This window comes from Leptidea sinapis, chromosome 4, assembly GCF_905404315.1.
Source record: "Leptidea sinapis chromosome 4, ilLepSina1.1, whole genome shotgun sequence".
NCBI classification, from domain to species: Eukaryota; Metazoa; Arthropoda; class Insecta; order Lepidoptera; family Pieridae; genus Leptidea; species Leptidea sinapis.
In genome coordinates, this window is record NC_066268.1 from 14,931,281 (window position 1) to 14,989,751 (window position 58,471).

The 58,471-nt window shown below is 34.5% G+C and overlaps 1 protein-coding gene and 1 non-coding gene across 2 annotated transcripts; one reads left to right on the forward strand and one right to left on the reverse strand.

Moving 5' to 3' along the window:
* Positions 1 to 396: 396 nt before the first annotated feature.
* Positions 397 to 17,990, reverse strand: LOC126979931 (homeobox protein aristaless-like). Its single transcript, XM_050829526.1, has 5 exons — positions 17,777 to 17,990; positions 7,302 to 7,503; positions 5,596 to 5,641; positions 2,855 to 3,045; positions 397 to 2,358 (listed from the first exon to the last, which is right to left on the reverse strand). Exons 1-5 carry the CDS (start codon positions 17,829 to 17,831, stop codon positions 1,971 to 1,973), a joined length of 882 nt encoding a protein of 293 aa, XP_050685483.1. The 5' UTR covers positions 17,832 to 17,990; the 3' UTR covers positions 397 to 1,970.
* A 23,707-nt stretch (positions 17,991 to 41,697) lies between these two features.
* Positions 41,698 to 41,771, forward strand: Trnat-agu (transfer RNA threonine (anticodon AGU)). Its single transcript has one exon. It is a non-coding gene; the product is annotated as a tRNA-Thr (tRNA).
* Positions 41,772 to 58,471: the final 16,700 nt, after the last annotated feature.

Below are 58,471 nucleotides of genomic sequence, written 5' to 3' on the forward strand. Positions count from 1 at the left end.
TGTAAGGATAGTAATCTCACTCTCACACAGGTTTATTGGTATATTGAAGTACATTGACAGGGGTTGACATACACACACACACACACACAAACACACACAACGGAAAATACCCTTTAAATTAATAATTCCTTTGAGAGTGTCGAAATATACATTTTTTGAAGCATTAACGGTCGTATCCTTTTATCACTTTTTGACTTTCTCACAGCCTTAAGAGGCTGTACCTACATCTGAGTATATCGTTCAATTTCAACACGATACCTCCATGAGTTGAAGAAAAAGTGTGTTGACATTCAGAGGGACGGACGAATGGACAAAGTGATTCTAAAATAGTCCTGTTTTTTCCTTTTGAGGTACGGCACCCTTAAAATGTATAGGGAAAGTAAATGAAAAATAAAGTCTATGACAAAATCAATTTTATTTATAAATAATAATCAAAGTAATTACAGTAACACTGGACGGATTAAGGTAATTCGATAACTTAATCAAATTTGTATATAGGAAATTCTACTCAGACATCTGTTTTTTAAAACTTAAAACTATAAATACATAATATAGTCTACGTTTATGTAGAAATCACCACGTAAATTATTTGCGATAATTGCATTTTATTTATAAGCCCGATTTCACTAAAATTATTTAATTTTGAGCAATCTTTCTCATTGGTGAAATGGATTTATCAAATAGTTTTTATGACCAGATAGGCGATGGGGGTTACGAAGAGTAAGAGTCTGGTGGGCACTCCCACAGAACACTTGGTGAACGATGGCAAGTTCTTTCGTTCGTGATTGCTTTAACTACTCTATTTGCAAAAAAACACTGGAATTATTTGAATAATAACAGCTGTGAAATAGTGTTGGAATTACTACTATTTTCATTTATTTTGGAATGCGTTTTACTACATAGTGCCTAAGTGGTCACTAGAGCAAATGATCTTATGCAATAGCTGTTTTTAAATCAGACGATAACGTTATCGACACGACACTGGTATATTATAGCTTTGATGACAATTATATCGGTATGAGTTGCGCCAACAAAAGCTAACATTGCCACGCGATGGTATCGGTGAACCGGTTGCATTTATTTTATATTTTAATATTTATTACTTGGATATTCCTACTGAGATACTTCTAGTAGATAATGTAATACCATTAAGAGCTCGATACGGCAGCGCTGATATTTGTGAAGGCATCGACGCAGTGTGGAAACTGTTCATAACAAAATGTATAAAAATATCCATCCCAATAGGATAGGCCCAATAGGAAACACAAATACCAGATGACTAACGATAGTGTTATTTATAACTATATTTATAAAATCATCTAAAACCGTCGAATTTGTTAGAGCAAATTAACTCTCAATCAAAGCGTCATCAAAGATCAGTGAAAACGGGCTTGGCCTTTCTGGTAAGTTTATAAATACAGTTGATTGAAAGCTTAAACTATGCGAGGCTTTCGTAAACGTAGTTTTACCAAAAATTCCACCAAATCGGTCAGGCTAATTTTTGATAATATTTTCACTGACAGTTTCTTATTATTAATATTTAAAAAAATAAAGTAGAATTGTGAACACAAAACTCCTCTTTTGCGTAATTAATATAACGGCCACTCTTAATGAATGTAATCGTACAGGTTTTTTTTATTAAAAAAACAATATATTGAGATGTAAAGATATTTTAACTCAGATAGTATCATATGATTGTGCTTATATATCTAGATTAAGGCACTTCTAGAACAACACTCAAACACAGTAAAATTCTTAGATTCTATATTTAAACTGAAACTGTAAAAGTGTTTGAAACATTTACTTAAATACACAGACACAAAATACATGCCTTTGCTACAGAATTAAAATTAACATTAAAAATAACTAAACATTAACCAAATCAATTTGATAGAGATAAATAACAGTCCAGATATTCCGGTGTTGAAAATAATAATCATTATTAAACCATGGTTAAGTAACTAAGCTATTTATTGACAAATCAAATCAGCACCCTGTCTTAACAACTCTAACCGTATCTCATGCTCTCTAGCCGCTAACCGTAACGCTGTGATACTAGAGCTGGTGACGTCATCAACTGGAACAGATTCACTTCCCGGGGAAATAGGGGGGGAGACAGAAGGAGCTGGTGATCTTGCATCTTCAGACGAGCGGGGTCTGTTGGGCGAGAAACGTAAATGCTCTAATCTAGAGTCAGATAATTGTTCAGGGGATAGTCGGAGCGGTTCGGGTGCGGTCAAGTTGGCGAACAGAGAGTGGAAGTGAGCGGGCGATGTAGCGTATAGCGGGGCCCCGAACAGCGGCGGTCGAGATAGAGACGGCAAGTATTGTGCACCGAATAATGGAGAGCTGGCGTACCTGTACAGAAAATTATTTATAAATAACAGAATACTTTGCTCTGTGACATAGTGCAATATGAGATACAATATAATTTAAGTAAATAGATTATTGACGAATGCCTGAGAGATATTGTTACAAAACAAATAAGTAATTAATATTTTTGGTGAAAACTTTATTGCTTTAGTTTGTTATTGAGGTTTTAGACATGTTTATTTACACAAATAAAATTTGAAAACAAAATTTCTATGAACGATGCGGGACTCGAAGCCAGCTGGTAGTCAACTCAGTTAGCTCAGTTGGTAGATCACTCGCACGGAACGCGATTTATCGTAGGTTCGAGTCCCGCATCGTACATAAAATTTTGTTTTCAAATTTTATTTGTGTATTAATCTTAGAAGTGAGGGTTACCACTTTAAAGGCATGACAAATTGTCATGTTTTTAAAGTGATAGAGTACCAATGATGTCATTAATTGTCAAGTTCAAAATAAAACCGCAAATAAATGTAAAATGTACCTGAAAGACGCCAAAGCGTTATCAAAGGGCTTCCTCAAGCTGAAGCCAAGTTGTGACAGCGGATGCGGCGGCGGGGGAAGTGTAGCGGGAGCGGGTAGCGGCTGTCCGCTCATGTACCCGCTGTACGGATGAGCGTGTGGCCCGACCTTCTCTTGCTTACGCCACTTTGCCCGCCGGTTTTGGAACCACACCTAGTAAGAAAAGTTGCCTTTATAGTAATCTATATACCACCAGTACCAGTTAAATACAAACCAAAATTAAGATATTAAAAGGTTACCCCACCGATATTTGAAATAAATTTTCAAACAAATGAATTCTAAACTGACAATAAAATTGGGACGCGTAATACATATGCCCTGTGCTTCCCCGGGGCATAAAAAAAAAGTGAAGTCCCAGGCCCAAGGTACTCGTAAAAGGCGACTAAGAGCATTAACCAGTGGGAGGCTTCTTTGCACAAGATGCCGGCTAGTATATAGGTACCCCAAAGGCGCCTTTTTCTGCTGTGAAGCAGTTAAGTTATTATTGTGTATCGGTCTGAAGGGCGCCGTAGCTAGTGAAATTACTGGGCAAATAAGACTTAACATCTTATGTCTCTTGAGACCTTGGTGACAAGCGCAATTGTAGTTCCGCTCAGAACTTTTGGGTATTTAAAGTATCCTGAGCGGCACTGTATCAGCTGAACGTCGTATTCGCCTCGTCCCTTATTGTCATAAAAATATGCCCTAAACGAAAACAAAAAACGTCTTCACAATCACGACGGCTCTGTCAAAAGTGTATCGACCGAGAATAACTTACTCCCATACAGAAATATGAACCGTCTCAAAACTCCAAATGTAAATTTCACCAACAACAAAGAATAGCAAACATTCTAAGAACAATCACATTTAAATGGAAGCTATAATCATAATCGCATTTCGTAGGCAAGCAAAACTCGACTTTCATTATAATTATTTTAATGCCCGCAATCCGATTGTAATAGATGTGATTCAGAAAGTTGCGGTTTCTCTGTTTTTATCGTAAAGTCGTTAAAGTGTGCAATCTATATTATACTGTTTTAATGGGAATGTCCCTTTAATGAAGACTTAATGATCGCTATCACACAGTCATTAGATCCGACGTGAGAAAAATATTAATGTTTTAAACGACGCAATATTTTGTTTCTCGGTATTAGTCATCACAGTGGACTTGATTGTATAATTATACTCTTATTAGGTATGATTATATTTCAGTGGACGAGTATTCAGAGTCAAATCAGGCCTTAAGGCGACACTAAATGCCAGCGATCTTGAGCGATGTGCACGGCTGCTGGCCCGCCATCTATGTAACAAAGCCAATGTTTTCAAAATTCTTGAAAACAGTGTATATGCTTACAATCCTCGTTATTCACTACTAATCTGAATAAAGAAACCTACACAAAAAAGAACAAGCTATAAGAATAACTTTTCTGAGAGAAGTACCAAAAAAATGCGTCACGCCATGCCAAAAAACTTGTTTAACTTCAAAGAAAAGTGGTAGTTCAAAAAGGCGCTGCAGTGTTAACTATAACCAACAGCAAGCATTAGCAACCTACACATAAGACTTATGGATATGTGTAACAGGATTAAGTAGTGTTCATAGCTCGAAATGCTATACTTTCACCACAAAACTTGTCTAAAAACATCATGTTTGCGTGTTTTCTGCTTACTCTTCGCCTTAAAGACCTGTCCAGTTGATTTCTACGTCGCTTTGCCAAAGCATAAGTTTGGCATTCAAAAAGGCAAAGTTGCCAGTTTGCGACTTGAGATTAGGTCAATTCCCTAAGTGATTTGATCAAATTACGGATTATGTATAAAGAACAACACCTTTTATGATTTCTCTAAACAAATCTAGTGATTTGATCAAATGTCAGGGTTGGTGAGAAGAACTCAGGATGTAAAAGCATATTGACGACCTGTATAGCCGAGTGGTTAGCGATCCTACCTACTAAGCTAGAGGTCCCGGGTTCGAATCCCGGTATGTGCAAGCATTTATATGATGAATATGGATGTTTGTTTCCGAGTCATGGATGTTTAAATGTATTTATGTATGTTTATATGAATTTATGTATGTTTAAGTAAGTATATTGTATTAAATATATCATTGTCTTGTAACCCATAACACAGGCTATATATGCTTAACTTGGGGCAAGATAATTTGTGTAAAAAGTGTGTCAATATTATTATTATTGTAAAAGCAAGCGAAGCGAGCTTCAGACTTTTGTCATGCTCGTACCCGGACAGGTTAGGTTAGACCCGGACAAGGTTAGGTGGAAGGGTATGGCGGGCCTGCCCGCTTGGTCTTTAGAGAAAATTTTATCTGTTTCGAGGTTAGGTTACATTAATTTGATTTTCAAAAGAATGGTGCGTTACCATTTCATGGGAGTGGGGGAGTGAGACAGGGGACGGAGGACATCTCCCTCCCTCCCCCTTCCCCTCTCACCCCCCTCCACCTACGACACGATACTAAATTCTTACCAAATTATGTCAAAGTCTTACCAAATAAACCTTTTAAATACCAAAGAAAAGACTTTTTGTCATTTTACGGAACCAACTCTCGCATTTGGTCAAATCACTAAATTTGTTTCGAGGAATGATAAAACCGTGTTGTTATTTTAACATCCTCCGAGTTTTGACCAAATCATTGTTTTTATCATATCCCTGCGACACTTATAATATTTTGAGTTTTTTTTTTAAAGTTAGATGTCAGAACTTGTGAATTCTTACCTGTATTCTTGCTTCAGTCAAGCCAATTTTCAGTGCTAGCTCTTCCCTGCAACAACGGAAAAAGTTGTTAGATTTCAAACACAAGACGTAATTTTCTTTTATGACAATAAGGAACGAGGCGGGCACGACTTCAGTTAATGGTAATTCATACGCCCTGCCCATTACAATGTAGTGCCAATCGATCGGCACTACAATCGCGCTCGTCTCCTTGAGACATAGGATGTTATGTCTCGTTTGCCTAGTAATTTCAATAGCTACGGCGCCCTTCAGACTGAAATACACTAATACACATTACTGCTTCACAGCAGAAATAGGCGCCGTTGTGGTTCCCATAATATAGCCGGCATCCTGTGCAAAAGAACTGGTAAAAGACTTTTATTGACTACTTTAAATAAGGAAAACAATACTACCAAGGACCAGGAGGTATTCCATACTACCCCTAGATTCTAGAACTTATAAGGTAAAGCTGTAATGGATAATAGCATGATTGACATTTCATACATCGCCTAGGAGTTATATAGAAAACCCGAATTGTATATATTGCCGGTAACATGCAGACTTATTGATAAATACATCACCCTCTATTCTGCAGTCGTATAATAAAATACAAAGCAACGGTGATCCGTTGGTAATGCTAATAACCGGTTCCTATCTTAGTTAACCTACTATCGACCTACATTCTACTCTCCGGCTGAGATCTATAGAGCGCAATTGACGTCACTCGAATGGTTGGCTCAGCGGAAGAGCGCTCGCACGGAACACGCATCGTTCATAAATTTGTTTATAAATTTAATTTTTGTAATTAAACCCAGAAGTGAGAGTTATCACTTTAAAAAAAAATAACAAATTGTTTCGATTTTATATGATAGTAAGAACATGTTTATTCACATTTGCTTCCAATTTTTAATCGCAACAAGATCTTACGCTTAGATCTATTGAGCGTACTTATACTTGAGAGCGTGCTTAGTGACGTAAAACTTTCTTAGCTCTCATTTCATTGATAGTCCGTTCAGACAATTAAAATCGCATGCAATTTAGCAGTTGGTCAACTGAAATCGATGCGTGTGTACCCGCGCTAAGTAAACTTAAGGATTGAGGGATCATTCCTCTAACTAAAAGTGTAATATAGCTAGATAGTCCCTGACTCATGGAAGTCAGGCCTTGGCCGTCCGATCCAAAAAAAAGGAGACATTTGAGATTCGTCAAACAACAGGCCTATAGCAATTACCTCCCTCTCTGAAATCATGGAGAGCATAATTGACCGCCAGCTCTTGGTATACCTAGAAGGTCACTAGTTGATCAACGACTGACAGTACGGCTTTCGCCATGGCCGGTCGGCAGGCGATCTTCTGGTATACCTAAAACGTAGATGGGCGGCGGCTATCGAAAGCAAGTGAGAGGGCCTGGATATAGCGAAGGTCTTTGATCATGTATGGCACAAGGCACTTCTCTCAAAACTTCCATCATTTGGGCTTCCCGAGATTTAATGCAGGTGGGCACTCCAGCTCCTTCACTGGGCGCAGCATACAGGTCGTTGTCGACGGTTTTAGTTTGAACCCGAAGTCCGTGAACGCTGGAATGCCCCAAGGCTGTGTGCTATTTCCGTCACTGTTTTTTCTTCATATCAATGATATATTTGTCGTTTGCCCTCCTTTTTCATAAAAAAACCCTATAATATAGCTTACTTAAAATAGTAGAATAATTACCTAGTGAATACATCAGGGTAATGCGTTCTCCCAAAGGCTTTCTCCAACTCATCGAGCTGGTAACTGGTGAAGGTGGTTCTGTATCTCCTCTGCTTCCTCCTAGGCAGATCCTCATCATCAGCGCTGTTCCCTGACCGTGGCCGCTCGGGATCGTGGAGTTGTACATCAGGTGTGGCGTGGTCAGATACACCCATTTTATTATCTACACAAAACAAACAAATCATTACTATTGGTACTACTTTTGAATAAATATTTTGTAGTATAATACAATTTTCGATCTGTATTGATTTAGGTTTAAATAAACTTTATTCACATTAAGACCTATTGTCACAAGTAAATATATCGGTACTTTTTGTGTATTTTAATGAAAATGGAACAATTTTCACTGTTACAATAATTTAAACGCTTAGTCATACTTTCAACTACATAAAAAAAACTAATTATCAAACATAATTGACTGATAGTTCATTTATTGAAAACTTCCATTAATTATTACCAGTGCCCAATATGGAACAGAAAGTAATTAAGGGAATTTAATTACATTTAGCTATTTCACGCTCGATGTCGTCAATATTAGATAAACAAAAACTTGTTTAATTGAATCACAATCAAATCCACGTGCTACACGTGGATCAATGATTCGATTAACTTTACATTAATTGCCACAGGTATTTGCCGGGCATAAATAAAATGACCTTTGAGTCCCTAGTAGGTATCCCCGGAAGCAAATTGTTCCGATAGTTCCACCAGTTCGAAAATGTATGTTTGGAGCGAACTCTCCTATTCCTAGGCTGTGCAAGATGGTAAACTGATGATTCCATCTATATTAATCTCAGTAAGTACTATTGGGAGGCTCCTTTGCACAGGATGCCGGCTAGATTATGGGTACCACAACGGCGCCCATTTCCGCCTTGAAGCAGTAATGTGTGTTTCGGTCTGAAAGGCGCTGTAGCTAGTGAAATTACTGGGCAAATGAGACTTAACATCTCATGTCTCAAGGAGACGAGCGCAGTTGTAGTGCCGCTCAGAATTTTTGGGGCTTTTCAAGAATCCTGAGCGGCACTAAATTGTAATGGACAGGCCGTATCAATTACCATCAGCAGAACGTCCTGCTCATAACGTCCCTTAAAATCATAAAAAATTCTCACGTCGTCTTTCCATACAGTTCGTAAATTATTAGTTTGGCGACTACAATGGAGTCATAATAATTATATTTCTTAGTCGTTTATAATAATAATTTAATACCAAATTATTTTACCATTAATACTTGTTAGCATATTTTTTTATTAAATTACTTTGTGATAATTATTGAAGCATGTGATAGATAGATAAAGCTGTAATTGTTTGTTAAATTAAGAACAGTTTATTATAGTTAGGAACAAGTTATTATAGTTAGGTCACTGTTTAAAAAAAAACACGTGTCTAAGCCATGTTTAAATTTTTTTTTTTGTGATAACACCGAAACGTTTTAAGCTTTGAATAACTTCACGTTTATTAATAAAACAGACAGAGTCAGAATCGAGAGCTATAATTTCCAAATCCTGCTAAAAGCCCACTGACGGGGCGTAGTCTGCCATCAAGTGAGATGACTGTGATTGGCTGCTGAGATAAATTAAAAAATTTAAATTTAAATACACAGTTAATTAATTTTATTGAATATTGTATAAGAACGGCAAATAATCTTTAATTTACCGATCGAATGAACATCGAAACTAGCGATAGCTTCGATTCTGAATTCGACAAACCGTAACAACATCTGCACTTTCATTAAACAGACGGCGTTAGATAGTTTCCTATATTTATAATGCTTATAAGGTTTAATACACCGTTATATTAAAATAAAATAAAAACAGCTTTTTCAAATACCATTACTGAAAACACTTATAAGGAAAGAAAAATAAAAAAATTAGCTAAAAAAGTATCCCACGATATTTAGTTCAATTCAAAATTATTACAATTTCATATAAGTAACGACATATCTTCTATTCTTGTTGATTTTTTAATTAGGTCAAAACATAGTACCTTTAAAATTCTTACATTTATGTTAAGTTTAATTCAATTTTACTTAATTATCTTAACCTGAGTATGCTCCGTGTAAGGGTATAAGGCTTCGCTTCAAAGTTCGCCAACATTCGTTGTATGTAGACACGGCATAACATGTCTTGAGCCCAAGAGAACATAGAGCAACACGGGCCACCGACATATCATATTGATATTTTATTCAGGTAACAGAAGGCTAATATATTTATTGTTAAAATAGCTCTTTAAATATTAATAGTCTCTTAATAAATTGTTATTAAGAGAGCTATTTTTACAATTGAAACGTTCAAATTTACAACAGCATTAATAATGATCCTTGAAATAAAAAAGACATATTTTTAAGTGTTTTTAATGAATATTTTATATTAAAAAATGAATTAAATAATTGATATGCCAACTAACCATGACATCATTGATAGTTAAACTGTTAAAAATTAACAGTTTAAAAAAGAGTTGATAAGTTTTTTGTGGTAATTGAATTTTTTTTACGAGTCACGAGGGTTTTGCGTGAAAACCATTGTTTTTATGTGCATTATTAGCAATAACAATGAAGTCAACTTGCAAATTAAAAGTTTTGCTTTTTTATGCCGATCTTACCAAGAGCTGTTTCACCTAATTTGTGGCTTTGAATTCGAAAGATATCATCCCCACCATTTGGTTATGTTGCGTTCCTCCACAGTGCGGATTTCAAGGATCTTTCTTCTACGCATAAAAAGTTTTTTTTTAAATACGAGACGACATGAGTAGGATGTTCAGCTGACGGTAATTTATACGCCCTATCCATTAAAATGCAGTGCCACTCAGGATTCTTGAAAAGCCCAAAAATTCAGAGCGGCACTACAATTGCGCTCGACACCTAGAGACATAAGATGCTAAGTCTCATTTACCCAGTAATTTCATTAGCTACGGCTCCCTTCAGACTGAAACACAGTAATGTTTACACATTGCTGCTTCACGGCAGAAATTGGCATCGTTGTGGTACCCATAATCTAGCCGGCATCCTGTGAAAAGGAGCCTTCCACTGGTGAGTCGTGCGTTTCCTTCACAACAGACGCACAGCACAGATTTCTCCCTTGAAAACAAGTGCAAAAGCACATACAAAAACCTCGCTCCCCTGAGCCCTTTCCACTACACCTCCGCTGAACGAGACTCGGTAAATTAACTGATTCTATTGGTTCTTAACAACCACATCCCTCGCTACCCATCCTCGGAGATCTCTAGTGGAAACGCAGCCTATGGCACTACCAACTTGGCTTCGTAAGCAAATGGCGCGCTGTATTTTTACCATCGCTTTTTAAAAGACATATTTAAAAGATTGTAACTGCGTCATTGCTACTGCTAGAATATAAACATATCCAAAACTAACTACTCCCAGGCTCTCGCAGCGCTTAGATTATCCACCGTTGAATAGTAATATTTGTGTTTACAGGATGGTTAAAATTTATAGATTATAATAAACGTATAGACATTTACTCAGAGCTATTCTGTATATTATGAAGGCTATTTGAATAATTGCTTATAAGCAATCAGTTATTTCTAGTGTTATAACAATGACGTCACTTTTATTGTTTCAATAATTTATTGTTTTTAAAAACAACACAATACCTTGATTAAGTTAAATGTTGTGTATTTTGTCGGTTCACTGAATTCTTCGCCTATTACAGAGTTGGGCATTGATCTAATTTATAATCTAGTTTTCCACTGCAAGACATACTATAACGTTGAAAGCTATAATATGGCTCGCATTATACTTTAAGGGCTGTATTCTAAGTGTATTTTTCTTCTATAAAGACATCTTTGGGGGAGGTATTTGGACCATCAGCGGAGGTCTTCCGGCTGAAATGTGTGAGAGTCAACTTCTATGTAGAATATGGACCTAGATGTACCTAGAGCTGCAGTGGATAGTTATCCTGCCTATTGGGCTGAGAGGTTCCGGGTCCAAATCCTGATATGAGAGGTGCAAACACAGCGCCTTTCAATCTCCAGCCAAGCAGTTATCCTTACTATCCTTACACATTACAGCTTAATGGCGTAAAATTAATATATATATATATATTAGCAATTGAAATTACGGGGCTAAGAAGACTTAACATCTTATTATAAAAATTACATGCGCTATTGCGATTTCGCCTAAAATTCGGATTTTGCAAGAACCTGAGCGGCAATATGCTACGCATAATTTAATAAAATAACAAGTTGATAAGAGACCGTGAAGGTCTCGAACAAAAACAGGTCTTTTAGAAAAGAAATAATTTTGTATTTTTTCAACTTTACCGTGGATTACATTGACATTTTGTGAGTTTCATTCTTCAAATCAAACAAGGCACCTCTACACTCACTATATACTTATAGCTTCGCTCGAGGTGGCGCAGAGTCCGAACACTATTGACAGACATTGTAACAATTGAGTTAACGGTGCCGCACGCCGAGTTCAATTACCTTATTATCGTATCGGTTGATTAGCCAAACGTTATCGGAACTTTCGTTTTACAAAATCATAGAATTATAATTGCCTCATTTAAAAGTAATCGAAAACACTATAATTAACGGAATTATTATTGTCACTTTTGCAAAACCAACAAAAGTCTAAATATTTATAATAACTGTTTGCTGTTATTTTTTTACAATATGGATAGTCCGTCTATATTTTAAAATAAAAAATACAAATTTATTAAATTTGAAAAACATAATTTTAAACTAAGAAATAACTAATTAAAATCTATTTACATTAATCCCCCATATATATTGCCTTAGATTTGTTGTTACATTAGAAAAATTGTTTTACTATTGCCGGAGAAATGAGGTAGTAAACACACACAAAATTTCCCTCTTTTATTAAAGGCGTGTGATTATCTTGATGATCTTGATGAAAATCACCTTAGTATCCGACTACACTAGACACGAATTAGACAGCAAAAATACATCGAGAGTACATATAAATCTCCTCATACAAATTTTAAAAATTATATTTAATTCACAAGTCGTAAGAAATACTTATTGAAACTACATAATTTATCACATTGTCCTTTCTATAGCACGCAGCTAAGCAATTTCGTAATTATTGTCATCACTCGGTGGACAGATTTTAATACTACTCTGAATTTGAGGTTTTAAAGAATCCTCAACATCACTGTATTGTGGGCAATCCACTTATTGTGATTTTATCATAAAACATTATTACGAGATATGATAAAAAAAATAATAAGAGACTAGGTTATATTAGTTTAATTTGTACCTAAATTTATGGGCAATGTTCGAATCAAACCCCGTCTCTCGAGTTCCGTCCGAGTGCTCTTACTAACTGAGCCAACCGCCAGATCAAATTGATCGTAAATCTGTGTCTTAAATTTTTACATTCAATTCCAGAAGTGGTGAGGGATGTCTCTTAACAATAACAAACTGCTTAGGTTATATTAATTATAAATAATTCAATCACATTTTTTTTAATTTGTCAAATAGCTAAATATAAATAATGCCTGATTATTGATATAGCCTAAAACGTCTTAATTCCTTCTTGTTTTTCAATAATTGAATTGAAACTAATATCCGCGAATATGGTAAGATAGATATAGGCAAACATCGCTCAAAGATCAGGAAGTGACTCAAAATTAAGAATTCCATTATTGATTAAATAAATTAAACACATACATAATGACAAATGGTTTTCCAACAATTATTTTTAAAATTGATCCATTAATTTTATCAGTTTAATTTGCATTTAAACGATTATTTTAAGCTAGAAGGTACTTAGTGTTATACAGTATTTTAAATCTATTAATAATTAAATTCAATGTGACTGTAAATGCATCAACGGAATAGCTTGCGAAATTGTTTTAACAAAAGCTAATTTGTTGGAATATAAAACTTATTTAATCAAAACAAATCTTATAACTATATTTACAATACTACGACTACATAAAATTAAAACTATCATTACGTGGAAGCGTACCAAGAATACTGGCAGCATTACCCCGTTGGATAGCAAGGCTGATCCGTTGACCGAAATAGCTGCCAGCGCTTGGGATGTTTGTTGGATGTTTAAAATTGATGAAAATAGAATTTACAGTAAAGGCTTCATTCGTGCGACCAAAATAGGGAACAAACTTATTTGAAATTGGTAAATTGGTCTTCGCAGATCAAAAGGCCTATCTTATTTCTAAGAAAACTTTAAATGCGAGAGTCGTCAATTCATACTGGCCAAATTAGTTTTTCTACTCAACGTCTTCCACTATACCAATAAGTTAAGTCACTTACAATTGTTGCATTTGTCTTACACTAAAAAATAAATACAGTTTAGTATTTGAGAATTTCTTCGTGTGAAAATTATTTTGTTTGGTGAATGCTCATCTTATAGTTTTTATTAAATCTATATAATTATTAGTTAGTTACTAATATTAATAATTAGATCTATGTCTTGCAAATATTTGATGCATATAAAGTAATGTATTATTAATTATTCCTGCGATTTTGTTGTTGGATTCTTACTTTTTATCCAAGTCATCGCTATCGTCGCCAATTGTTTTATTTTGCAATAACTTGTAATTGGTTACATATTCTGGTCCTTTGTCTAGCTGACCCTTTTGCCAGCACTGTTTCAATACGTCTCGATTTGCCCACACATTCATTATTAACATTACTTTTATGTATATACCTGGATGTATCATTGTTGCAGTATTTTAGTAAGTTGTTATTATGTTTCTTAGATTTTTAAGTCATCTACCTTGCATCTACCTCTATGGTAGAAACTTGCTTAGCATACAAATACTACAAGGAACCTCAAATATCTTATAATCCATCAAAAAATTAACTTTAGTTAACCCCATAGAATTTATAAGTCTCAACTTATGAGTTGGTTTCAAAGAAGCATCAATAATCCGTAAAGAATTTAATAGGATTTAGTTGATAGGATGGGACACGGCGCCTGCCGGATTAGATCTACCATCCATTAGTTAAGAAAACCATAATATTATCTGCTGGTATGTATTGCCAGTTGTATTGTCTGTCTTAAAAATATTTGGTATGTAAAATTAATCTTTTTAAATACTACTAATACTTTCTTCAATCTTATTATGTTTTAGATAAGTAGATATCTAGATCCGTCTGAATTTTCCACATTTTTTTTTTCAATTTATGAAAATAAGGGACTAGACGAGCGGGACGTTCACCTGATGGTAATTGATTATGCCTTACCCATTACAATGCAGTCCCACTCAGGATTCTTGAAAATCCCAAAAATTCTGAGCGGCACTACAATAATTGCGCTCGTCACCTTGAGATGTAATATGTTAAGTCTAATTTGCCCAGTAATTTCACTAGCTACAGCGCCCTTCAGATCGAAACACAGTAATTTTTACACATTTCTGCTTCACGGCAGAAATAGGCGCCGTTGTGGTACCCATAATCTAGCCGGCTTCCTGTGCAAAGGACCATCCCACTGGTAAATAAAATAAAAGTTTATCTTTGCGTAACAGTGTTGTTTTAGAAAAAATGTCACAATTTAAAGCAAGTAAGTTTAAAGTAGTAGTAGGTAAATTAGTTTAGAACCTAATGTATGCTTAAAGATAAGATCTGCAAATTAGCATCAAATTTTCAAATAGAAGATTATACCGATCATTGCAACTACCAGAATTTAGGGATTACATAGTTTTTGTCCATTAGCAAGATGTTAATGGTGTTTGGGATTATACTAAGTCTGCTGATAAGTTGAAAGTGTCTGACTCACTTGAGTGATGCGTGCTACCTGATAACCTTAAGTTAAGGTTCATCAATATAGCACCTGAGTGTAGTGACTCACGATGTTTATAAAACGGGCTCGCCTAACAAGATATACAGTGGTGTTGACTGTAGACCTCCAACAGTGATGACGCCTGCCAACTCTCTATGACGCTGCTTCTTAACACCTGTTTCATCTCCCTTATTTGTTATCAAGTTTACTGTCACAAATGATACCACGCTAACGACTTTGACTTGAGAGACCAGTTTTGTTATTAAAGCTAGGCATGTATTCAATAATTCCAATTTTTTCATTGCTGTGCAATACAGTAAGTAATATTAAAATTTCATGTGTCAAAGAGTGCAAATATTTTTATTCAAATCCAACATTTGAAATCGTAGAATTAAAATCTTAACAACTCGAAATACTTTCAAATAAGGAAGTATTTTTTAGTTCTTCTTAGACAAAGCATTTATATATCTTAAAAGAACAGCTATTACGTCACGAGATAAGATATATTCCGTGACGTGGGGTTTAAATATTGGAAATGCGTCGAAAACCCACAGCACGGAGAATGTATATCCCGTAAGTGATAAGGCATTGAGGTGTGGCAGAGAAACCATGACCCAGAAGATATAAGCCCAAATAATCGGAAAAGTTATTCATTGTAGTAGTATTATAGATAGGCACCGAAGGGGGGTAAGATATCTTATCTCATGACGTATTTGTTATATTATTTCAATTATTGCATATTTAATTTATAACATATATATAATAATAACAGTATAATATATATAATAATAATATATTCTATAATTATAACGCAGATTTCTGAGAAATTGACTACTACTAAAGGAAAATATTTTAAGCACTTCCTATTATCTGACCAATTTTATCTGTTATTTAATTCAAATCACGCAAGAAATATTATATTTTAAAATACACCATTAGCTGGTATCTATATCAAGTACAGCCTAATTTCATCACCATCGCATTCTAACAAAAAATTCGATAACAATTAAAAATGGAGATATGAATCCTATTACATACACCGCTAGTAGCTCAGAGAACCGTGTAATGAGAAATCAGAATGTTAATTAAGATCTAATTAAGTCTAATACAATCAAAGCGAGCTGCGTTTTAGAATTTCCGCAAGTCATTGCAAGGGGTCTGCATCGACCAGAATGTAAAGATCTCTGAGCTCTAAGCTCGAACGTAGTTTTTTAAATGAAGTCAAAAATGAAAATTCATATAAGACGTGAGACCTATTTAAACTGGTAACAGTAATCGAATTGAGATCGGTCAACCCTTTAGTAAAAAAATTGTTAGAATCACTCATTCGGTTACCTATTGTGATGTGAGAACTCAATTTAGCGCACTACGTGATGTTGTATGAGATAATAAAGACATCTAAATAAATTATAATGTTACAGGTGAATGAAACTGTTCACAAAATCAAATTTAACTGGGAGTTTATTTTTGCCACTCCGATTTCAAAGTATGTTTTATACACTTTCTACATAAAATATTTGAGAACATAAAATATCTTCGTAATTATCAAAATACTTTTGTAACATAATACATATAGATATTGTCCCTTTTCGAATTGCCGTTTATGAAACATTGATGTTAAAAACTATAGGAATTAGGACGCGATAAGCAATTGATAGCGATTTATCTGATGGTGCAAGTCATTGCGAATATACGGAATTCATATTGTTATCTTAAATATGATTAAATGTAATTATGTCATTATTATTTTCAACTATTACAGATAGGTGAAGTACGAAGAGAATGTACGAATGCAACAATTGCAGTTGATGATACACTTAAACATTTTACTACTTGAACGAATTGAATAAGTAAGAGATATAAAATGGATTCGAATATGTCTCAGCTATAAAACATCTTTAAAAAGACGGACAATATAATAGCAGCGCTATTGTTGTTCATACAATAACCTAAACAACATTTATAGAGCCGAGGTCTGAATTCAACATTAAAACCCGACCATAATATAAGCTATAAACAAAATTAACAACACAAGAAACCCCGCTGATTTCAATTTTGGATCTGACATCGGCCCTAATTCAATAAAGCAATAAAATTCACCTAATTATGCAAATGCCTTTAAAATATCGAATATTATACCTTTTCTGACTACAAAAATTATGATGGGCGCCGTCAGGTTAGCGTTGATTAATGGTAGCCGGTTCTTCCGTAATCAGGATAATGTCGTTAAATTTTAATTGTTTATTATAATTAGTTTGTCAGCGGGAGGGCGTGAGGTGAGGGGCTTTTAAAATTTTATTAGGTATTAATTAATTTCAATCGAAAACTTTATATGCAAAACTATATATTTATAAATAAATCATTCATACCTGCCTAATCAATTTTAATTAATTGAGAAGTCTTTTTAATAGATATATTATATAAATCGTAAATTGCAATTTTAGCGTAGTTAACTGTTTAATATGCACCTCATTGCATAATATTATTTTTAAAATAATATTGTCTTTACCTAATTTAATTTTTATAAAAACCGTATTTTACATAATTATACAATAAATGAAATATTTACATATATAGAAAATAATATAAAATTACTTTGTTATGTATTAAACTTGATTTAAAATTTTAAATCAAAGTCCAATGACGAATAAAATTTTTATAGACTAATATTAAAAATAAACAAACAAAATTATTAAAAAACCAAACTCACTTTTAATGTTTTCTTCAAAAATTTTAAAAGTCCTTTCACTAAAGCTTACTAGCATAGGATACTAGCAGGTTATAAATGTTCAACACGGTGCAATTCAGCTTAGCAACTCGCAATCAACGCGACACGTTACGCACACAATCAACTAATAAGTTACGACACACCAACGCGCTCAATCGACTGCTTCAGAATAACGACTCGAGACTGCGATCGCTTACGCACGAGTCGAAAATGAAAAACAAAAAATGTAGCGGCCCCAAGCTCCGCCTTGTAGCACGCTCGGCCAATAGCTGCGCTGAAATTCATCGACAGACGCGAGGGTGGGCTTGAATCTTGTGATACCAGTCCCAGGTTCGATACCGCTAATTGACTTTATCAACAAACTGACTTTACTAGCTGCGGTCACGATATATGCGTTTGTCTGCAGCGTCAAAAGCCTAACTGGAGCCCACTAGCAATGTAATTAAGTATTGGATGATTTGATTTCATCTCTGCCTCTACCTTTATCGATGTCGCTATTGATCTTTTTGATTACTTTAAAAATGTATGAGTTACATTAATAACATCGCATTTAAAATGTTCGATTATCAACCGATATGTGTTTAATTAAACAAAAGCTCATGACTGAATATGAGCATTTTAACAAAATTGTAATCATATATGCATTTTCATGTTAGTGACAATTTGGCATAAATGAGATAAGATAGATGAACTTTATTTGCATTGAATAGGTTTCATTAAATGCATTATATTAGCTATGTTAATAGATCGCGAGGGCTTGAGAACATAATAACATAAAAATATGTTTATATAAGAATAACTAATTTATTTACTTTGTTGCACAAAATGACCACGTTCATGGTAATTCATAATTCTCTAATGTTTTGTATAATTAAGCCCATGATTCTGCAATATTCATCATATTATTAACAATGACTCAATGTTTAATTCCAACAATCGTTTGAATACAATTTATATAAAATTACATCAAGTTTAATATGCCTTTGAACATAATAAAACATGACAATTGTGTAAACACAAATCAACACGAACACTCGCATTAGAGACAAATTACAAAATAACAAGGATTTCCTCTGCTCATAATTATGTGAATGACACAAATTACACAAGTAATAACAAATTACACATCTGTGCATACTACTATTAGCACCGTGACTTTGCCTGAGTACTTAACATTAAATACTCAGATAGAATAAATCTTATTTTTTGTATCGAAAGTTATTACGTTGTCAATAGTGGTCGGTGAGACTTTATTACTTTTAATTGTTACCATAATGCAACAAAATATCTTAACATGATCTCATTTGCACAGGATGCCGGCTAGATTTGGTATGGGTACCACAACGGTGCCTATTTCTGCCGTGAGGCAGTGCGTACTGTGTTTCGGTTCGGCAGGCCACCGTAGCTAGTGAAATTACTGGGCAAATGAGACAAGACAACTGTAGTGCTGGTTAGAATTTTTGGGTTTATCGAAAATCCTGAGCGGCACTGTAATGGGCAGGACGTATCAGTTACCATCAGCTGAACGCCCTGCTTGTCTCGTTATAGTCATAAAAAAATCACAATGTTTGACGTTTTGTGCAATGCAAATTATAAATAAGTGTATTCCAAATTAGAAATAGTAACTCATAATTTTTCATTCAAAAGAAATTCAGAAAGTAGTGATATTAAATAATAATAAGCTGAACTAGCTGTTGGTTATAAATGACAATTGGTTCCCGCGCTGGGCCGAATTAGACCGTATTTAATTTTCGGAAAATGTAGAAATAAACGTTTTTATTTGTGTAAATAACACAATAAAACGGCTGATGCTATTAGGGGCGACGTTTGTAAGCGCGGCAAATTATGCAGATAACATCTCTGTCGCAATAATTGTTAGTTTGAGTCGTTAGTGCTGTGAGTCGTGTCAATTTAGTTAGGGGATACTTTTCTCTGATACTCCAAAATGGGGTTCCGTATCTGCTGAACGACATTATACTTTTACTGGTGGGAGGCTTCTTTGCACAGGATGCCGGCTAGATTATGGGTACCACAACGGCGCCTATTTCTACCGTGAAGCAGTAAAGTGTACGCACTATTGTGCTTCTTAAACTTAAAAAGAAAAGGCTTAACATCTTATGTCTCAAGGTGACGAGCGCTATTGTATTACCGCTCATTTTTTTTTTTGTTTTTCAAGAATCCTAAGCGGCGCTGCATTACCTGCAGGGCGTATCAAATACCATCAACCTCCTGCTCACCTCGTCCCTTAATTTCATAATTTAAAAAAAAATGAAAATACTATCTTGTGGTTATTTCGCATTTGTGTCAGAGTTCTCTGCCTGAAGAGTATTCATTTTTACTTATTTTTATATCATGAAATAATATTACTGCTAAAAACTTACGTGTTTTCTTGAGTGTTAATTCTGCTAAGATTAAGAATTATAAGATTTCCGCAAACAACACATAACTCATAAAATTTGCATACAACAATATTTAATCTAATTTTACGTTTCTTAAAACGATAAAAATTATATTAACTACAAGAGATACAGAGCTACTAAATTAATTAACCATTTGTCATAAAATTTGCTAAGGTTGTCTTTTTCACGGAACAAATCCTATGTATATACGAAATAAAACCTGCAGATGGCATTTATGGAGGAGATGAGCTTGATCGAAGCAATGTATCAATAATAAGATCAAAGGATCAGGAATATAAACCAATTTCGAATCACAATGAAGTACCTACTCATACCATTGAGTTGTTGAATCCATACGTTTCTTACATGGTTATACCGCACTTCAAATGATATAAGAAACAAAGAAATAAAAAGAAAATGTTTATTTGTAACTTAAAGTGTCTACTCGTAAATACAAAAGACACAATTTAATTTTAAAACAAAATTTATGAACGATGCGGGACTCGAACCCGCGACCTCTCGCGTTCCGTGCGAGCGCTCTTCCACTGAACCAACCGTTCGAGTGACGTCACGTTCATAAAAATCTTGATATGTCTTTTTTTTATGGAATAGGAGGACAAACGAGCGTACGGGTCACCTGTTGTTAAGTGATCACCGCCGCCCACAATCACTTGCAACACCAGAGGAATCACAGGAGCGTTGACGGCCTGTAAGGAAGGTGTACGCGCTTTTTTTGAAGGTACCCATGTCATATCGTCCCTGAAACACCGTCTTGTTCAACTGTCAGGCTGTGGCTTCATATACAGGATCTACTTTACAATTGATAACCTGCTCAAACCCAATATTTACGTATTAGGAAATTGAGTCCCGCATCGTTCGTAAATTTTGTTTTCAAATTTAATTTGTGTAATTAATCCCAGACGGTTATCACTTTAAAAAAAATAATAAATTGTTTAGAATACAAAAGACTTCAAAATTAAAAGATAGACACTAACACAAAGTGGTAGGTAGGACATAAACTTGAGAGTGTTAAAGATGTTCTCACTCTATTTTAAGAAACAAGTATTTATTTATTTATTTGTTTTCAACACTTACGTCTAGCCTTACAGGAATATTCCTAATGCGCTAATGTAACATAACCTTAAAAAATAATGTATCATTTAAAATAAGCATTAATTAAAAAATAAAAATATAGAGATACACTTAATCTTACAATCATATTATACTTTAAGAAACCTAATCTTATAATTATTATTAATTACTATCATAACATATAGCCCACATGTTGTATGTTGGCCATATATTTGAATAAATGATAGAATATTCAGTCGAAACTATTTTGTACGTCTATTTATACATTTTCTACATCTACTACCTACCACCTACCTAACAAATACCTATGTGAAAATAATAATAGAATTGGACGTATAGTTCCTGAAAAACGTTCCAAGCCAAACAACACATTTTAAGGAATTCGTGTTTAAAGTTTAATAAATATTGGTGTATTCCATACATGTGGGTTGGGCTACTAAGTCATGATGTCATTTATAGAGTGACAGTAGGGCTGCCATTTTTTGTCGGTCCGTTAATATGGATCACGTGACAAGTTTTGTGTTCTTAACTCAATTTCGACATGATTGTGCGTCCAATTATGATGTCGATATTGTCAGTGTAACATTAAATAGATTTAAAAAATCAACTATCAATATTTTATTGTTATTAAAATGTTAAAGATTAAAAAATTTATGAATAACAAAAATAAACCACAATATGATGAAGTCGATTTTTTCGGTGTAACATTAAATTTATTGTTTCATTTCAATATTAAAGATTAAACAATTTGTTGAATTATCGATTAAATCTTTAGTTAAATATATTATGTTTTGTTAAATAACACATTTAATTAAGAATATTTAAAAAAATGTACTTATAAGGATTTTTTATTATAAACTTTATTAAAGTGAAACTTTTATTACATCGTCTCAAACTTTTTCGTCTGTGTGTTGCATGTCGCGTGACGTTCGGGCGGCGCCTATAGTTCGCAGCAGCTGGCCGTGTAGTGTATAGACTATTACTCATTTGTGCCAGTGCTCCACGCTATTTCTAGTTAAATGTATATAATGTGAAAAAGTTTCACTTTTACCATGGTTTCATAAAACCACACAATCTTTTTTTTGTATTTCAATAACAAAGCTATTATTTCACGCAGAACCCTCAATTCACACCTCGATTTATTCATTTCGCCGCCACAGGAAACGGACGCGTTAGAAAAAAATTACGCACTTCCTCTTTTAACGACTTTCGCAATAATTGCAATAAAGGTAATTAAGTTAGGACACTACAAACATTTCCGACCGCATTAAAAATATTAAAATCGGACGTGACATCAAGAAAAATTGTACTGTATACGATTTCAAGATCTAAATCTTTAATAATAAAGCATGTTTTTCGTTGCTTGGTCGCTGGTGGTTGAATCGACCAAAATCAATCAGGGCGTTATTACATTTTTTCTACGCCCTAGTTTGTCCGGATGTGACACTCTTCTAAATTGATGTTTTTTGCTGGACAGTCTATGGTCTATAACAATTTCTACGTGATTTGGATCATTACGAATGACCATTCAATTCTGGGGCATAGTCTCATTGGAAATAACGTCAGTTCATTTTTAACCATCTTCTTTTATAAGTTTAGCGAATAAAATGTACTCATAAGTCGTAACTATATTTCTTAGCCTTATATAATAGTAATTTAATATCAACACAATTAACCATTAATCCTTAAGCATATTTGTTTTTTTTTCTCGAGTTAATAGTTATTTTTTTTTCTCTCAAGAGTAAAATAATATTTAGTTTGTGAAAAATTTTAAGCTTGTCTTTGTCGTATCGTAATAGATAATGCACCGATGAAAACAAATGTTGTTATTTCTTCATAAATAAATTCGACGAGAGACACACTAAAAACTTCATCCCTTAAATACCCTCCCCTAAATCAGATTTGTTTGAAAGCTTTTAACTACAGCCATATTATTTGTACATTTGTATTCCCTTTACTAAAATACATAATAAATCTGAAAATTCCGATTTTTTTAGATCTAAACAAACTTCCCATAAGCACCAAAATACTTTATTTGTATTTTCTTTGGAGGCTAAAGCAATTTCAATGTTCGCAGTAAATCATGACCTATCTCTTCATAACTATAACGGAATATACCAGTCACAATACAAAAGGAATTGTATTGATGAAAATATATTAAAATTATGTTGATTGAAATATTGTATTTTTTAAAATAAAAGAATACAAACATAGCTTTATATTTTATACAACACCGACAAGTCATTAAAGAGATGTTATCAAAATAAATTATTGATAAAAATAATAACTTGTATGCATATTTATTAAAGAATACCAAATAGCTGGATAGTCTAATAGTCTAGATAGACTATGACAGCTGTGAAAACGTCGAATAAATAGACTTTAGAAGTAACCTCTATTTTGAACATTTCACGCACACTAACACAGAGTGCCATACAAATCGCAAGTAACATCAACACAAAGCAAACTAATATTCCTGGCCTGTTTTTTTCTGTTGTCTAAGAGCAAGAGACTCTATCTAGACGTATAAATTATCGAAGACCAAATCGTTGGGTCTCTCATAAACTTCTCCCATATCTGTCATCACTATTACGACATATTATGAAACACTACATATTATAAAAAAATGTCCTCCATCGCGTCTGTCTGTCTGCCTGTTGGCGAAAAGCTCATAAACTACTCCACCAATTTTAATGCTGATTTCACCAATGGATAGCGTGATTACGGAGTAAGGTTTAAGTATAAATTTTTTTAAGTATTTGTATACATTAACCATATTTTTTGAGGGTGTCGGAAAAAATAAGCCACCTCGTAGCTTTCAATGAAATCGCTGTCTAAAACCTTAGAGATATAACAAAATATTGTATTGTTGGTGGAAATTTGTATCGTATATAGGTCTACAGAAAAGTCTGCGATGGAATATGTCTATCTCTTAAGGCGACACTAAATGCCAGAGACCTTGAGCGATATGAGTTCAGGGCTTCCGGCCCGCCATCTATGTAACAAAGCCAATATTTTCAAAATTCTTGCGTGGAAAACAGTTTATATGCTTACAATCTTCGTTATTCATTACTACTCTGAATAAATATACCTACACAAAAAAGGACAAGCTAACTAAGAATAACTTTTCTGAGATTTGTACTAAAAAAATGCGTCATGCCATGCCAAATAACTTGTTTAACTGCAAGGAAAATTGGTAGTTCAAAAAGGCTCTGGAGTGCTAATTATAACCAACAGCAAGCATTAGAAACCTACAAATAGTTCATAGCTCGAAATGCTACATTTTCACCAAAAAACATGTATAAAAACAACTTGTTTGCGTGTTTTCTGCTTACTCTTCGCCTTAAGGATAACATACTATACCCTTTTTAATTCTTTAAAAAAATTTAAACCGGTAACGTAAAAGGTATTTACACAAATTCCATAATAATCTAAAAATTGATTTCACATTTCCGATGACTTTAGACAACATTATTCCTGAATATCTACATCATTTTTTTTCTATCACAGAACAGCGTCTGTCGGGTTCGCTAGTCATGTTTAAAATACCTAAGCATTTTTGTGATCTGTGATCACTTGAGATTAAGAAAGGTACTATTTAAGTATATGACTTCTCAGGAGTTGAGACCTTGTAGAGGAACTTGGATAGTTAGGTATAATATCTTAATAGGAAATAAATATTAATATAATTGTATATAATACCAAAATTTCTGTTCCATGCGGGTTTCGAACGGGCCGCGTCTTTTTGTTGCATACACCAAAGCTTTAGTCACTTAGTTAAACGCCCCATAACGCAGCATTCATAAATCTTGGTCTGTTTGTTTAACACTCTAGTTTTACTTTTGTCTACTGCATTTAGTTTATAATTGATAATGAAAAAGATTTGATTAATCATAAAATCATAAAAAAAACGAGTGCAGTAGACGTATCAATCTGCATATACTGGAAATAAGTAAAAGTATTATTCGAGCAATTATATATTTAAACTAATAACACAAAATGGTAAATAATAAAAATTCCCGAAGACAGAACGGACCAGACACCACAAGCAGCGCCCGTTCACAGACCACCCACACATATATCTTAGGGAAGGTAACGACTCTCGCCACGACTCCGCCACGAGCAAAAACATATCTACCCAAAAACAAACAATAAGTTCAAGTTTGTGCCACCAACATTGATATAACTGGATTATAATCGTCGAGCACGAACAGAGGTCCATCCGCATCCGCCGGCGAGCCTCCGCGGCCGCGACGAAACCGTAACTCAATATTTGATCATTAAATCGATCGTCCACGCTCGGATCTTCGGTGTTCTTTCGTCACGACGCTCTCACTAACAAAGTTTGTCCGCTTTTGTGTCTCGGCCACAAAAAGCAAATCAAGTTACAGAGCAAAACAGACAAATCGACAAACAAACACCATTACCACGGCCATTTTCGACAGCCTACTCGTGATGTCCACGTTTTTCAGGCCATCCTCCGAGTTATCACAAAAACGTCTCACTATCGCTTTTCACAACAAACATTACTGGCTTTAATTCATCTAAGTTGATATCGTTTCAACCAAATTCTTCGATGTAATGGAAACTTTAGTAAAAAGACGTTAATGTTGCAAGGATGTTGTAGAGGTAGAGAGGTTCAATATACGGGTTGTCTTTTTGGTTGGTTTGTAGTGAATCCGTGAGGGCTAAACAAACTGTTCGTTGGCCTTCGACTCGATTGGTTTCGGCGGCCCGAGTACAGATACGAAGGCGTGACACTGATACGACAAATTTCGATACACTTTCATGAGAAATTTGAATTTAATTAAAATTTTATAAAGCCTTGTTTTGATATTGCTTTAAACAGGACTTAAAAGTAAATAACAATTTTAACACTTTTGTAAGAGGCTTATATTTTAGTTAAAACTAAATTCAGAAAACACACATAAATAGTTATCTACATACTCACAGACACATAAATAAAAAGAAAGAAAAAAAAATACTCACTATTCACATAAAAATACCATACAGGTTGATACAATATTTTATAATAAGTTACATTTTATATTATTATTTTTGTATTAGTTATTAGTTTGCCCTATTTACTTCGTATCCCACCTAACCTTAGGGAGATGGGGATAGCTGAAAACCAGCGCTGAATGAAATATTATTACTTGCAGAGTAAGCTAAGCCTACTTCCGTTTGTCTAAATATTATAATTTATTTTGTATAATTTGTAACTTTATTTCAAGGCTGAAAACTGATCTATTAGGTATAAGATAACTAACAATGTAGATTAACTCTAAACTCGTGTATTTCACATCTACCTTCTTATGTTCTTATTTATGCCGGTAAGTAAAATGCAAAACACTGAAAATTTTGTGTTTTTTTATGTTTAACTTGACAACAATTTCAAAATGTAGAGAAAATTGTTTTCACATTTTAGTCACCTTTTATAGTAGGTACTTAAATGTTTGAACGGAGTTTATTATAGTTTTCTATTTAAAGGTTTTAAAATTATTGAGTTACGGGATATCAAGCCCACACATATACTATATCGTTGATACCAATCTATAGAATGGGAAATAATATAAAGAAAGCACGCAGAGGAGCAGACAACCTTGAGTGACGGGGAAAATAGAGGATTTATACTCCGGTCCCTCCGAAAACCTGAAGTTCCCTAAAAGAGACGGAACGAAACCGATGGAGACAGCATGTTAACTGATTGAATATGACTCACGAACCTCAGCAGTGAAAGAACGGCTAAAAGAGATATTACAAAAAGATCTCCTGACAATTCTTTATACCCTTAAAGATCGGATTAGTCGAAACACGGTTAGTATACCTACATGGTTCTATTAATAAGTTCTGATGATGTTCTTCATCACCAGATAATTTTGATGGTACTTTTTTATTCCCTCTGAAATTGGATTCAGTGGCCACATTTGTGGTCATCTTCTTCTTATTATTTATCATTAGTTCAACTTTACCAAATTATATTCGCTGCGCATTGCATATTTATCGACGACCCATATAGCCGAATTGTTAGTGACCCTGACTACTAAGCTAGAGGTCCCGGGTTCGAATCCCGGTAGGTGCAATCATTTATATGATGAATATAGATGTTTGTTACCGAGTCATGGATGTTTATGTGTATTTATGTATGTTAAAGTAAGCATATTCTATTAAATATATCATTGTCTTGTATCCATAGTACTAGGCATATGCCTAGTTTGGGGCAAGATAATGTGCGTAAAAGTGTGTCAATATTATTTTGATGAAAAAACTATAAATTTTGAGGAGACTTTAAAGAAAGTAATTACTTCCATATTCTATCAGCAGATCTAGTTTATTTTAAAATGAGACACAGGTCAAAAACTGTTTCTTCTGTTTCTTATGCTTATATGTTGGACGTCTCTAACATAACTTCGTATACAGATGGAAGAGACTTTAATGGAGATGCCATGTACATGGGCCATGCAGGTCTCTCTCGGGAAATCGGCGACTAGTTCAAGAAGAAGCTCGTCTTTTCTATCCCTCTTGAGAAGATCGCGGAAAGGGGAGAAATTAACCTAGTACAATTTTAGCCCCAGAAGTCTGAAGTTTGCGCGTTTACGACTAAAACAAACTCATCTGCCGTACCACTGCTCTTCGACAATATTTCCCTTAAAGCCTCGTGTCTAAAATCTATGAGAACCCGTTATGTTCACAATCATAATATTTTCAAACAAACTAGTTATGAAAACTGAAGCGTGACGTCATACAATCAACATAGCCAGTTCTAAGCTTTATTAATCTCTATGATCAATATAAAAAATGAGTAACATTCTATAATTTTTTAACATAAATTATATCTTCAAACAGTTCATTCCTTGTTTCATTTACACAGTCATCTTGCCCATTGAGAACCTCCTCCAGTTTTTAAAGTCGGTTGAAAAACAATATCTATGCGTGTATTTCATATCTAACTACTTAACGTTAGTTAAACCTTACGAGTCAAACCCAAAACACTATAGAATTTGCTTTTTGTTAGCAAAAATGTCACACTGTTACGTTTTTCTCAAGAACCTTAGATTAAAAAGCATTTGTATAATACTTTAACACCTATTCAACGTACAAGTATCAAAGATTACTCAATACTATTATTGTACTCTTTTTGTGTTATTTTAAGTAGATTACAAAACAATGAAAGAATCTTAAATCAATACAAAGTGCTGCTTTAGTACAATAGAGGTCTTACTTCCTTATTAGTGACGTTTTTTAGTAATTGTCGATAATCTCGACAGCCAAAAAGTTTGCAGAAGGGTAGCGATCTACAAAAAAACACTTTACAAACTTTGTATGGAAATTTGTAAAGAGAGTTACATCCTAAGATATTTAATGAGTATTTAATACAACTGATTCGCTTAAGCTACCGTATTGTTCGTAATGACGACCCATATAGCCGAATGGTTAGTGACCCTGATTACTAAGCTAGAGGTCCCGGGTTCGAATCACGGTAGGTGCAATCATTTATATGATGAATATGAATGTTTTTTTCCGAGTCATGGATGTTTATATGAATTTCTGTATGTTTAAGTTAGTATATTGTATTAAATATATCGTTTTCTTGTACAGGCTATTCTTAGCTTGGGGCAAGATAATTTTTGTAAAAGTGAGTCAATATTATTAATGATAAAAAACCCGGCCAAGAGCGAGTATCCCACTCGCTCTTGCCTATATATTATTATGGTTATTATATTTATAAAAAAAATGAGGTTTTCATTGGACACATTTTTTTTGGACACATGGTCCTTATCTAACTATTTATTGCGATATCTTCATTAAATATAAAGTTATTAAAGTTTTATAAAACAACTATTTTTATAATTTTCCTTATTGCAATACTATATTCAAATTAATTTTTAATATTTTTATTCAAAATAGGATGTGTAATCACTTATTGAAAGTCAAAAAAAATACGACCCATTCCAAAATGAATGCCTCAGGTCTGAGCAGAATAGGCGCAACAAACTCAGCGGGATTTTTATCACAAAATAAAAGTAAACAAAGTAATATTGTACAATTAAACTTATTATTTTATAGCCTGAGGGCTCTTGCTCCATTCCCAATCTGTGGTATAATTAAGAGTCATTTATGTTATAGTAACCTTTACCACACAAACGTTTTTTTAACAATTCTTTTGAATAACATAATACTTTTGTTTTGAATATTTTCTGGGATCTTATTGTATATATATAGATTATTGTTGTGTCGTATTAGGTTACGCCTAATGGTTCCAGAGATACGTGATGAGTGACTTTATACGTGGAAATCTCTTATATATCTTTATATATATATTTCTTGTGTGCGTGTGTATGTCAGTGAACTCCTTCTAGACGGCTGGACCGATTTTGATGAAATTTTTTGTGTGAGTTCAAGGGGATTTGAGGATGGTTTAGATTCTCAATTCTCAGTTCATATTATAATATAATTCTCCTGCTCATGTGTATGTTTGTGAACTCCTCCTAACGGCTGGACCGATTTTTCAAATTTAAGATGTGTGTACAGGACAACGTCTGTCAGGTCCACTAGTATATATATAGATTTATAGTGTGTTTGTGTGTGTGTATAAAGACTTTTAATGTTAAAATCAACTTCATAAAATAATTAAATTTACGAAAGAAGTCAATAATAAGTCTAGCAGGTAATAAATATTCAATCACAATACAAAACCACTTCAAATATGCTTCAACGCTGTTACTACATTGTATTGTCTAAATAAGTGCTAAAAGTTTATCTTTCCATAAAACTTCATCTAGCAATCACGAATATCCTCATAAAATGTACTTAAGCATCTTTATTACATGGGATGGTCTTGTAAATGGATTTTAAGCATAATGCTGATACTAAATATTATCATGTCGACTAGCATTTAACTGCTTAATAATATAAACAGCCTTTAAATATCCGAAGCCATTACCCAAAGTTATATTTACCTAATTTGAGCCAACTATGTCAGAACTACTTAAAGCCTGAATTGACTTTGAATACAGAAAAAGTACTCTAGTTATAGCCGTTTTTATCTTAATTAAGGTAACTAGAAGTTCTAGAAAATATATATTATACAGGATGGTTTTTTGAAATGGGCGGTGATGGCCAAGTCGGAAACTACGAGACTTAGAGAAAAATTGGGAAAGGAGTCATGCCCCCATTATTTTTCAAAAAAATTACAAACTGTATTATTGAATCAATGGACTATGTTGCTGATAATTATCAAATTTTGCAAAGATATGTATTACTAAAGATGAAAGCAGAGAGGAAAAAAAAACAAATAGCTTTTCATACCCCTCTTTTACATAACTAATAAGTTGCTCAAAATGGTTTCCGTTGACTGCAATGCATAAGTTTATACGGCTCTCTAATAACCTTACTGCATTTATTTCTTTCATCTAAGTCTCGTAGTTTCCGACTTGGCTATCACAGCCGTTTTCAAAAAACCACCTGTATAGTGTATGATTTAATGCGTCGGATGGTTGTTGTAGCTTATAAAGTGAAAACTTCTTTAGCATCGTGGTGATTTGAAAGTCGATGAAACGAAAATGCGAGACACCAAAAAGACACATAAAATCATCATATTTAACGTGGAAAATGACATAGGAAGCATGATACAGCGTTTTGGTACCAGGTGATCATAGTTAAAGATGAGGTTATCATATGTATGATGTGGTATAACTTATCATATTCTGACGTCATGCTCACGACGTATTACTACACAGACACCAGGAGAACATAAGTATAGTAGCGGTGATAGTAATGTCATTCATAGCGGTGTCATCCCAGCAACACGAACCAGGACTTCATATGCAGTTTAGAGGTTCATGCACGATGCAGGTTTCACTTCATACATGTGTACTTTATATGCACGCTTTTTTTATTTTTTTAAATCAAATAATATAACTAAAAATCATTAGTGATGTGGTGGATATCTTTTTTTACCTCCTTATATAAATATTTTCTTTAAAACTAAAAATATAAATACAGCGTTGGCAACCCTAGATAAACCAGTGTAAACCCAATCATAGTATAATTTGTGCCGCGGTATTACCAGCATCTTTCCGAGCTGTTACACAGAACGGAAGTATGCGACTTAATCTCATTTTAATATATTTAAGTAACTTACGAATTATTTGTTACCAAGCATAGCGGTGGTAATGATAGTACGATTAGATTTATTTATCTTAGATCATTTATACGTCTAGATAGACTGCGACTGCTGAGAAAACGTCGAACAAATTGAGGTTGACAGTTAACCTCTATTTTGAGCAATGCACGCACACTAACACATACAAATCGCTAGTGAAAGACGTTGCTTGTCACGCGCACTATCTCGTGCCAGATTTTGGCGAGACAACACGTTCTGAGGATGCCTCGTGTAGAGGCGAAACACGTGTCGAATTGTTTTAAAGACAAATATTGGCGGAATAAACACTAAAGAAAACTTAAATCATTTGTGTAGCAAAGGTTCTATCTAGACATATAAATTATCTAAGGTATTATTAGTATATTAAATGTATACAAGTATCTACATAATAAATTTCGTCATACGGTACGTACGGATAAACGGTACGCAGACGTGGTCGCTAACTATGAGCCTTATGAGAAAGCTCATGGTTGCTCATTGGGCTATGTTCGGAGTTTCCCTGCTAGATTGAACCAGAAATGAGGAAATCCGTAGGAGAACCAAAGTTACCAACATAGCCCAAATGATTGCAAAAGTAAAGTGGCAGTGGGCAGAGCACATAGTTCAATGGCTCTGTGCGCACGATGCACATGTCATGAGGGGCCTCCGACTAGCACGCACACTAACGATTACATTTAGATCAACTTTTTTTACAAACAGGGGATATATTCTGTGCTGAAAGTATATTAATTCGTACGAAATACATGAAAGTGGACAGATTGCCATTGGGGTAGAAAAGTCCTCGAATGGCGACCACGTACCGGAAGACGTAGTGTTGGTAGGCCCCCCACAAGATGGACAGTTGGTCCATCTTGTGGGGGGCGGCTTATATGCTTCCGGATAGTTGATCCGGTCAAGATCGCCGGAATACGTTGGATGAGGGCAGCGGAGGACCGGTCGTCGTGGAAATCTTTGGGTGAGGCCTTTGTCCAGCATTGGACGTCTTCTGGCTGCTGATGATAATGATCAACATATAGTCTATCTGCTTCTTCTACTGCAGAAAACACGGAGAATGTTCACTGGAGCTTATGTTTTGCAGTCCAAAATTACGCGTTTTGCAGTAACTTTCTGACAAATAAAAAAATAATTAACTTCTAACTTACCTGTTTGAAAAAAAATATATTGATTAATAGGCAGATCGAAACAAAATTATTTAATTATTAAGTAATAATTATTTAATAATTCGAAAGTGCCAACTTCCCCACTTGTATCGCCCCTTATATAAGTATATGCCGAATATATTCCTTATTGTTATTTTACTTACTTTGCATATACTACAATATTTGATTTACCTACTCTTGCCATAAATATTGAAACGAAGAAAAAAAAATCTATTGTAAATAACATTTATTACTTTTACAGTGTGTTAGTTTAATACATAAATATAAAACAATTTAAAATATAAAAAGCTTATTCGAAGTGGTCACCATTGGCTGCAATACAGTCCTTTAAACGTTGAGGTTAGTTATCATTAGAAGCACGCACTCTTTCCATGGGAAAATTGTTCACTGCCAATCGAACGGATTGTTTTATGTACTCCAGTGACCATAAGTCATAATCCAGCGGATTGAGATCGGGACTAGACGACGGCCAGTCTTCAGCTCTGATGAAGTCCGAAACATTCATTTCCAACCAAGGCTGCGTAGACCGAGCTTTATTACCTGGCGCCGAAACTTGCTGGAAGGACCATTCTTGGTTATTGATCATGTTGTTGTCGGGGGGCTTCAGTACCTTCTCAAGAATGATATCTAGATACACTTGTGCCGATGTTTTAATACCCTTTTCACAAAAGTATGGTTCAGTCACTCCTTCATAACTAATACCCAACCAAACCATCAGTGAAGTCGGATAGGATATGGACGTGGGCACGTTGCGCTCTGTCGACTAATTGGGAAGCTTTCTTAGAGCTTTGACCATAAATATAGTAAATTTTGTTTGTTAAAATGTTGCTAAAAAATCTCATACGTAAACAAAAAAATTTCTGTGACAACCACGCAAAGGGAGGTCAAAGCTTCAGTAGTTGTTTCGATTTGACCACCCTATTCATTTCTAAATTATCAGTCTAGAAATGACCAGTACGTCTCTTATAGGCTGCAAGTCCCTAAGTAATCTTTTAAAATACGCAACATGGTTCTAGCTGCTAGCTTCATCTCCCCAGATGAAATTTTTTGCTTTCGTACAGGATTTCTTCGAAGTCTCTCCCTTACTACTTTGACCACCTTTTTCGTACGAACACTACGTGGACGGCCAGATTTTTTCTCTCACAAATAGAGGAGGTCTCATTGTACCTATTAATAGCCCGGTACACAAACATTTTACTTATACGAAGCATATGGAGAGTTTCAAAAAGCATTTGGCTCCATACCTACTTTGTGTAATGCAATCACAGCAATTCGGTTCTCTTTATCACCACACTCAGTTTTAATATCGCAAAATATTGTACAATGTATTGTCGCCAAAATGAACATGAAAACTTAATGTACAATCATATAAAAATGACAGATTCCAAATTCAAATGTAATATTTTGTTTATTTTTAATTGTAACAGTATATATGGACAAAATAAGTATATATAACAATAGATACAACACATATAAATTTCTGAATTTTAAAAAGTACAAAGAAACCTTATTGAATATCGTCAAAACAAGAACCAATGAAGATTGATTCTAATTTAAAGATGACCCTCCATTACCAGCCTCCGACGCGGCCGTACCATCGGATCGATACAAATGATATGTTCCACGTAAGTCTCACGCCGTAATCTCACCAACACATTACGACACAATTTTCACGCTCAATATAATTTAATATAATCCAAAGAAATAGCTATTCGACAATTTCACGAGTGCGTCTAACGAATCTCAATCCAACTCCCAACCATATTTGTCTATAAACAAACCTGACATACAATCGTTGATCCGTATCACAATCGAATAAGATTGCAAATCGCTTCGTTGAATCGATTAAGCGAATACCGTGACTTCTATAGTGATGCGCATAAGGGAATCGATATTTTTACAAATCGTGACTGGAGTAGGCTTATTGATCACGACGATATTCGATTAGTTTTGATTGTGGATTCATGTTTTGATATCCAATTTGCACTTACACCGTTTGGGTGCTAAAAAGCGACACGTAGTATTCACTTTACGTTTTGTATTGCGATTTTTGATTGAAATTTTATCACACACTGCAACAGAGATACATTCTTACAGAAAATACGGACATCGTGTGAAGAATTCTCAGTTCTCATACAAGTAATATATAGATAAGTGGGAAACATTTTTATTCCCATATCGCTGCGAAATTGAAAATTCCAAAGGAAATCGTCGACGAGCAACCAATAATGGTTTTTATTTTATCTTTATATTCTTTTTAATGAAAATACTTTTCCAACTCTAGGTTTGTTGTATCACCCAAGTAATTATAATTATTTTAAGCATCTTATGATATAAAAATTAATGTAATAAATAATGAAAAAATTCGCTTTAAGAAGATGAAGTAATTTCGAAATTATACTTTGTATTTTTTATGGTTAAAATATTACATACAATTTGTTATGTTTTTAAAAGTGATAACCCTCACTTCTATGATTTTATACACAAATAAAATTTGAAAAACAAAATTTTATGAACGATGCGGGACTCGAACCCACGACCTCTGGCGTTCCGTGCCAGTGCTCAGTTGACACTCACATACAACAAAACCAAAGTGTAGAATGATTTTGAGTAATATTTTCACAGGTAAACTGGAATGTTCCATTACATGTCACAAACTAGCTAACATTCTCACCATCAGGATGGAACTTCCGACCAAACTTTAGAATAAGCTGCCTTCTACGGTGTTCCAAACTATCGTCCGTGGCGATACGACATACCTTCGAAAATAACCATAAGTTTTAAGAGAGCCAGTGGTATGTAAAGTCTAAGAAATCGTATTTAAATTACTGTTCATATCCGAAGCTGCGAAAAGAGTGGCGTAGCATGTAAGTTAAGACGACAGGAAAAAGACATTGTGAAGGCGACTCTAGCATAGCTGGTTTAAGGGCTAACATACCAATAAAAGTTACCTAGGAGTAAAGTAGCTGAAGGTACGTTTAGATTTTATTATCTACTTCACTAATGGGAAGGAAAACAATCTATAAACATCAGAATGCTCGGTGTAACTGTTAGAAATGTCCACTAGATTTTTTATCGAAAAGCACCATCGATTGCATGGTAAGAGCTCAAAGAGGTAAAATCGATTATCAAAATACTTAGCACGGTATACAAAAACAACAAATCTTCAGTGAAATTACGTTCATAACGTTTATTTTAATACAAAATTTAAGAAAAGCAACTTCGAAACAATTTTCCCTTAATAAATCAGGCACATAGAGTTTAACAACAATTTTATAATCAACGACCTGAATGAATTTCAATCTACTACAATTCTACTGGATTCAAACATTAAATTAAACATATAATGTAGGATATGTTACAAAATTAATCATACAATATGTTAAATTGGATACAAAATGGTATCTAATACCAAAATTAGTTGATTCGTAATTCGATGATAGAAACACTCCAGAGAAATAAACGGTCACGTTTGTACCTCAGCTCGAAGCCTTAATATTTGGGTCTCAATCAAGTAATTACATCAGTTCACATCCGCTACACGAATGGAATTCAATTACAAGGCATCAGGATTCAGGACTATTAAGGCTCATTTCTACGAATTTGGATAATAATGTGTATATTTTTTATTATAACTGTCGTAAATAAAATGAACGATTTAGAAATTACATGATTGAAAGTACACAAATGTATTTTGCACCAAAACATATGGATGATTATTTATTATTCTGTACATGTTCCATTTTATTGTGCATAACATTTAGCATTGTAAATTCAACCTCTTAAGTACTTTATCGAATATAATTCGAGGGGATTGGTACTGTTAGCGAGATATAGGTTCGTCTCCTCCTCTAGTTGCCGATCTAGAGGAGCCGTCCAGATGCTCAAACTTTTGTTTACATTACTCTGTTCATAGCATTTATTTGTAAATTATATTATGTACTTTATTTAAAGAAATAAATTTTTATAATTATATCGTAAAGGATCATCATTTGGGCTATATCAGTGACTTTGGTTTTAACCAGTGTGTGTTGCCAGTAATGACTTACGGTACGCAGACGTGGTCGCTAACTATTGGCCTGATGAGAAAGCTCATGGTCGCTCAGAAGGCAATGGAGAGGGCTATGCTCGGAGTTTCCCTCGGAGAACGAATTAGAAATGAGGGGAGCCGTAGGAAAACCAAAGTCACTGACATAGCCCACATGATTGCGAATCTGAAGTAGCAGTGGGCAGGGCCAATAGTTAGATGGACAGATGACCGTTGGGGCAAAAAAATCCTCGGATGGCAACCAGTAGCGGAAGACGCAGTGTTGGTGGGCCCCCATAAGATGACCGACGATCTGGTCAAGATCGCCAGAATACGTTGGATAGGGCAGCGCAGGAGTAATCGTCTTTCAATTTTTGGAGAAGGCCTTTGTCCAGTAGTGGACGTCTTCCGGCTGATGATGATGATATCGTTTTAACAATGGGAAGTCCATTCCAGGTCTATATAAAATCAACTGGCTAATTATAGTTTAGACTATAAAACATCTCATTCTCCAAACTTTTTCTACCAGTTTCTCCTGTTCCAGTCCGTAGATCGCCAATCTTATAGTGAAATATAAGCCTCGGTCTTTCTATTCCCAATTATTTCCTCATTATTTAAATTTATGGAGATGGTGCCACAACCTGAGAGTTCAACAAGACATACCAAGATTTACGTTCGATGCGTCACTCGGACGGTTAGCTCAGGTGGTAAGAGGGGTCGGACGGAACCCTAGAACGACGGGTTCGATTCCGTATCGTCTATAAATTTTGAGGGGTGACTTAAAAATTAACATTGAAACTATAGTTCGAGAAAAGGTTATGTAAGTATTAAGACCTACCAGTGGAAGGCTCCTTTGCACAGGATACCGGCAAGATTATGGGTAGCACAACGGCGCCTATTTCTGCCGTGAGGCAGTAATATGTAAGCATTACTGTGTTTCGGTCTGAAGGGCGCAGTAGCTAGGGAAATTACTGGGCAAATGAGAATTAATATCTTATGTCTCAAGGTGACGAGCGCACTTGTAGTGCCGCTCAGAATTTTAGGGGTTTTTCAAGAATCCTGAGCGGCACTGAATTGTAATGGGCATGGCGTATCAATTACCATCAGCTGAACGTCCTGCTCGTCTCTCCTTATTTTCATTAAAATAAAATTAAGAGTTAAGGCTACAGAAAACCTTAAATAAATTGGGTTAACCATTAGTATTGCAGCAAATCTAATTTGTAAAGCAGCCGCGGTTACAAATTAGTTTGATTTTATTGCTTAGTTGCATGTCGCGACTGGCGGTAATCTGTTGGTGTTGGGTTTCCGGGGATACAATTATTTTGATTGCACGTGATAGCTGTACTGATAAGAGAAAGCTTTTCAGTCATTTCATTAGTTCTATATACAACGTTTTTATTATGACAACAGCTGATCGTAGATGATACGCCCTGCCCATTAGAATCCAAGCCACTCAGGAATCTTGAATAAAAAAAATTTTAACAAAATAACATCCGACTTCAAAAACACTGTTTCAAAACAATAGATATAATGTGCACTAAAAAGTATAAAAATAATCGCGTATTTTTATACAATCTAATTAATTGATCTAATTCAAGTTTTGACATTGACATTTTTGGAATCGGTGTCTCGCTCGCTCGTGTCGACTCGCTCTCGCCTCTCGACTCCTCACGACTCAAGCACATCTCACCTATAACTATGTATGTAGTTACAAACGTATCATGGATGACACCGACTCCAAAATTTAAAATAATCGTAACTAGAATTAGATTAATTAATTAGATTGTATAAAAATGCGCAATTGTTTTTATTTTTTTATTTTATGATTTTTAGTGAATTTGAAGTACACTAACTAACAATTTTGCTAAATATGTGTAGATATACTAAATTGTTCAATGCAGCAATGAACGTAAGCGCTTCGCAATTTGATTACAGACAGTAAGAAATTCTGTCACAGATCGCATCCTTACTGTAAGTTGTTAAGGAGTCCCATTGATCATCATATTCGACTACGACAATTACTTGGCCATAGCTATGTTATGGTAGATGACGTAAGTATCCGGATACCATAAAAAAGATTCGGCCGAGTATCGTTAATAATTAAAGAGTTCCGTTACTTTGTCATGGATTCCGTAATCAGAACCTAACGAACCTAACCTAACTCTCACCAAACTATCTTAGAAGTATATCCTTTCCAATAAAAAAAGGAATCATCGAAATCGGTTGGCGCGATATTGAGTTATTCGTAAATTTATCATCCACTTTGCTTAACGAACCTATAGCAAATTTAAGACTTTTATGGTTTTCTCATGGATGCCATTGTCAGATCTGGACCAAATTACAATGGGACCACACGGGAAGCACGAGCTTTCAAATAAAAAAAGAATTATTAAATTCGGTTCACGGCAGAAATAGGCGCCGTTGTGGTACCCACAATCTAGCCGACATCCTGTGCAAAGGACCCTCCCACTAGTGAGCGTAGCGCTAGACTGGCGACATAAACACACGGATAGAACTACTTAACCATAATCGTAAAAAAATATTCAAAAATAAAATACATAACTCACCTCAAATAAATAATTTGTTACGTTTTTTATAGTGATAATTCTAGGATTAATACACAAATAAAATTTGAAAACAAAATTTTATGAACGATGCGGGACTCGAACCCACAACCTCATATCGATTTCAAAACATAACAAATTGTTTAGATTTGCAAGAGTGACATCACAAGTCAATTTTCTAATATGCAAATATTGGGGTTGAGCAGGTATCAACTGTAAAGTAGATTCTATAGATGAAGCCACAACCTGAAAGTTGAACAAAGCATACAAGATTTTATGAAGATACGTTACTCGAACGATAGATCAGTAGGAAGAGCACTCGCACGGAACGCGAAAGGTCGTGGGTTCGAGTCCAGACTCGTATTATGACATCGCTTATAAAATTTTGTTTTCAAATTTCACCTAAATAAATTAATTTTCCATAATTTCCTATAAGTAAGTAATCTAGTAGCCGCTCGCTAGGGTTGCCACTAATACTTTGTGCCGTCTTATGCAACCACGTAAGGGTAATTAAAATTTTATATCCTAAATATATAATTTGATTCTTTTAAAAATTTGAAATTTTCAATATTTTTTGTACTATTAAGTTTAGATAACTCTACCTATCTATATCTGTAGCGCCATAATACAAAAGATACTTATATATTCACTTATACATTACAGGAGCTAAATTGCCATATTCGCTTAAATATTATTATTTGTGGCAACGTTGTGGTCATCCCTATCTCTAAAATATCTTCAAGAACAGGCGCAGCTTGTGGTGTTGCAATATTATAAGTATTATTTAATAATTCGTTGATATGTTCGCATTATTCTTTGGATACCCATTTATTACATAAGATATTATTGTTATTAATTATTTATTTTTTATAAGGTATGTATATAAGTACATTACCAAACTTTCTAGAAACTGTGATAATCATAATGTTAACAGCAGCAACAAACATAAGCTTGTTATGCCTACTACTGTCATTTGTTGGGATATTAATGTTAATAAAGGTTGCTTTTACAATATGATCCCAAAAATTGTATAAAACAAATGTGTTTGGAAATTCAAAAGAATTGTTAAGAAATGTTTATGTGGTAAAGGTAGTACTTATAACATGTAAGTATTGTTACAGCCATAGTAAATAACTCTATTTGTTTAATAAGAGTGGACGTTGAGTTTCTTGTATGTTTTTCTCACGAGCTCTACTATTTCTGAACATATAGTAGAATCAGTAATTCAAATTACTTGAATATTATTATAAAGCGCTTAGTTTATGCCTAACTGAATAAATTTTATTTAACTTTGACTAAGTTATTTAGATTTGTTTGTTATGTCTCACACTGTGACATAACCAAAATTATGATGTCCCCATCACGACACAGAACCGTGACAAATGTGTGTTCCTTATCTCGCTGTGTTATGTGTATTTCATGGTATTTCTGTTATATCCAATAGACGTCGTGAGAAAAACCATTGTTTGTAAATTAGCAGTGAGAAGAACATACGAGAAACATGCCACTCTTTGTCCAACTCCCTCATGAAAGGTCGTGCACCGTGCGTCGTACAACATAGATATAACATGTTATATTACGACTCAGACCAGACTATTATTATTAATACTGTATAATGGTAAGCCATTAAACTCTTGAAATGAAATTCTTGAAAATTGAATGGGTAGGTATTTTTTATGGAATAGGAGGACAAACGAGCGTACGGGTCACCTGGTGTTAAGTGATCACCGCCGCCCACATTCACTGGCAACACCAGAGGAATAACAAGAGCGTTGCCGGCCTTTAAGGAAGGTGTACGCGCTTTTTTTGAAGGTACCCATGTCGTATCGTCCCGGAAACACCGCACAAGGAAGCTCATTCCACAGCTTTGTAGTACGTGGAAGAAAGCTCCTTGAAAACCGCACTGTGGAGGACCGCCACACATCCAGATGGTGGTGATGATATCCTAACTTGTGGCGTGTCGTGCGAAGGTGGAAATGTAGGTGACAGAAGTATATCTGTTTAACAGACAGACAGACAGACGGGCGGAGGGATAATGCAGTCGTTATCTTTGAGTACAAAGCCCTAGAAAGGGTTAGAACTAATAATTTTGGAACTAGTAGTAGTTCGAACAGCATATACTTCTTTTTAAATAAATATAAATTAATCAATGCAATATTTAATTTGAATAAACTAATTAATTTATTAATTCAAATCCGTTTGTGTAAAATTAATACAGTGAAATAAATAAAATATTTATACATGTTACTGGTCAGATAAACAACAAAAGTTACTAAAGCTAAGAGTTGACTACAATCAATCTTATTCGATATAATTTTGAATGTAAAAAAATAATGACATGTTATTATTAGTAGTTTGTTTCAATAGAAACAAAATATTCAACTTCAAACTAATTAGCTATCGGCAAACGATACATAAATAAAAAATAATATTCTTACATGTAATATTATAATCTTGAAAATAATACAGAGTAGCTATTTCAACCATGACGACAGCGGCGCCGTGGCTTAGTTGGTTAAAGCGCCTGTCTAGTAAACAGGAGATCGTGAGTTCGAATCTCGCCGGGGCCTAGCTTGTTACCTTTTTTAGCATTTTTTATTTTGCACTTAAATCTTTTCAACACTTTTTATTATGTATTTGTATATTTTTAGCATTTTTTATCAAGAATTATTTCATTTATTAAATTTATTTAGGTACGTAATAAATAGTATATTGGGACTAATTACTACTATATTACTACAACATAGATATAAGATCTTTATCAGAATATAATATTATTAGTTTACAGTATATATGTTTACAGGAAGGTGTGCGCGCTTTTTTTGTAGCTTTGTAGTACGTGGAAGAAAGTTCCCTGAGAAACGCTTTTTTTCAAAGCTTATTACATTTAACTACATTAAATAATATGTGCCATTTTTTTCGATGTTATTTTGCCATTTCATATGTAGTGACAATATGATCCCGTTGCTGTAGAAATTTTGGGACTTCTGAAATAAAAAACGGGCAAGTAGTTTAGCAATTCTCTCTTTTATTAACTATAACCTGCATAAAAAGTTCTGGAGAGATCGAAACAGGTCTAACTCGAAACTAAAACTTATGTATGTAGTAAGTACCTACTTAAGTATGTATAATACTACATCCGAAAAGGCTTATTCCCGACCAATTGTGTATTTTCCATTTTATATATTTATAGCCGTACAAAAAAACTTGGAATAAATTTATACCTGAGAATAATCTAAGAATATGCAAATTGTTGACTATATCGTTGACAACAATGTCAACACATTGATAATTCTGAAGTGTTCATCTTTTCAAATAAACGCGATAAACATTATACGCCCGAAAAAAACAATCAGCATCTATTTGTAAACATCTTGCATATTCTTGGTTTATTCTCAGGTATAACTTTATGCCAAGTTTATTTGTAGGTGCGTTATTGTTTTAAATATACTGTCACGTGCGTACAGACTCAAATTAAAGTTAAGTGTTCCGGAGGCGCGGGTAATATCGCGGGCAATCATAACGAGTAATGTGTGCGTCGATTCACCCGCGCCGCTCCATCGCCTCGTTTTTTCTTCAGTATAGTTTATTTTTATTGGATGTTCTGTTAATTACGTTCTTTGGCGAGGGCCGTGACTCGATCGAAATTATTCTAGGGAGCTATTGTGATGTGATATGACATTAAAAATCATCGACATTTATTCGACTGTCGAATTTTATGATTATAGTTTTCTATTCATCATTACTTAAAAAACAGTCAAGTATAATTCAGACTCGAACACGATTTTGTTCCATAATACAAGATATCACTTGTTTTTTTTTTCAAAGAAATATATTTTAATTTAAATGGAGGCCTTTTTGAAAATCGCCATCTTGGTTTTAATTATTTGTTGTTAAAACACGGCTATATCATTAATAGTATTGAATATTAATAATACACACGATCAAACTTTCAGCTGCCTAAAGATTGCAGTTTATGTGATGCAGCCCGCTGACAGAAGAAAAAACAAGAAAGAAGAAGATTGAAAACGGGTACGGCCAAAAAAACACAACTAGGTTGTAAAGTCGCTTGAGAATCGAACAACCTATATGATAGATACCTAATCTGAACATTACAATATAACTGGTTAGTGAGCGCTCAGATTTTGTTTGGGATTGTGTTGAAAACATTTTTATCTCTTCGATGCAATATTCTTCTTAGAATTTTTTGTCTTCTTTCAGAATTTTTAATAATTTAACTTTAATTTACCAAAACTAGTTTTATTTTATTTTTATGTTTGCTTGTAGCCATAAATCCAATTACTTAAGTCAGCTTAAGTATGTACAAATACATACTTTTAAACTAATTATACAACATGGCTGACAAATATTATACAATATTATCGAACAAAAAAACTCAGTAATCTGTCAGAACATAGGTTCAGTGGTGAAGATCGAATAAAACATAAACTAGAAGTATATGAAATGTTCTAAATAAAAATATAATCCTCCTGACGTTGGCATCAAATGATGAAATAAGATTATTCTCCTCTAATAAAGAATACATCTTTCCATCCAATCATTCTTGTTACGACTTTTGCCGTGAAATAATATATCTACAAGAACACAATAGGTCACTCGAAGAATGCGCATAAAAGCGTCTTCACACAAACTTGCGTCTTGTTTTTGCTACACGCATTTATTGATTGAGCTATACCAGGTGAACAGTTATTGGTTTAATGACAGCGGTGTAGTTAAAGGAATGAAGCAGTATTAGTTAGCGGGCTTGATAACTGCAAGTTAATTGTGTGAAGCGACCATAACTACAGAACAATTATCATTGGAAGGAATATCGGTGTTGTTAGTATACGGTAATTGTAGCCCATTAAAAGTATATTAACAATAGCAAGGACATATTGTTAAAGTCCCAAATTAAAGCATAGAATGGTGTTTTATTACAAGAATTCATTTTTGATAACATTACAGTCCATATTATATAGATAACTATTAATGTTAATTTGATATAAAACCATTTGCCCGCATGCTTCGCAGAGCTGCTCGAATCGTCGAGAATCCAGTACTCTGTGTAATGCTAGATCTCTTGTGGATGGAGACATCACTTCATCGTGTGTCTCCACCACACTTATTACGGAAAGTGTTCCAGGAAGCTATGTTACCTGATTCCTAATTCCAAGTTCCAATATCGCACTACACTTCATACAAATCGTCTACATCAGGATGTGTTAACTGTAATTATAAAAGAACTTTCTTTCACGTACCTTCCTATAGGATGGACTATGGTGCCAACATTTATATATTATAAGGTCAATAACTCCCATTGATTCCTCTAGCGTTGCAAGAGTAAATGAGCGACGGTGATCACCTAGCATCAGGTGACTTCAGTTTGTCCTCCAAATACAAAAATAAAAGACTAATAAGACATTGAATTATGATTCAGGGAGAACTCAATGTGTTATTTAGATTTGCATAGACTATAGCCTCTAGTTTCATATTTAATACAATTAATGTTACTTAGCGGAATAATAAAAGCTTAGATCATTTTTTTATGGAAAAAATGAGGACAAACGAGCGTACGGGTCACCTGGTGTTTAGTGATCTCCTCCGCCCACATTCTCTTGTAACACCAGAGGAACCACGGGAACGTTGCCGGCCGGTCATTTATTCTTCTAGATAGACTGTGACACCTGTGAAAACTTCGAAAAAATGAGATTGACAGTTAAGGTCTATTTTGAGCTCAATGCAAGCACAATAATACAATGTGACATACAAATCGCGAGCGTAAGACGTAGCTTGTCGAGCACACTAAAGTAATAAACCTGGCCTGTTTTCATTGGATGTCTAGCAGTAAGAGGCTCTCATTGAAGGCTTTCTTACCAATAAGGACAATATTGACCTGATAGTTGCAATCGAAAAACTATTTACAATAATTATTATACCATTCAAAGTATTTTCTTTTACAACTAGTTAAATTCAACATAAAGAAATTCCAATAGAATTAAAATCATAAAAGTTACAATAAAAACGTAATGATTTAATCACCAACCGGCTTGTTCGTGGCGCCTCCACTCGTTGTCTATAATTAACAAATAATTCCATAATACACCGCGAACAATCTATGATAATCCATAATTCTTAATTATCATTGGTTGATCACCAAGCCATCGGATAGCCAGCCTTACGAATTTGATTGGGTCTATTAGCTATTAAAGATAATTTAATGAACAGGCCGTGGAATTGAATATATTCACATATAACTAGGATGTAAAATAAAAAGTTGTGAGCTCAATTTATAACGTGGTACTACAGTTCACTCGTTACAAATGATTGTTATTATCATATATCTTGGAATATATTAAAAATTTAGTAAAATATTTTCAATTTTTTTTTTCTATTTGTACACCTCTACGACCTCTACTTTTTACCTAAGTCTAAGTGCTTTTGTGCCTTTTTGATATTCGCCAATTTGGCGCTGGCCATATAGCGAGAGTCTGCGGTACTAAAACTAGTGATGACAACCTTAGAAAACTATTTACAAAAAAAAATTACTTTATTATGATGATTCCTGTAGTATAAATAACACGGAAAACGACCGAAATGAATTCAAAATGCAATATTAATACACTGGCCTTCAAAAGTAAGTATCACACTTTTAAAATTGGGATAACGTTTTAAATTCACAAGATATACTTTTGAAATAAAAAGGACTCCAAAGAGAATTTAATTTTGTACATAAAAACTTTATAGTCGGTAACCTTCTTTTAAGAATTGGCTGAAAGAAAACTTCAAAAACAAAACCATTCCTTTTTCAAAGTGGACGTTTCCGAATTACAATTTTACCATTCACATTTTTTTTTCTGTTTTAAATTTTTTTCAAGATCGATGGGCCTTGTTTTAAAAATTTATGCTAAAAATCACATAACATTTATTTATCATGCCTCTTTCAGTTGAAGAATGTGCTAGGATCATGGCTTTTCTGGAACTAGGCATCAGTATGCGTCGCACTGCACTGCAAGAATGGTGGGTGTGACGGTACGAACGGTCCAGAAGGTAAAGCGAAGGTACGAAGAGACTGGACACCATCTGAGGAGACCTTGTAATGGCAGACCCAGGTGTACCAGTGCCCGAGAAGATCGTTATATTATTTCCACTGTGTTAAGAAATCGCCACCAAAATGCAGTTGAAGTCCAGCAACAGCTACTTCAGACCCGGAGGGACTACATTAGTGACAGTACAGTGAGAAGAAGACTTGCTGAAGCAAATTTGAAACCCCGAAGACCAGCGAGTGGCCCAAAACTCGAGAGACAGCATCGAGTAGCGAGACTGCGATACGCCCGTGAACACATCCCACTGGATGAAGAAGAATGGTCAAGAATTTTGTTTGCAGATGAGTCTCGATTCTCCCTTTACACGTCTGATGGAAGGCGAAGTGGATATGCTCAAGAGATTCTCAATGAGTATGCAGGGCCGTATTTAGCAAATATGGGTGATGGATCGATGCTGATGCATGATAATGCCCGGCCACACACGGCTCATATCGTACAAGAGTATATTCAGGAGGTCGGTTTCAGCGTGATGGCTTGGCCATTAAGAAGTCCTGATCTCATCCCGATTGAACACGCCTGGGATGAGCTTGGGAGGCTAGTCAGAAATCGCAGACCACCACCTACTACCCTCAGGGCACTAAAGCAGGCCCTGGTAGAAGAATGGGAGAATATTCCCCAACATCGGCTCCGAAACCTAGTGTTCAGTATGCCAAACCGGCTCGAAGCTCTAATCAGAGCTCGAGTAGGCAATACCAGTTATTAAAAATTAAATAACTTGTAATACATTTTAGTTGATTTTTTTTACACTAAACTAAAAATAACTATTTTCATTGTTTTATCTTTTTTAAGTTAAAAATGTTACTAATGTATAATTTTAGTTTCTAAGAATTAAAGCCTATAAAATTTGCAAAAAATCGTTTTTAATCTTAAATCTCTAGCTTCTATAGTTAAGAAAAAAATTTAATTTAAAAGTGTGATACTTACTTTTGCAGGCCAGTGTACTTCAGAGTATTATACGCTTCTCTGGCAGCTATTTTTATTATACGTCATAATTAGTTCTCTGGATGCTCGCAAGTGGCGCTTCAAATAGGCACAAAAAACTGCTATCAAACTTATTACACAGCCTGTCCAGTGGTATTGACACAGGTCAGTGTATTTATAGGAAGGTTCTGGCTAGTTTTGAAGACATTAAAAAGGTTACATTTCATTAATGGAAGTAAATTATTAGGGCCTTGGTTAATTCTCAGGTATAACTTTACACCAAGTTTATTTGACAGGCCGTAAAAATGTTGTTCACAGCTTTTTATTTTTGCCAAAATGAGTAAATCTAATGAAGAAACATTAATAATTTTCTAGATAATTTGACGTATAAATAATTATCTGAGACAATTTTATTACAAAGAAGCGATGTCGTTAGCTAATAGCTAGATAGCGGATTAAAGACAATGTAAGCACACTTTTCTCCTAAGTCGAGTGTCAACTGTAACTGTCCGAATCGGGTTCTAAATTCAACATAATTAGGTAACCTGAATATATGTTTTACATTGCTGCTTATCAACTTAAAAAATATTGAGATATTTTAAGCATCTGGAGTAAATGCGGCAATGTGCTCAATGCTGAAATTTGTGACATGTTCCATATTTTAGCATTGCTTTTATACGAAGTGATTTGATTTGTCTTTTTAACCGACTTCAGAAAAGGAGGAGGTTCTCAATTCCTCGGTTTCTTTCGACTGGGTGAACCGATTTTGTTAATTCTTTTTTTATTTGAAAGCTGGTCTCTTCCCGTGTGGTCTCACTGTAATTTGGTCCAGATCTGACAATGGCATCAATGAGAAAATCATAAAAGTCATAAATTTGCTATACATACTATAAAACAATAGATATAATATGCACAAAAGTATAAAAATAATTGCGCATTTTTATACAATCTAATTAATTAGTCTAATTCTAGTAACGCTTATTGTAATTTTTGAAGTCGGTGTCATCCAAAATAGGTTTGTTACTACATACATAGTTATAGGTGAGATGTGCTTGAGTCATGAGGAGGCGAGAGCGGGTCGCGGCGGAAGGACACCGATTTCAAAAATTACAAGAATCGTAACTAGAATTAGATTAATTAATTAGATTGTATAAAAATACGCAATTATTTTTATACTTTTTAGTGCACATTATATCTATTGTTTTAGAATAGTGTTTTTGAAGTCGGTTGTTTTTTTGTTTATTTTTTTTTTATTTTTTTAGTAAGTATTTTCTTTGATTAACGCGAGTGTTACACGTTTTAATAAAACACTTTTAAAGGATTACAACACGTGTAATTGTAACTGTGTTTTTACATTAGAATTCTGCGTAAAAGTTTTTCGTCCCCCTGAAAACGAGATCTTTCTAGATCCTTCTTAGGTTTTGAAACGTCGGGTTATTAAAAATGAAACTTTTACGCGATAATTACACGCATTTTATTCCTTTAAAAGTATTTTATTTATATATATATATATAACGTCATTGCATATAAAGAAAAAATACAATGCAACCTACGAAAAAAATTGTGACGTTTGTGGAGCTAATGCAGTGTCAATTAGAGTGGGTTTAAGCATTAAGGCGACACTAAATGCCAGCGACCTTGAGCGATATGAGTTCACGGCTGCCAGCCCGCCATCTATGTAACAAAGCCAATATTTTCAAAATTCTTGCTTGGAAAAACAGTGTATATGCTTACAATCCTCGTTATTCACTACTAATCTGAATAAATGAACCTACACAAAATAGAACAAGCTATAAGATAACTTTTCTGAGAGAAGTACCAAAAAAATGCGTCACGCCATGCCAAAAAACTTGTTTAACTTCAAAGAAAAGTGGTAGTTCAAAAAGGCTCTGGAGAGTTAATTATAACCAACAGCAAGCATTAGCAATACCTACTACTACTACCTATAAATAAGACTTAAGGATAAGTGTAACAGGATTAAATAGTGTTCATAGCTCGAAATGCTATACTTTCACCACAAAACTTGTCTAAAAACATCATGTTTGCGTGTTTTCTGCTTACTCTTCGCCTTAAGTTTAAGCGTTTTCAATTCGGGAAATTTGTTGTCAAAGATGCACCTTGCTCTGGTCACTCTGTTACGGATGAAATGGACTTTAGTTACGATATAGTTTTAGAGCTAAGAACTGACCACAAAACAGTTTTGACCCATTTGAAAAAGCTAAGTAGGTATAGAATAAGCTCTAAATAATGAATCTACTATATACTATATATACTCATTTGTGATTCTTTATTGAGGCATAATGAAATACATCTTTGAAGAAATTATTTAAAAAAATAATAATAATGCAAAATAGATTTCATATAATACGGTGCCCTTGATATTAATATGATAAGTGGCCACCACCACCACATTCTCCTGCAACACCAGAGGAATCACAGGAGCGTTGCTGACCTTTTAGAAAAGTGTACACGCATTTTTTTAAAGAACCCATATCGTATCGTCCTGCAAACATCGCGCCGGAAGCTCTTTACATAGTTTTTTTTTATGAAATAAGAGACGAGACAAACAGGATGTTCAGCTGATGGTAATTGATACGCCCTGTCCATTATAATTCAGTGCCGCTCAGGATTCTTCAAAAATCCCAAAACTTCTGAGCAGCACTACAATTGCGCTCGTCACCTTGAGACATAACATGTTAAGTCTCATTAACCCAGTAATTTCACTAGCTACGGCGCCCTTCAGACCGAAACACAGTAATGCTTATACAATACTGCTTCACGACAGAAATAGGCGCCGTTGTGGTACCTATAATATAGCCGGCATCCGTTAGTTTGGTTTGACGTGTAAGAAAATTCATCGAAAACCGCACTGTTAAGGAACTCCAGGCATCCAGATGGTGGAGATAACATCCAAGTTTGTGACGTATCATGCCACAGTGGAATAAAGTCAAACAGACTCGCGAGGTTATTATCGTGGTCTGTACAATGGTTACAATTAAAACACTAAAGAAATACATTTCACCACTTTTATCAAACAATATTCAACAATCCATCCATCCAGTTTCAACAAGTTGAATTCCATCCAGTTGAATCCAATACAAATATTAATCGTATCGTGATCGTTCCGCTTTCCAGCTAATACAAAAAACATAACAGTCCCATAAACAAATTTGTAACAATCAAATCGGCCATAAAGCTCAATCTACAATATAACAACACAATAAGAACAGCCGCTTTTTATTGCCTAATTATTTTGATTTGTTTTTTCTAATGAGAGCTCTATGCCACATCACAAATTACAGTTAATATGAAATACACAAGCAACTTAAGACCTTATTGTTTACTGCATAAGGTGTCTATGTTTATACTGACAGTGTGGAACACGTTGCAAGGTTTTATTACTAATTTTATAGACAGCTAATTGGATGAAACGGATGTTTGGGACTTACTTTTCGTTCGTTCGGGCTTGTTCTGTGTAATGGCTGAAGTGTGGTTTATATTGTGGAGTATTGTAACAGGTATTGTCGTTCGTGGACCGATTAAGCAGTTTAATGAATTAGGCATTTATAGAAATCCATAATTATACAAGTGTGTGTTTTCTTGAGTATTAATTCCGCTAAGTAATGTCTTTAAGGCCGGGGACTGCGCCAACGGCCTTGAAGAAACGAGCCGAGCTAAGTTACCTCACCCGCCACAAGATCGTCTTGTTAATTAATTAATTTAATTCATAATTAAAAGCATTTTTAATTTATCACAAACATAATAAAATTTTCTTTACATAAATACAAAACTATTTACGTAAAATAGAATTGGTAAACAGTAAATAATTATTCATACATTTTTATCTTGATTGAATGATTAACATGGCTCTAACTGTAGTTCAGGGTGCTTTGGCGATTTCTTTTCTCAATGTTTAGTAAGGATAGAAATGTAAAGAAAAAATTAGTTTACTTCTCATACTCTGTAGACATCTAATTATTTTTTATAAAAATACTTTTTATAAACAGTTAACAAATGGTTTCACTTATGCGCTATTTTGGCGATATCTTGGGGTAGCGGCCATAATCAATTCGAATGTGTTTCGCCTGAGACTGTCAGTCAGCCTAGCGCAGTAAGAAAAAAGCGATTCACTCGATTGTATGAAACGTGCAGTCATTGATAGATTGACAGATGACGGCTATAATCTTGTAAAAAATGGAGATAGTCAAATTCCACTACGTTTTATGCAACTGTTCCCTTTCAAACTTAGCCGGATTATACTTCGCCACCAATCGCCTTCCTGTAATTACTACAATTTCAAACTTCTTTCAAATGACGTTTCATGCTAAACTTAAGTTCAATTTCTACCTAGGCAGTCCCGTCTTCTATTACGTAATATTTACATCATCTATGGTGTCAGTCTCAATTCACAATTCGGGGAGTCAACATCTCCTGGAGATAAAAAAACACGTCATCTCGAATTGGTGAAAGACAAATTATAGCAAAATTAACACTCAATAAAAATCTTAGCGATTGATTATTGGCGATAAATCAATGATTGGAGCAGTAGGAATATTCTGTTAAACTATTAAGTTATCTCGAAGGTTAAATTCTCAATAGGGAATTCAAATGCAACTGGTCACACGCGCCACACAGGTGTGGAAGTGTGTTGTGTGAAACTGAGTGAAATAGTTCCGTTAGAAATTATAAAGATTAGAGAGTATACTAATTTTGATTCGGCCTTTTGTCTTTTTTTATGACAATAGGGGACGACACGAGCAGGATGTTCAGCTGATTTTAATTGATACACCCTGCCCATTACAATGCAGTGCCGCTTAGGATTTTTTATAAACCCAAAAATTCTGAGCGGCACTACCTTTATTTCACTCGTCACCTTGAGACATAAGATGTTAAGTTTCATTTGCCCAGCAATTTCACTAGCTACGGTGCCCTTCAGACCGAAACACAGTAATGCTTACACAATACTGGTTCACGGCAGAAATAGGCGCCGTTGTGATACCCATAATCTAGCCGGCATCCTGTGTAAAAGAGCCTTCCACTTTGTCTAGTGTCTTCTAATTATTTCTGGTTGTTTTAATTGTTTGTTTTAAGCAGTATGTAATTATTGGTCGAAAAACTTGATACACTTTACTCTTTTTCTATAATGTCAAAGCAAAGGGAGGGAATATTGGTTTTATAGCCTCGCCGCCCAACGGGATTTCATAACTAATATAAAGTACAATCGAAAACAAAATTTCAAAACATATAAATAAAGCAACAAATTTTTGATTCTCGATTTTAACAGAAATCAGGCAAGATCGATATTTTGTGGCTAGAAAACCCCCCACCATTAAGAAAAACATGCAGATTATTTAATGGACTTCAACAGACTTTATTGGCTTATGATTTACAATAGATCAATCAATGTTTCAAAAATCTAATTTATCAATGAGAGTAAAAAATCTACTATACCGGAGACTACATAAGCTATAATAACTATCAATGTAATAAATTAAATTTAATGTTAAAAATAAGCTTAACTTTTTACAATAATTATAAGATATTTCTTAATAAAAATAATTTTAGTAAATTGGCTAACTTAACTATGACGAAGGTTCAAAATACTTTTCTCATATCTCGCACTTATTATTTTTAACAAGATTTCAAGATTATTGCTCGTACACAGCATATTGGGATTGAAGATCGACGGAGAAAGTAATATATATAAATCGTCTTTAACTTTTGTTCGTGACTGTCCATTCCATAAGGTGCTACGGCAATAATTTTAAAATGTGATTGGGTGTAGGCTCAAGTAATGAGGATCTCATTAAACAATTATAAATTGTGGACGAACCGCTGTGCGCACCAATTTCGCTCCAGTGAATTATCATCCGTGGCCTGCGGGTTAAGGCCATAAATGTTTATTCATACCTCTTTTTAATAGGAATCTTAAGCAATTAGGTGCATTTTATTAAAAAATCTAACTATGTTTGTCATCTTTTCGTAGTATATTGATACAGAAATGTTTGAAAGGAAAATGCGCAATGAGAGGATGAGTATAATATACTTAAGGAAGTGTGAGTGAATGTAAAAGCTTAGGTGGACATTCAATGTCGGATTATCAAATTCAAATTCAAATTCAAATATTTTTATTCAAAATAGGATGTGACATCACTTATTGAAAGTCAAAAACTACCACCCATTCCAAAATGAATGCCTCAGACCTGAGAAGAATGGGCGAAACAAACTCAGCGGTCTTTTTTTTTTCATGGAATAAATATGTTTACAAAGTAATATTGTACAATTAAACTTATTATTTAATAGCCTGAGGGCGGTCACTCCATTCCCAATCTGTGGTATCATTAAGAAAGTCATTTATGTTATAGTAACCTTTACCACACAAACGTTTTTTAACAATTCTTTTGATCCGATAGCAATACCTGAAAATGCGATATGATGATGCGAATTATGTAAAAACAATCACAAAAAAAACGTATTGAACAAAAACAAAGCTTGTTGTGCCTTTTTAGAAAAACAATTTTTAGTATTCAAACAACATCTTTTAAAAGTTTACCATTGAGTATGTAAACTTATCAGAATTCTGCAGAGCTGTTGTCAATTACACGAATTAATGATTATAAATGAACAGTTCCAACAACACAATATGTTACAAAACATAATCCAACTCCGCAAGTAAGTTATAGTGGGCAGCCATTTTTGTATTGAAATCCAACAATATATTACATTTGTTTGTTGAGTTAATTGCTAAATGGACTTCGTTACTCCGCCGTATACTTTATTGAGTACCTTCTCGCGCGAGTCAAATAAATTTCTCTGATTGTGAAAGATGTATCCGCTTTTTGGAGCCCTTAATAACACGTAGCTTAGGGCTGTTTATTTGATATTCATTTAAAATTTAACATGTAATTATGGAATTGATGAAATAACTAATGAATACAATGAAATTACTAATTTACTTTTAGTTTCGGCTTTGATTGAACTCGATAATGCTGGATTAGGTGTATCTTAAGTTTCTATCAAATATGTAATAAAAGAAAGGTTTTAACTTTACAAATGACAAGTGAAATGGGATTAAATAAACGGGTGATCCTATTTGTGTTTAGTATGGTTGAACCTGATGAGAAAGATCATGATCGCCCAGAGGGCAATGGAGAGGACTTGCTCGGAGTTTCCCTGATAGATCGAAATGAGGAGATCCGTAGGAGAACCAGTCACCGACATAGGCCAGATGATTGCGAAACTGAAGTGGCAGTGGGATGTGCACATAGCTCGACGGATGGCACACAGCCGTTGGGTCAGTAAAGTCCTCGAATGACGACGACATACCGAAAGACGCAGTGTTGGTAGGCCACAAGATGGACCGATGATCTGGTCAAGATCGCCGGAATACGTTGGATGAGAGTAGCGCAGGACCGATCATCGTCGTCGAATTACACGCGTTTAAATAGTTTAAAAGATGTTTTATTTAAATGAATCAAGTAATGAAGAGCGGGAATTCAATTAGACGGGTAACATATATGTGATATTATAGAACAATTTTGTATCGACGATTTAAGGTATCCAAAAAACGAAATCAGATTAATACGTAAATCTTAATTACAATGTTACATGCGTAAAAATGAGAAAAAAATGGTCTGTCTGTCCGTCATACTAAGACATCTTTTTATAAGATCATTATTTGAGTTATAATATTTTTTTAAGACCAATATGTAACATAACCTATTACTGTCTTGTGTGCTAACTTTATAACAGAGTACTAAACGGTGGTCTCATGGTGGTTTGTTGCCGTTGCCATATAGCAGGATAGGATATAGGAGGTTATAACTGCACTTGCCGACCGATGCTACTTTTTTTTAATAATCAAAGAACAATAACCGCCACAAGCCGAACGCTTACACCGATCGTGCCTCTCTATCGCTTGTTCCTCTCTCTCTCTCTCTTGCACGCTCAGCTAAGCTGGAACGTGACACTTATTCGTGCGTGCAGCCGGCGCGCGTTCATCTATACATACATATATATAAAATTGGAGTGTCTGTTTGTAACATTGAAATAACCGTTTTTAACTACACGTAAATGAATATATATACGCTACGTACACCAAAATAACATTTTTTTTTAATTTTTGGCTGTCTGTCTGTCTGTTTGTTCCGGCTAATCTCTGAAATGGCTGGACCTATTTTGACGGGACTTTTATGAGCAGGTAGCTGATGTAATAAGGAATAACTTAGGCTACGTTTATTTTAGAAAAATAAATCTTTTATTTTAGAAAAATAAAGTATTGTTGCAATGTCCAAGAAACGGTCTAACTCTAAAAATAATTTATGTGGAAAAACAACGTTTTCCGGCTCAGCTAGTCGATATATAAGACGTTATCAAGTCAATAAATATTTAGTAAGTATATTATACCTTAGTTAAACTGTGCTTATTTTAGCATTATGATTACCTTTACATAAAATTATATTTAAAGTAAATCTCTACATTAATTTATATAAATAGTTATTAAACCGCAACCACACACACCACCAAATTAAAACTAACACACTTCTTGTTAAAATAAAACAGTTGTTGGCTTCGCCCGGGGCGATACAACCAATTTAATTATTTCCAAAGCCTGCCTTAATATTTGCATAAAACGTTAATAAATTATCAACATAAAAAATTAGACTCATGTCCCGGCCCGTTCGATTTCGACGAGGAGTAATATTCTATAGGATTTTAATTACTTCAACGAGCTTGGTTAGTTTTGTTTTCGAGCTAACGTACGTCAAATTATCAATTATTCAATCAACGGAGATTGATGGAGCTTCAACGTTTTAGCGGACGAGAACGTAATTTATTAGATAATATATTGAAAGAGCAAACAGTGCCCCGTGGCTTGTGTAAGTTTATATTAATTGCGTAAACTTTTAAGTGTAGTCTGAAAAAATATATAATCTGATCATTTAAACTTTTATTTAATTCATTTATTTTTCGGGCTCGAATCCCGGTAGGTGCAAACATTAGTATGATGAGTATGGATGTTTGTTTCCAAGTCATGGATGTTTATATGTATTTATGAATGTTTAAGTAAGTATGTTGTATTAAATATATCGTTGTCTTGTACCCATAGTACAGGCTATGCCTAATTTGGGGCAAGATATTTTGTGTAAAAATATGTATTATTATTATTTTGATTTAAGCTAAGCCGAATTCGTATTATTCTTAAGTTTGTGCAACCCAGTGCTCTGTGAACGGCTGGATCACTTGACATTGTGTAGAGACGTCGCTTTATTGTGTGTCTTCTACCGCATTTATCACGAGAAGTATACCAAAGAGCTGTTTCACTTGATTCCTGCCGCCGAATTCCGCCTTCGCACGACACGCCACAAGTTAGGATATCATCACCACCATCCGGATGTGTGGTTTTGATTTTATGATTTCATATCATGAAACGACATGGGTACCTTAAAAAAAAAGTGCGTACACTTTTTTAAAAGGCCGGCAAAGCTCTCTCTGGTGTTGCTCTTCCTCTGGTGATCCTCACACTTCCTCTGGTGTTGCAAGATAATGTGGGCGGCGGCGATCACTTAACAACAGGTGACCCGTACCTACGCTCGTCTGTTCTCCTTTTCCATAAAGTTTTGATTTTCCAAAAAACTTTATGATATAGATGTAATTTAGATAATGGAAGATTGGAAACTAGAACCGGGTTTTTCTCGGAGAAAAAATTGTATCGGGATTAATCCCGATACAATTTTTTCTAAGAGTAGCCAAACACAAAGAGTTGAAGACAAACTATTAGCTATAAAGTGGGGTTTAAGTCTCAACTATAATGTAGTATATGAGTGTGTCTACGTAAATCACAAAACCGTAATGACCTTTTGGAACTGCGCACGGAAACTTATTCCATTTCTTGAAAGTTACCTACCAATGGAAGATCGCACGCATCCATATTGTAAAGTTATATACAGCTGTGAAAACGTCGAAAAAAATTGAGGCTGACAATTAACCTCTATTTTGAGCAATGCCTGCATACTAATACAAAGTGACATACAAATCGCGAGTGTAAGACGTAGCACACTAAAAGTAATAAGGCCTGGCCTGTTTTCATCGGTGTCTAGCAGCAAGAGGCTCTATTTAGATGTATAAATGATCTAAAGTTAAAATGTGCAGAGGAATAGTTCCATACAAGACCTTGGTGTTTTACTTCAAAGCTATTATTCGACCGACAAAGTAGTTATATTATATCAAAAGCTGTGAAAGCCCTTGGCTTTATTATAATACCTGTGGGAGGCTCCTTTGCACAGGAAGCCGGCTAGATTATGGGTAGCTAGGCCACAACGGCGCCAATTTCTGCCGTGAAGCAGTAATGTGTAAACATTACTGTGTTTCGGTCTGAAGGGCGCCGTAGCTAGTAAAATTACTGGGCAAATGAGATTTAACATCTTATGTCTCAAGGTGACGAGCGCAGTTGTAGTGCCGCTCAGAATTTTTAGGTTTTTCAAGAATCCTGAGCGGCACTGCATTGTAATGCGTAGGGCGTATCAAATACCATCAGATGTACGGCCTGCTCGTTTGATTCCTTATTTTCTTAAAAAAAATAAGAAGTTCGCGTGATTTCACTGAAGATATTGTACTACACCATCGTTCGTGGTCACTTAGAATAAGGCTCTCAAACCTGGAATCCCCTGTACGCTACATATTACAAATATTTCTCGAATAGAAAAAATCCAGAAAAAGGTACTAACGACAGATACGATTGAAAATTCTATAAGCAACATTGTAAAAAGCAACATTTATTTCCCCTTGATAAACGACGTATGATCTCTGACATTGCTTCCTTCTTTTTTTTTAATATATTTATTAATAAAAAACAAATTTTAAATTGCGATTTCAAAGCAATAAAAACCACTGAGGTTTGTACAATTGCTAAATTAAGTCTACACCAACATACTTAAATTAATAAAAGAAATAATAGTTCACAATCGTTAGAAACTTAGCTATACATTATAATTTTACAAATAAAAGTAAAAGTACTTGATACAATTAATAGTTAAGCACGTTAAGTTGATCGGTGGTCAGTCAAGTCTTAAAAAGTATCTTGTAAATAATAAGGTTGATTTTCCACATCTTCTCTCGAAAATATAATAGTTATCTGTTGCATGTATCTCAATCATCTACTAACTACCGAAGCATACAGATTTAGATATTTTTAATACTACTAAAACAATTTATGACGAAATGATTTTTCGAATACGTTCTGTAAA

Coding starts and splice junctions, on each gene's coding strand:
- LOC126979931 (XM_050829526.1), bottom strand. CDS start 17,831: ATGCTAGTAAGCTTTAGTGAAAGGACTTTTAAAATTTTTGAAGAAAAC. Junction 7,504..17,776: donor TTTTGAAGAAAACATTAAAA/GTGAGTTTGGTT, acceptor TGTTTTGTGTAG/ATAATAAAATGGGTGTATCT. Junction 2,359..2,854: donor AACGCTTTGGCGTCTTTCAG/GTACATTTTACA, acceptor TTTTCTGTACAG/GTACGCCAGCTCTCCATTAT.